Genomic DNA, 72,089 nt, shown 5'->3' with positions numbered 1-72,089 from the left:
AACTCTTTTATAAGTCTATAATGATTTCTGAATACAATATTTTAAATAAAAAACGAAAGATGGAAATCCACGTGGCTGTACGTAAGAGTCACGCTCTAGACCAAGGGCAGGGCCGGTGCAAACCCGTGGCTGGAAGTATCGGAGTCTTTGAGGAATAACAATGAGGCGGGTGGGGCTAGACAATGAGCAAGGAAGAGGGGGATGAAAAGAAAGAAGGTCAGGCAGTCAACTGGCAAGTATAAAAATAAGAACCACAGCCCAAAGGTGAGATGAAATATCTGAAACCAGGCAAAGAATCACTGGAAAGTAACTGAAAAAAAAAAAATTCTCAGAGCTCAAATGCAACCAGGAATATTTTATTTTCCCACCAGTCATCTGATAAAAACCCAACAACGAGCTTTGGTAAGAGTTTGTAATCGAGTATTGCCTCAATAGTGGGACAAAATCAGCCTGAAATTATAGGTTGCGATAGCCCTGCTTTTAAATACTTAAGAGCACGCCATGAAAGGATAAAACTCTCTCCATGTAACTTAGATGCCATGCATAACAATATTTGAGTAAATGCAAATATACTGAGCAGCCAAAAACATACCTTCACGGAGTCCATCATTTAATCGAAACCTATCAGTCAGACGAGGAAGCAGGGAAATTCGTCTCATTATGAAGATAATAACTGATAAACTTAACACAGGCCACAGATAAAACAGATGGGACTATCAGACAAGAATGTTAAAGCAGTTACTGCAACTTTATTCCATTTCCAAGAAGACAGAGGTAATCATGTGCATTTTAAGGAGGCTGATATGGAGGGACATGATGAATAATATTTAAAAACTTGTATCAAACTTCTAGAGATTAAAAAATGGTAAAATAAAAATACACTAAATTTTAAATCATTTTTACAGCATATTAAGCACAGGGAATAACATATTAATGAACTTTCTGCCATAGCAATAAAAGCCAAAGTAAAAGAGGAGGAAAAAAAAATACCCACATCTCTGGGAAACATCACAGTACCTAATGTCTGTGTCCAAATACAATGAATGATCTGGTACTTCGTAGAATGTTGTTCAAATAAGGCTTCTCTGTTGTTTTTCTTGTGGTTGCACTGGGTTTATGGGTTTTGGTTCTGGGGGAAGCCTGCAGAAGTGAAGTGCCATTCTCATCACGTCCTATCAATGGCACCTGCTATCAAAAACCACTTGTTACCGACCATGGAAGCTGGATCATGTGGCTGAGTTGGCTTGCTCAGGATTTTCCCCTTTGCTCAGTATTCTCCTTGAAAAGAAACTTCTGTGCCAGCCCATACTAAAGGAGTGCAGTCATTCCATCTCCTTGAGGGTGGGGTATCTATATGAAATATTTGGAATTCTTCTGCCCAGAGAGATTTGTTTATTTTCTCCCAGTTATTTATCCGATCATCAATTTTTATCAGTATGGACTCATGGATAGTTCTTTTACACTTAGCATTATACTCCAATCCTCCAATATTATTGTTTAAACAGTTCCAGCTTTGACCACTGAGAACTTTTTCATTTGGCTCTATTGTCCCTTTAATAGAACCCCATCATTTGTGTGTGTGTGTGTGTGTGTGTGTGTGTGTGTGTGTGTTGTGTGCTTTGAGCACTTCTTTTCTACAAGTTGCTCCAGGCTGGTCTTCTATATTCCCTGCCCAGGCCTGAGGCTCAGCCACTTTTCCAGGCTTCAGCCATTATCGTTTACACACAACATAATTCTTAGCCATGTGGATGTCGACACTAATCCTGAAATAGCCACGTTGCTTCCAAATTCCTTTTATTCAAACACCCTCTTTAAGGAACTCAAATCCTTTCTTTGGGTGCCCTCTCTAATTGCCGCTAATATCACATTTTCATGTTTTTGCTCCTTTACTTCCAGTGTGGTGAGAATTAGCGGCTCTGTACTATAACCAAAAGATCTATGTTCTTTCTACTTTATTCTGTATGGACCTGCAAGTGACGAATCATTTCTCTCCACCTGACTTGTCTCAGCACCTTTTAACGTGCCTGTCATAAAGTGGGCACTAAATACATGCTTGTTAAATCAAAGAATACATAGATAAGAATTTATCTTTTGGCTTTGAATCAATTTTCAAATTATTCTCTTATTCAAAAATAACCTACCACCGCATTTATGATTACCACTCTCCTAGATGTTTACCTAGTAAAGAAAAGGTAGCTCTAACCTTAGAATCTGACTTTCCATCGATTTGATTTTGTCTAAAATTTCATTTGTGTTTTGTATTAATCAGTGGCTTTATATTGTTTGGTTCATCTCCTTTTAGTATATTCTGTGCAATAGTCAAGTAAAAAAAAAAAAAAAAAACACAAGCATTCAGTTGTTTGTTTTGCCTAAGGTCATTTGATTATTTAAGATTGCCCACAATGTGAAGTCTGAGTTCCTCAGTATGTTGGTTGATGGAGTTACGTACCCCAGAAAAAAATACATTCTTATTCCTAAGTCTTGTTCCTGTCGGGGTGAACCATTGTATATAGGGCCTCTGGAAGATGTTATTTTTAGTGTAAGTGTGGCCTGGCTGATTCAGGGGTGGGTCTTACTCCGTAGTAATGGAGGGCTTATAAAAAGGACCTGGAAGTTACAGAACCGGGAAGGAGAGGACATTGGCACAGGGCAGGAGGCAGAAATAGAAGCCAAGGCACCCCAGTCATTTCCAGCAGGCAGCAGCAGAGGCTATGTAACCTGGGGAAAGCATAGTCTTACCAATACCTGATTTGAATTTAGGACCTCTGATACCATTAGTCCATAAATGCTTGTTGTTGAAGCCAAATCAGTTTGTATAATTTGAATAGCAGCTCTGGCAAGCTAAGGTTGCATAGTATTCAAAGACTTTTATGCTCAGACCTCAGATTGCCTCCCTCAATGTAGCTCCAAGTTATGTCCCACAGATGTTCAGCAGTAGAAACTTTTCAGTTCTTATCTGATGTGCTGTATCTTTCCATATAGGGATGTGTTTGCATGTACGTTTATCCTTCAATTTTTGGCTCATGAGTTAACTTCATTATGAAGTTTACTATCTACATTTATGATACCTACTTTACTTTCTCCCACTACTCCAACCTTTATTTTAGGGCTTACTTCTAAATAAAGTTATGGACCATTTTTGACAAATACATAGGGATTTTGAAAACCCTACACATTTTCTTTTTATGGCACATAAAAACTACTTAATAAGTACACACTGTCCAAAATTGTATTTAATTAGTTTTGTATTAATTAATTAAATGTAATTTGCTTTCTTTCTACTCAAAAATGCTCTGAACTATGTTAGTCCTTAATTTTTTTCTCCTACAATTTTTATATAGACCCTGTGTGCTCTTAGAAAAATCTTAAGGCATCAAAACCAACTTCTCTCTATTTTGAAAGCATGCCATGTTCATTCTTTTCTCTCTGCTTCCATTGACTCTTGTTGTCCTTTCGAATCCAAGATATTTGAAGATTTTCTTGTTGAGGCTGTCTTTGGAAGTTCATTTTTAAAAATTCAATTTCATTTAAAGTTTCTTACGTAGTTTGAGAAATTATTTTATTTCTCACAGTCTCAAATTTGGGCAGTATGCCTGCATTTCTGAAAAGAACTGTAACATAAATTCATTCATGCCCTGGAAATTTTTTGCTCATTCTTATACTTCCCAAACCATATGGCTATCCTTTATAGCACTCTTATTAAATCAAACAATTAATTCTAGCTGATCTTAATTGTGATCCTCATTAATATACAATCTTAAATTTTAGCAAGTACTAAACATATGGGAGTGTTGTGATGTTTTCAATTAATTTGATAGCTAAACTTTTCATATTTTCAAGTCAAATTTTTTATTTTCCTAAATATAAACTCAATTGATTGCTTATTGGGTTGTTAGATATAATTTTACTACTTTCAGATAACAAAAATGTGAATTTAGTTCTCACTGGTTGGCTAAAAGAACTATTATGTTCCTCTAATTGATGTTATTTTTGTAGCTTGATACCAGCTGTCCACTGACAAAATGATCAAGTAGAAAATCTAAGCAATTATTCAGATATTTTAGGAAAAATAAACGACTACCGTTATAATGCCAAACATTTAGTTTAAATTATCTTCTTTATTCATTTTAGCAGAGATAAGGATATTTACGTCCTGAGCACATTCTGAATCCCTTTGACAGCCATTAGCGGCAGTAAAGTGAAATCCTTTATTCTTTTTTTTCATTTTTTGATTGCCAACGAACATGTTTCTATTTGCTATAAGTCTCACTAGGCAAAAACATCAATGTTGGACTTTGTTTAGAAATCTATTCTCAAAAATTAAGAAATGAGTAATTAAAATATGATGTAAGCATCAAGTACCCAAAACATTTCTTCCAGAGTTTGCCACAATAGACAAAAACAATTGCTCTATTTCCTGCCTAAAGCCTAAGTTTTTAAAATTCCATTGTACCTTGGAAAGCAGTGTGTTTATTCCTAACATCTAAGTGGGGAATTAGGTTTCAGTAAGGATAGCATAATGAGAAAAAAATGTCTGTGAAAATATAACAGAGGAGGCTTGTGGTGGAAGGATAGCAAAATAACTTTAATCCAAACTTTTATTCCAGTTTAACACATTATATTAAATCTTAACTAAAAATAACTAAGAAGGATATAGTCTATGATAAAAGAAAACAAATATTATTTTGATGTGAAATGCAATGCTTTCTTATGATATATGTATACATTCATTTGTATAATGCCATAAAATAGTGCTAACATATTCTTGAAAAATTAATATGTGCTTGCTTTATTTAAAAACTTAAGCAGTGGGGTGCGTGCATGGGTCAGTGGTAGAACGCCCGCCTTCCATGCAAGAGACCCAGGTTCAATTCCCGGACCATGCACCAAAAAACAAAACAAAACCTCAAGCAGTGAAGTACAGAAGAAAACTAAAATCCACAAAGATCAACTATCCCCAAATAACCATCTTTTACATTTCATAAAATTATTTGTATATCTATCCATTAAAAAAAAAAAGAAGCAGATAATAGATGATAGATAGGTAAAATATTATTCTTAGAGAGTGCCTTACTTTTCATAATATCTAGCTTGACAGGAGAAAGAGAATATCATATCTGCTTGAAATTGCTTGAAATCAATATTATGCAGCTTTCTTTCTTTTTATTAACTATTAATATTTTAATTAATTAATCAATTTGATTGCCATCTATTAATTTTAAAATACAAACTGTTTTTCCATATTATAGGCAGCGCTGCTATGAATTTTTAATTAAACATAGGCATTCCTCTACTGTTTATATTTTAGAGTAGAATATTGGCTTACAGAGGCAACGTATCGTGTTTTACTAGTTAATATCAAAATTGGCTACAAAGTACTTTCATAAATTTAAATCATGGGAACTTTTCAATATATAAAAGTTCCCATGATTTCACAAATTCACTGATTGATATTGCAATGTGTCATAATGATTTCTAAACCCAAAGTTTCCAAATAAAATTTCAGTTTAGATATTTTCCTGAACAGGATGAGGTTAAACATTTTTTTCATGGGTTTATGGCTCCCTGTGAGTTTAACCTCAGAAAGCACATTTTATCGTTTCCTTATTGATGAGTTAATGGGTTACAAATATTTTCATGGAAATTTTGGCCACACTCAGTTAATTTATGAGGTGTTTTGATGAACAGGATTAAAATGTTAATGTGGTCACATCTCTCTTTTAGCTCTAGGCTTTTAATATTTTCAACAAATCCACTGTAACACAAAGTCATAAAAGTTATTCTCATAAAATATCTTATAACATTTTAAAATATTGTTTTAAAATTTAATCTTCATTTAAGTTAGAATTGAATCTGCAATTCCTGCTTTATTAGACATCAAATTGTCATATAGCTATGTATCTCTTTCTGAGGTCTGTATTCTCTTTTTATTTTAATCTGTCTATGTCAGTCTAAAATGCTACGATTTCAAAACAATTCTTTATTATCTCTCTGGAACTTTTCTTCCCCCTCTTAATTCTTTCTCAGAAATTCATTGGTTAATGTTATTCTGTGCTTCTTTGTATACATTTTATTTTTAGCTTGTCAAATTTAAGCGCAAAATATTTGCTTTTCTATTGAATCCATAGACCATTGAAGAATATTGATATTTGTATGTTATTGTGTCTTTTTGGTCATAAGGCTGGCATAGGCCTCAGTGATTGATAACTTTGCAATATTTTCAATGACATTTTGTACTTTTCCAAGTGGTAGCTTGTTAATTTTGTTAAATTTATTTGTATCCACTCATATGTATGTGTATAAATATTTATTAGTATTATAAAATGAAAATTTAAAGAATCTTTTTTCTACCTGTTTAAGATAGAGAAATGTAAAAAATATTCAAGAGTTTGGTAATTTTAAAAAATATCCTGGACATTTGCTGAACTGTCTTGGTCATTTTAATTGCTTATCTCTTAAATATATTGGGTCTTTTCATATGAATTCATGTGTATAAATAATAACGTTTTCAACTTTCCATTCACATAAAATTTAATTATTTTTTATAATAATGTTATAAAATAATAACACCCAGAAAATGTCCAAAATGTTAAAGGCTTGCATCTAAAATCTCACCCTCAAAAATGAGGTTTGCTATTATTTTTTTCGCTAAACTTTATTAGATTTAAACAATTTCTTTTCAATTTTAATTCTTAACAATACTTCAAATAAGAATTATCTCATTGAATGGTGCTTCTGTGTTTATGTTTATCATTACGGTGTCATCTCATTTATCCTTTTAAAATATCGACTTAAATGTTAACTTCTTTTCAATTATTAAACCAACATTGCACTGAGATATCACTAATGTGATCAGAATATATTCCGTGCAAATGTGCTGCCGCTTCAATGATGATTGTGTGTATGTCAGTGGCCAAGAATAGCCTGAGATTTTTCTTTCATTTACTTTTCTGCTTGCTATTTGCTTTCAAAGTATATTTCTTTCATAAATAGAATATTGATTTTCTTCTTTTTGAGAAGTATTTGATTGGAATTATTTTCACTAAAATATGTGGTATATGATGATTTTAAAGCCACCATTTTGGTGTTTCTTTTTTGTTAGTATGTTGTGTTTTGTTTCAAGGAAGTATTTAACAACTCATCCTGTTCCTTAATTGGGAAAAACATCAGTCAGTTGTTTTTTATTTTAATTATTCTTGGGAAGCAATGAAAGAAAAAAGCAATAGTTTCCAAAGCACTCTTCAACAAGTAGTTACAGGACAGTTCCCAGAATTTGTCATGGGCTACCATTTCATCCTCTCAGATTTTTCCTTCTAGCTGCTCCAGAACACTGTAATTTATAATCTATAATTATAATCTATAATTTTCTAATATATTGGTACAAATATTATAATACCTTTTCATTATATGAAATTATTTATAGCATCTGTCATGTCCCATTTTCATTCTTGCTCTGTTTATTTCTGCCTTCCTTTTAAAAATATATGTTAAGTCTCATGAGTCTTTGTGAAACAGATTTAGCATCCTTTATAGTCTAAGGATTTATGCTCCAGTATAGATTATGATCTCTCTATATATGAAAATATTTATATATATATGTATCATTTTGTCATATACAATTTTTCAATTTGTATTTCATTCCTAGTCTAATTATTTTGTTTGTTTATAACTGATATTTGAAATATATAGACTTGTTTTATGATTCATTATGTGGCAGTATATACACAGATTTAAGAAATATTCTCTGCATATCAATTATATTATATTTTTTATTTAATATTTCTGCATCTTTAGTGGCATTACTGTGTTTAGTAATTGTATTATCGCAAGTTCTGTTAAAATTTCTCAATCAATTGTTATTTGTCCTTTTCTTTTTATTCTATTAATACTTTATATATTGTGGAGCTCTGCTATTAGGAGGCATATAAGCTTAAAATTTCCACACTTATTATTAACTGAATTTTTATCATAAATAATCTGTGTTTAAATTCTATCTTACCTGATATTAATATAGCTACACTCTTCTTTATTTCTAATTGCTAAATATTTTCATGATACAGATTCCGTGTCCTTTAAGTAAGTGAGTATGTATATATAAACAAGTCCACGCATATATATTTTGCCAAAATCTTTTGTTTTGCTTTCTATCGTTCCAATTTTTGTTTCTGTTTTTATCCAATTATTTTGCTTTCTATCGTCCCAATTTTTTTTGCTGTCTTTATCCAAATACCTTATTTTAAAGATAATTGTTTCATTTTTCTCATTCAAAATACTTCCTCCCTATTGTTTGAATTTGCTTACTCTCTGATATTTTTATTAGCTGCCATGGCTGTATATTATGTTATCTTACAATGCACATTAACTTTCTCTGTACTTATATATAATATATCCATAATTTTAATTTTCTCTTTCTTACTTCTATCATACCATTGTCCAATGTTTTTATCTTTTCACAAAATTAAACATTATCTATGAATGGATCTTTCTATCTATCTCTATCTATCTATCTACCTATGCCTACAAACATATATCCATATGTATATATACAAACATACCAAACTGCATGCTTTATTCTTCATCTCCCAAGGTACTAACATCTTTGCTATCTCTCCTCATGCATCTCATATTATCCCTTTGGGATTATTTTAATTTTGTTACTTCAAATGAGATGGCCATCGAAGTTAGCTGTTCTAACTGATAGCCTGATTTGGAAGACTGCATTCCTGATTTCTCTCCCCACCACTGCCTCACTCCATTCTAAATCCTAAATCCTGCTTTACAACATCAGTCCTTCCTACAGTATATCTCACACGTGGTAAACATACAAATTAATGTTGTATTAGGAATTAATGAATAATAACTGTTGATGGAACAAAACAAAACTAACTTATTGAGATTTAATTTATAACTTCTCACAAACTATTAGAAAAAACAGTCATTGCATTATGGGATAGGACATTTTACACAGACCAGTGTCTCTAATATAATAGAATGTCTATGAATTCTCCCTCAAAGATAGTGCTAATCTCATCTATATGCTTTTGAGTTTTACTTTATAAAAATATTTATCCAACTTCTCTAAATCCTTTAATAGTTGTTATGTAATTAGTTATCAAATGAACATTATGGATTTTTAATTTTATATTAGAATTATTTTCCTAAAAATTGTTTTGCTTTTAGCATTATGTTTTCAATTTATTATTTATCTTCCTAGGTCCACAGTGATGATTTTTTCTGTTGCTTCCTTTACTTGTGAACATGATACACAAACTCCAAAGCCATTTGTAATCAAAATGTGTCATTTTTTCTTCCTAATTCTATTCCATTTCCCCTCACCGTTTCAGTAGAGACTGTCACATAGACCAAGATAAAGAATTCTCTGGCTGAAAGGAAATGAGAGTTCAAGGACTACAATTCACATCCTCCTGTCAGAAAACCAGTGAATATTAATTATTGTTATTTATTGTCTGTAAACATTCATTGACTGGAAGTTCACATTCGATTAGCTCTTTTTTCCCCTGAATTTTCTTTATAGTGTCTATTTATCACATAAATACAGCTATCTTCACTGAAAATAAATTTTCTTTGCCGAGGATTCTGTAAGAAATATACATTTTATAAAAAAGAGCTCTATTTATATTGGAAAATAAAATTGTACTTATTTGATAATAAATAAATAAATAAAAATAGTTTAAGAAAAGCATATTGAAAAAAAATTTAAATAACACCCTTGAACTTTTTGTGAGGGCAGCCCCACCTACTAACAATTCAATAAATATATTAATGTTTATTAAACTGGTCTGCTTGACTAAAAAAAAAAATCTGCATGTTGAAGAATGTTGCCATTTTTTTTCTTACTAATTCCAGTAGTAAAATGAGCATTATAGTTCTGTTCTCTGGCTGTAGCTCATGAACCTATGCTTAGATTTCTTTAGAAAGGAAAGTTGATGTGAAACCTCTTGTTTCAATTTGGCATATTTTCTGGCAGAAATCATTGATTTCTGATTCTTTATAATACATCTCATTCCTCTTGATGTCTCTTTAAGGTTGAGTCGGTCATGTCCATGCACACACCAGCTCACCGTAATTGTTGCCTCTGCTTTCCTGAGCAGGCGGGCACACCTCTACATTAGGTCTCTGCCGGGCGCCCCCTTTCTCTCATGCTCACACCCTCTCTCGCTGTGCCCCGTGGTGCACGTTTGGCGCCTACATTTATTTTCTATGTCCCGCTCCTTTTGTGCTTCACGTTTGGCTGAGAATTTTTTTTCCCTTTTAGGATCTCTGAGTCCATTTTTGCACCAAGACATTGTTTTAAGATTCCTGTTTTGGCACACCTATATCCACAGGAAACCCACCCAATGCCTAGTACTGACTCATCTTTTCCAACCTAAGTTAGATTTCTGATTAACTCCCAAAACATAGATAGATAGATATAGATTTGAGGTGGTGTTAAGAGTTGTCACGTTTAGAAATATTAGATATAACAATATTTAGGGAGGGCCTACTTCATATACTTAGATCAGTGTCCTAGGGGAAAAAAATAAGGAGAATCATTTATTCTTGAATTCAGAGACTGCAGGACAATTTGTGAAGTCTTATAGGAAAATACCAATTACTCAAACACCAGTTACCTTTTAATCCAGGATATTATTACAGAAGCAGGGGCCTACTGGCCATCTCCCAGTGCTGACCTACTGCCCTCCTTTTCTATTTCATGCAAATGTTTCAGTCTGTTTCCCTTTTGCAGTGCTGGGGAGATGTTAGGTCACATGAGAAGGTCCAGCTGCTGATCAGGAAGAGAACTCTCAGTGGCGGAGCCTCCCTGCTGCTGGGGCTAAATACCCTGCCCTTGGGCAGCACGGATTTGTCTCTCCTCTCCTACAGGAAGTGGTGCATTCGCAGCTGCCATCCACAGACCCTGACCCTAGCAGCCTGGCCTCCCCAGGGGACTGACTATGATAGGACATCTTCTCTGCTCTTGTGGACCCTTTGTGCTGTGTAAGTGATAATGTGGTCATAGGCTGAAAGTTCCCCTTATGCCTGAACTGATGTTCCCGCGATGTACCCTGCAGCAACTTGTTCCACAAATACCATAATTGTTTCAAGGAGAAAAAAAAAAGAGGATTGTAGAAAAATGAAAGTCTGATGATGTTATCAAATTTCATTAGAAGATATAATATGACAAATAATTAAAATGTTTAACTATATGCTCTGACCTTGGACAGATATATATCCCCACCATGCCAGCTTGCGTCAGGAAACAACTGCCAATTAAAATTACACGCATTCAAGTCATAATGTAGATTAAAAAGAAGGACTCTTTTTGTCCTCTCTCTCTCTCTCTCTCTCTCTCTCTCTCTCTCTTTGTCTCTCCCTCTCCCTCTCCCCTCTCTCTCTTTCTCTGTGTCTCTTTCATTGCTGCTCAATCCAGGCCATTTTATCTTTAATTTGACGTGAACAACAACAAAATTTATTTTTTTAAGATGCTGTAAAATGTGTTCACAAGTGAATAAATGCTCTCCATCATGCCTTTTTCCGATGGTAAATATTTTGTTATGTGAAAGTAGAAATGGTAGCTCACCTCAAATCACATTAAGATTTAATCAGAACATTTGGACCTAGCTGGGCAACAACTCAGCATGAGCATCTATCAGACCTCTATCCTCAGACTATGAAATAAAATAGATATGCGGGTAAATGTGGTCTCTGCACCTGCGTGTGAGAGAATGTGTCCATCACAATATGAGAAAGTAAGAAAATATGTTGTTAGTGAGGCAGACATTTTGACTTTTTATTCAGAATTTAACAAAGCAATGGATCAGAAGTTTGGACCAAATAACTACAATGCTACCCACCACACCTTAAAATATGTGGAAAACTTCAGAGGTCTCAGAAGTCAAGAAATTTGAGGATTGTCCAAGCCCAGAGTTTGTGCATAAGAAGAAGAAAGAGCTACTAAACACAAATCAATTTGATTAATTTTGGTGCTGACTTTGGAGCAGAGATGCCAGATTCACACCAGGGGTGAAAGTATGTCTATTTCTTCAACCACAGTGCCTCTTTCAAACCATACTCTTATTCCTTTATTGAATCTTGTGGTATGAGGGTTTCCTTCTGCCTCTCATTTTGCTGTCATGTGCTCAAATAATTTTGAAGAATTTAGCTCCTGATTATTTTCTAATACAACTGACTTAATTTTAAGTAATTTTACTATGTACACACATTTCAGCTAGTCATCGCTGTATAACTAGGCATATTTGGACTCAGTGGCTTTCAAGGATGTAATTTATTATTAAATCCTCATGATTCTACAGTTTGGCTTTGTGCTTCTTGCAATTTCATCTAGAGTCATTCTCTGACTGTGCTCAGCACTCAGGGGCCAGGCAGCTGTACTGTTGAGGCTGGAATCTCTTGCCTGGTTCAGAGGGTTCAGACTAGGTAGCAGTCAGCTTGTGTAGGATGGTGATAACATGGCTGTGTTCCATAGGTTTTCACTTTCTCCTAAGCAGTTTACCCACACAACTTCTTGAGCTGGTCCATGTTCTCATTTTCACAGTGGAGAAACAACAAATAAGCAGTCATAGTTGGAGAAATAAAAACATGAATGTGCTTTTCAATCCTGGAGTTTAAAAAATTTGCAATTATTGCATTGGTTAAAGAAGTTCAATGGTGATCTCAAAATCAGAGTGTAAGGGAACTCCAAAATTATGGTGGAAAGTTATGGACATAGGAAAGAATCAACAAGTTAGGACCATTAATCCAATCCATTGATCATGCTCTCAAATGATCTCCCCAGTACTCTGAGTATTCACTTTCTTGAATTGCCTTGTTTCAATGCAGTTATCTTCACTCTACCTCTGCTAATTACAGTTAAGATCATGTATGTCAAATAAAGACAACTTGTCCATAATTTCAATTTCATGTGTCCCAGTTCTCTCATCCCAGTACCCAAATTTTACCCCATTAAGACCTTCAACCTTACCAGCTTTTCACTGTTCCTTACTAAGGTGATGCTCTCACTTCAGTCCTTATCTTTCCTGAATCTCCCAGTCCTGCATTGTCATCTCTTCCTCATGTATGTGCTTCACTCTTTTTCACGCCTCTCTTTTTTCAGTTTTAGTATGTCAAAAATCCCTATCCTGTTTCATTCTAACTTTCTCTGTAACATACACCTATCCATGCCACTGAAAGAAAGTGGCTGGAAAATTATTCAGGCATACCAATTGGTTTCATTTTAAATATATGACCATAAACATCAAGAGGGCATTTATTGCATGTTTATGTAAAATATGATGCCAAGCAATTTTGTATATGTATATATTTTGGGTGTATATATATATATATATCTTTTGTGTATATATATATTATGTGTGTATATATATATATTATGTGTATATATATTTTTAGTTTGGTATATATATACGTATTTCCTCAGTCCAGTCATAATGTACTGTCCAGAAGTCTGGGATCTGATCACGCTCTGTGCTCGCTACCCCCCCCAGCCAATCCTCTCCCATTCTCCACCTTGGTTGGCAGTAACTACGTGCTCCCAGTTTTCACCTCACAGCCACCTTGTTAGGACATACCATTAGCTCTGACCCTGATTGGAGCTGCCATCACTCTCATCCACTTCCTTCTGTGTCTGCTACTGCACCTCTCTTTTTTCCTATAATCCATTCTTTCATACAAAGACCACCTATATTAAAGTGTTCCATAGGCAATTATCTGTTGCTGTTCTCTGTAAAAGGATTGTACTCTCTTCCATTTTCAAGATATTTGACCATGGAGCATGCTTGGTGCAATTGTATGTGAGAAGTAACCAATGCGCTGTCCAAAAATAGGCTTTATGAAGCACAACATATGCTATGCTTCTATTCATTCCACTAGAAGAATGGAAAATCTCAGATAAAGTTCACTTATTCAACCTGTGTTCTAGAATGAATAAAACATCAATAAGTGTAAAAGATGACCTGCAAAGGACATGTGACATAGTGAAAGAAAACTATTTGTTATTGCATGTCAATGAGATTTTAGGGTTGCAGCATAATCTATTAAAATGCGATTAATGCTAAAATCAGTACATTGAATGTGAAGTGCTAAGACAATAAGAACCTAAGTTGTGTGGCTTTAGATCTGGGGCTGGGAAATAGGCAAGCAAGAAAATGTTAATGAAATTGGAATGATGACAACACATCTAGAAAAACTGAGGTGGATGATAACCTGGAGGTCAGATCATGTTCCAAATGGGCCTATGGCTTTAGGTGATGGGCTTTGGACACAGAAGTTTTAGTATCCTTGTTATCTACCTCTCTATTGGAAGGGAAATGATATGATCTAAAAGGTGATTACCAGGTTTGTAAGCAGAGATATGAGATTCATTTGGTTCTCAAATAAATAGATAAAAGACCATTGAAAAATGTTTTAAGATACAATAATTGATTAACAATTTAGCTTTATGATAAGATCTTTGTTCAAACATCTAATTTATTAAGCTGACACTCATTGAATTATTTCAATGGCTTGAAGGCCTTTGAAGAGGAGGAAAATGGAGGAAGGGTTTGGAGTTTCCCAGGAAATCCTAATGAGCTGAAAGCAACTAAAATTAAATCTAGGGGACAAATGTTTTAGCAGGAATTGTAGGCTTAAAAATTGCCACATGGAGTAGACAGGAATCAAATAGAAAGAAATAAACAGAAGCCCTAAGATTAAAAAAAAATATGACTTCCTAAAGAAGAACACTCAGGAGAAAAATAACCTGAGCTCATTTGTGATGTAAGATGACCTTTGGTCTGCCAACTTTCTACAGGCAGGAAAAAAATGGCTGAAAATTTTTGCTCAGCATCTATACAAGGCATATTCTCCAAGACACTCCTCAGGTACGGCTGAGGAATATAAAGGAGAAGGATGGGCATAATGCTAAAGGATGGCTCTCTCACAATGTGGAGACTGGAGATGCAGACGAAAGCCACAGGAAACTGAGTACAGGAAAACACAACACAAACAGAACCTCATCAAGGAGTATTTCCACATTTCCTACCACCAAAGCAAGTGGATCTCACCACACTCTGCCCGGCAGGATTCCTGGTCATTGCTTCTGACTGCTGTTTACCTTTTGTTCTTCCTTTTCTGAATGGCAGCTTTGATTGCAATTCTGCCCCACATTGTGTGTGGCTTGTTTGAGAGACAGACACTTTCTCGTGTCTCAGATTTTGTTTGCTGATCATAAATGTTCGAACAATGAAGCATAATGTTTAGGGCTCTGATAGAGGGTGCACGAAGTCCTGGACTGTGATTCTGAGCAGGATGGGAGTTTAAGCAGATTCTCCTCCGTATCAAGGTTAATGTTTGTGCCTACAGATGAGAGGGTGAAAAATAAAAGACACCAAGAAGGCAGACTCTGGTGGATTATATCATCATTACTAATTTTTAACCACAGGTTTATTGCATTTCCATAAGAAAGAAATCAATTTTAAAACCTAAAAATAAGAATTTGGTCACTATTTCCTATAGTGTGTGTGTGTGTGTATGTGTGTGTGTGTATGTGTGTGTGTGTGTGTGTGTGTTAGCAGGGAATCAGTAGTTTAACTGAATAAGCTTTGTAAGCCTTGATTTGATAGATTATTGGGCAAGATGAGGCAATGACTACCTCTTCAATTAAATCAAGGAATTATCTTGGAAGTCAAAAAAAGCAAATAGTAAAGATTATGAGAAAAGATCAAAGACGTAAAATACATATTCAGTAATTCTACAAATCTATCAAAATGAAACATTCAGGAAAGGAGAAAAAAATAGAATGGTGAAATAAAACATCAAAGAACAATGAGAATACACTTCCTTTGAGCTAAAGGAGTTTAAATGGGAAGGTCCACAGAGCTCCAATACAATGAATGTGAAATGACTCCAAGTTAATACAGACACAAAAGCAAAAGATGCCAAAGTACCCGCAATTAGAAAGCAAAATTTAAAAGCTGACAGAATTTTTTTGATGATTTTTTTTCTTGAGGGAATCACAAAGCTGTTAGACTTACTATCAGCTTCGTGGCATTCCAGTAGACAGTAGGATAATATCCAATTTCAAAGGGAAAACATTTTTTTAACCAAAAATATTCCAACAATTCCAAGAATGGAGGGAAAAGTCCATTTTTATTTAAGCTAATATAAATATTGTCTATCTCTCAGTGCAGTTACATTATTCTTAACTGTAGAAAAATAGAATTTTTGGAATAGAATATCCGACTCATTACCTTTATAAAATGAAGATAAAAGATGCTTTCAGGAAATTTTCTACTAATTGGATTTAAAACTCTAGTGACTAAAGATAAATAAGAGATATATATCTATGTTAAATGAAACTTGTACTCTATTTTTGGCATTCTATTGGATGAGCCACAAGCCAGAAGATCTTAAGTTTGCTTCCACTTTAGGACACTTCAAAGCACCTCCCTAGCACAGTTCATTGATTCAGGCTGAACTTTCTGTAATCCTCTACCACTGCACTCCTTTTTGTGATAGTCACACTAGACACAGTTTGTATTTAATTTATTGATTGGCTTTTTACTTGCTTATTTTCATTCTCTTCCCCTAAACTATAAGCGATATGAATGTAGGACACTATAGGTATTATTCATTGCTAGAATCCCCAAGACTGAAACAGAGCCTGACACACAGTGAGAGACCCAGTCATAATTGTGACAGAATGCATAAATATATAAATGCTTATTTTTATCCACTTAAATTAAATTGCAACTCTCATAAGTTGCCACGCAACCAAGTGAGTAAGGCACTTTATTTGACCGGAATTTGTACTTTCAACTTTTCATGGCTTTTAAAGTATTTATCAGTTCTGACATCTAGCATAGATACCTAGATACAAAATTAAAACAAGGAAAAAGACTAAACATAAAGCAAATATGATCACATGAAAATAATAAAGGAAAATGACTGCTAAGGGATTAAGTAAATAGTGCTAAGGACCAATAGCGTCAGTAAGGAAACCAGAGCTGGAAGTCAATTTTGCAAAACAGTGCTGCATGTACAATTAATTTGTTTAATTTTTACATTGACTCCAAAAAGATTACGCAGGTGTTTGTATGTATAATAGTAAATAATTGATACGATTTTAAAATGATATCCATAACATAAAAGCAGCCTCACGAATTAAAATTTAGAAGTTGGATGTCCTTATCACCATTTAGTGTATGAATGTGTGTGTGTGTGTGTAATATTAGCGTGAGAAACGGTATTTTCTGATTAAATTATTCATCTCAGTTACAAGCCATGCTTATAATTTCAATTGATTTGGGCATAGAAAACTTATCTACAGAAACACTGAAAAAACAATACATTGAAATCCATAAAATTTAGGTTGTAGTTCCAAATTCACTACAAAGTAGTAGACTTTGCAACTACATGACAATTTTCCATTTCTTAATTAAGCTAATAAAATATTGACTCTATATCTGTGCTACTGTGACAAAAAAAAAAGAAGTAAGCAACAATTATTCAGTTATAGCATGTTCTAGTTAAGGTAACCTTTAGGAATTTAGGACAGAAATCAAACACTGGGAGTCTTCCAGGAGGCTAAGTTTCAACCTCAAATGTCAATGGCTGGTTAAAGTAACATTCTTATTTATTAATTGAGTTTTAATGTCTTTAAAAGGATATGATCTTTCCATTTTGCCACGATGGTCTCCTAATCATTTATATATATAATATATATAGATATATATATGTATATTATATATATAATGTATATAATATACATATATATATTCCACCACTTTGCAAACTTATATCTGACCAGACGCACAAGTTTTTTGATATTGTCATCCCTGATTTAAACTATCTAAATTACAATTATATGCTAGTATATAAAATAGAATTCATATATCAACTCTGGCTAGACAAATCTGTTAATATTTGATTTTCTTAATTAATTCAATTATATTTTTAATATAACTGAAACCACATCAGTATAGAGTTTAGAAAATAACATTTTGTTAAAAAACATTCATGACTCCCTAATAGCAATACCTAATAAATGGAAAGATAGGGTTCAAAATATTGGTAAAATAGCTTTTTACTTTGTGTGAGTACTAAACTATTCACATGTGAAAAGAGACACAAAATTTGGCCTTTAATTTTCTGCAATCAATAACAGACATGTAATTTGCTTATTTCTATACTGTATACTTTGAAGTTCTATACTGTATACTTTGATTTTTTTTTTCTATTTTTGGCATGTGCAGGCTCTGGGATTTGAACAGGGGTCTCAGGCATTTCAGGCGAGAATTCTACCACTGAGCAACCTTTGCATAGCCCTTATATACTTAGATTTTTATAAAGTTCATGAAAAATATTGATTGTCAAGCACATGAAAAGTGTATTTTCAGAAAGGAACTGTGTTTTATGCCTGTACAAAATGTATGCACTTTCTAACTTCACTGAGCAGTGGTTGTCTTAAAAAAAAAGGAAGCAGGACTGAACAGAGAACTGCCTAATATATATCTGATGTATATTAAATAATTATAATATTTGTATTTAATAGATATTCTAGAGTATGGATGACATCATTTTATGTAAATATTCACTTGTAAATTAGATTTTTCTTAAAGTAGCCAACAATATGTCATTCATCTTATGAAGTTAAAAATCTTAGGTCAACAGAAAGAATTTATTTGGTCTAAAGCCATGCATGCCTAGGAATTACGTTACTGAACAATTTTATGAAGTAATAAGAATGGTTTGCAACTGATATGAGCTTCTAAATTAGGTTAGTGGTATCTTAAAATATCGTACCTGAAGGGAAAAAAAAAGCCTTGATAAAATTTTAATGCCCTACTACCACCAGTATGAAATTCAAAAAGCATATATGCTTAGCAGGAAGATTATTAACAAAAGAACAAAGTGTGTTGCAGCTGCCAAGGAAACGAAATCAAATTTAGGGTGCATTTGCAGAAGAAAATTTCCAGAAAAAATAGTAATTTTTTACTGTTGTGTTTTGCACTTGTCATGTTATACCTGTTTCTCTATATTAAGTAGATCTTCAGTGTTTAACAGGGGAACACAGAAGACCATTTTCTCCAAAAGACAGCACCACCCAACAAGCACCAAGTTCTAACAAGGAACTTGCTAGACACCAAGGTCCTTTACTGACAATTCCACCCTGCACCTAAGCAATCCCCAACTATACTCTCATCTTATCACCTCTCCTACACATCATCTTCTTTCTTTGTCCACTTCAAACACCTCTGCGTAATCTTCCATCACATTTTGTCTACATTAAGCGAAATCCTCTTATTTGCTCTGTTCACATTCAATCATCCACTCCTCTTCCAATCTGTTCTCTGAGTGTAACCTGAATTCCCTTTAACATTTCAAATGCATGTATGCACTTCCCCTTCTTAAAACCTCCAGTACTTTCCATTGTTCTGATAAGAAAATTGCATCCCCATAACTGCACTTGGCCATACTCACCTACCTTTGTTTTAGATGCACCTCATTTCCTCCCATTTCTTACCCTGCTCTCTGCTTTCCACTCACAGGAGTCTCATTTAGGCAAGTGAGTGCATTTCACTTCTCTGCCCCATTCAGAGGAGTTTCCCTGCCTCTCTCTCCCCAGATAGCAGGTAATTGATACACATTTTCCAACTATAATATTTGAAATATTCAGCTGTCTATGAATGCTAACCTTAAAACAGACACTTAATTTTTGGTCTTTTAGTGGGAAGCCTCTTTTATACCAGGATGATGAGTTTGCTTTACCCTTTGAGCGAAGAATAACCCTATAACATCTAGGACTCGTCTCCACTGACAGTGATCCATGTCAGTCTCACCACAGCCCTACTCTAGCTTCCTTAGCTGACATGTGTCATGGCTAATCAGAAATTACAGTTACTTTCACCAAATTAACTCTGTTTTATCCACAATTTCATTCAAAGACACGTAAATGGGGGCATTTTCAGTTTGTAAGAACCATCACTTATAGTAAAACCAAACATCAAGCCTAAGATCTCAGCAGAGGCAGTTTGTTCTTTTAGGCAGCACACCTTAATTAAATACTATACTACAATGGTGTACTTTGCTAATAATCTATATTACCACTCATTTCCAGTATAGCATTACCAGTGGATAAGACTTTTTACCTTCATGGAGGATCACAGTTGTTTTGAGTAATTAAAAGTTAATTTTAGTTTTTGCATTACTTAGATAATTGAATCTAGAGAAATATCAATAATCACTGAAATAGAAGAGCTACTGAAATAGTCATGGGAAAGTTTGTATGATGCTGACCTTTGCATTGAAAAGGCAAAGTACATTATGTTAAATATATTAAGCATTATAAATGCATTTACATACTGTCAAATATCCATGTGCATTTGTGTGTGTGTCTGTGACATTTTCTGGGGTAAAATTTCATCTGTTTTAGCAAAATTAGCCTTGTTTTTAGAATTCAGGACAATAATCATGGAAAAACTTTTGCTAACATATGGAATCAGGAAAAAAGAATGCATGCTACCTTATATTTATGAAGCTTTTAATAAATTTTGAAATCAACTTTGAGCCTTTCCCTTTCAAGTAATTACAGTTGATTCTGGTTATTCGTGGCAGTTATATTTTATAAAGTTGCTGCAAACCCCTAATTAGCAAATAGAACACCATTTCTCCTTCAGCAAATAAAGGTTGAGGTTCCTGCCAGCCTCTAGTCACAACATTTTCATCAGCCGAGCAGCACACACCCTTGCCTGATGTGAGTTTCTGTTTAGAGATACCCTACATATTTTTCACAGTGAAGTCACGGCCAGCAGCTCTATAACTCACGCTCAACAAACCTTTTCTAACACATGTATTTTCTCCATAAGGCGCATCACAGCCCTCCTGCACTTAGGAACACTAGACAGCATTTCAGCACTGTGCTTTGAGGCCATTTTAAACAGCAATATCACCAAAAAAAAGCACAAAAATGTAATAAATATGACATTGAATATATCACAAAAAAAGGCACGTGCAGTCTGAGAGGTGCGCAAGAAGGAAGAGTGTCACCTTGTTTGATTGCATGTTTAGGCGATTCAAAGTTTTTGCTGCTCTGCAGATGTCTGCAAACTACAGCGAGAACCCCATGAGTACTGATTTTGTGGTTAAAAATGAATTTTAGCAAATAAACAAGCTTGCAAACATGTAAAGTGCAAATAATGAAGATCGGTTCTATATGATCTGCCACGTTGCACTTGTGTTCCTCTTACGATTTCCATGTGGCTAAATCATCCCTGTAGATGAGTATACGTACTTGTTCCTATCATAAATAATTTAAAAGGGCAGCTTGAAGTTGTTAAAATGCTTACTACTGATAGGCCTGTTGCTTGTAACCAGAGCAACTTATCACCTCATACCAATGAAAACACATTTGCTTTTGTGAAACAGGATGCCAGTGAATCGAATGCTGGGTTGGGTTTAGAAGTTTTGACCGTGTTCATTCATTTGAATATCACTAAGTTTTTCTGTTTGTGTCTCTAACTTCATGGAATTATCCTCTCAGTACTCTTCTTATTTAACTTCTAATATTTCTGCAATATATATATATATTTCCAATGCTTTGTCTTGTAGTTTTTGTTTGTTTTATATTTTAAGAATATCCATTGGTATTAGGCAGGTAATATTCAAAACTGTTTGTATTGTCATCTGAGTCGAGATGTTTGGGAATCTCTAATGATGAATCATCTATCAGAAACAGCTGCTAGAAAGCAGATGAAAGCAGTGGTATAAAACTGGGTTTTAGCAAGATTCACAGCATTGGAAAGCCAGGTATCTCACTTCTTGAGAATTCTCTGACCTTCTTGGCATAGGTGTTATTGAATGTCACCAAGCCATACATTTTGCTTCGTCCCTACATTGCTATAAACGGTGTTCTGATTGATCACATCTTCTGACTCTCCTATCAGACCAATAGTTTTATCATAGCCCATTAACACAAAAGACACTATATAGCTGCTGAAATTTATAGAATGATTGGATTATATCCTTAGATTTCAGTTAGACATTCAGAAGAGTGACAAACATTATCTCACCAGATAGGAATTAAATAAGTAAATTCCCAACTCAAGACCTGTGCTTGAGAATTACAATGCCATTTATTTCAAATATTAGATTTTCCATAACTGAAGAAGAAAGAAATGGTATCTGAGAGAGAAAAATTACATTGCATAGTCGTAGTCAGCCTGTCAGCAAATGAAATTAAAATAATTCTTATTGTATACATCTGTCCAGAAACAAAATATAAGGAAAAAAAAAAGCTTCAGTAAAATCTATAAAAACTTCTGCTAAACTGTAAATCTAATCAACATGGATTGAATGAAAATTTAGAATTCATATGTGTTCTAAAAAATCTCTCTTCTATTTTTAAATAGATATTATGACTTTAGGAGAGTAAAGATATAAAATCAGCATTGATTTCTTTCCTTGGTAAAACTCAGGCTATCAAAAATATTCATTAAGATATGGTTTTCTGCTTCTTCATCTCTAATTGCTTGTTCTGATAATTCTTATGAAATAAGTTGAATCATTTTTATCTCCATCTTAGGTTTTGGCTTGAATTCCCAGTCAGCATCCTAAGTATTTTAAAAGGGAAAGAAGACATTTGTTGGAACATGAGATATAATTCTAGTTTTTCTGCACAATATAGGTGATACCTTGGTTAGAAATCTTGAAATTGGATATTATGGAGTTTTATTATTTTAGCCTAGTTAAAATTATGTTTTATGCATCATATGATATTTTCTTACTCATAATAATATGGAATTCATCATATAGAGATTTATCTAAAACACATATTGATTCTTTATGTAACCTTTCAGTATACTTCATAAGGTGTCATGGATAATGACAGCTTAATTAGTAGAATAAGAGGAAATTATTAATATAGAGAGACTGTCTACATAACTTCAGAGACATGAGTGTTTTTATACAAGTGTTTTGATGTAATCTACCTAGCATAACAATGCTTCCAAACAAAAGAAAATATTTCTTGGGTTAATTTTTTTTTCTGAACTGATTCAGTTGGTGCTTGCTGGTAGAAGAATTGATGGCACCTGGGAGAGATTCTTCATACACTTAAATGTAAGTGCTTAGGCTAAAAATGATATGTGTTCTCACAGGATGAATTCTGGGTGGGTATTTTGTGAAAATCATTCATATTCGACTTTGATCAAAAGGAACAGGCTACATTAGGACACATACCATTTGAGACTTTTTGCCTTGTTTTTGTTTTCACAGTATTAAATCATTCACTTTTGATTTTGTTGATAGGAGCAAATTTACCATATTATTGCTAATCTCCTTTTTTTCCTCTTTGATTTTCTACAAAAATTAAATGTAAATTCAGAGGAAAATTTACCCCAATGCTAATGACATTTAAGCTTAATGAGTCTTACAGGGGCTTCATCCAAGCCCACGGGAAAAGCCCATATACTATCTTTACATAGTCAAAAAGCTTTGTAAAATTTGCAGAGACACCAGTTTTAACCCAGCCAAGATTGTTGTATTTTTTCTCTCCCACTGTTCCTCCTCTGACTTGGGTTTCAGCACTGTAGGTGTGTCAGGAAAAGTTGAATGGTAAAGGATGCATTTCGTTTAACTTAGGGCACTATATTTCTGCAGTTTTGTCCTACCCTGCTTAGTTTCATTACAGTTGGCAGTCCTGGTGTGACAGTGACTTCTGCATACCCGCCTGTGAGCACTCCTTGGAACTGTGCTGTGACGTCACTGTGTTTTTCAGCTCCATGCATTGGTAGCACTACCTTTGTAAAACAGAACAAACAAAATTTGAACTCTGTGTAGCCAGAAACTAATGTGGAAAATTCTCCTAAATTTTAAAGAACATTTAGGAGTGAGACTCGATGGAGAGATGTTGGTAAAAGTACAAAAATTTCAAATTACATTGCCAAAGATAATTGTGAAGCTGAAAACACCTTTTCTAAACCATGGGCCATAATGGTAACTGGAATAAAAAGAAACTATGCCACAAATAAGATTGAAATACATTTAAGTATTCCCTACAAATACCATATTATAAAAGTATTTTCCTATGCAAAGGAAATAGATAGTGAGTTGTATTATAGCAGTAGGTCAAAAAGTTAAGTAATATAAAATTATTATAGTGCTTTACCCCATTTTGAGAGACTGTTTAATTATTTTAAAACTGTAATTTTCATGATTTCCATCAAGTTACCTGATTAATCTGTATTTATTATGTTCAAACTTTATTTTCTTCTTGTCTCTAAAGAGTCTGAATTCATGTAAACCTGATACTGTTTTCACATACTTCATTTGCTGAGGGATTGACTATTTTCTCAATGGGAAAAATGATTTCTGGAGAAAAAGTTAAATTATTTTAAAATATAAAAACAATAAACAGATAAATTTAGTTCTGTTTTAACCCTAATGATCTGAATCCCTCAAAGTTATTTCTGCTATGCCAAGCACAGTTTTGAGAAAATACATAAATAAAATTCTGAGAATATATATGAACGCTATCACAATTATATATGTAAATAAAATGTGTTATTTATAGTACTAGAGCATTTCTAAAAATAAAACTGTTTTGTTTCTTTGAAAGGATGTGTGGTTATGATTATCCCCTTCTGTAATACTGTTGGATGTTTGTTAATTTTATATAGAAATTCAGGACGGGAAGAGTGCTCTGCCTTTTTGTCTGCTTGTTATGTCTTAACTAAATCATTTGTTTCAAGGTTATGTTTATGCTATGAAATGAATTTGAATGCTTTTACTCCTTGTTTGGGTTTTGGTACATTTTAATATCACTGGTATTATGTGCCTCTTAAAGATTTTATAAAATTCCTGCATGAAACATTCTTTTTTGTTGGTAACCCTTTTATTGGTCTATTTGAATTTTAACTTCTTCTGTGAGCTCATTTGTTAATTTTGTATTTTCCTGTAATATCTGTTTCACACATGCTTTACATTTATTTACATAGATTTAAATAATTTTTCCTTATGATTCTTTAAAATTTTCCCATAACTTTGATATTTGCTTATTTGTTCTTTTTCTTGCTCACATCCCACATTTTTTTTTTTCATTGTGTTAACTACTTTTATCATCAGCTCTCTATATTCCTGAAATTAAAGATTTGGGGTGCACTTATTTCTCCCAACATTTTTTTAAGCATGAAATAATACTACTACTTCTATATTTATCTGTTTATTCTTTGGTTCCTGGTTTTATTGTATTGAATGTTTCTACTTCTTTCACTGGAAGACTTAAGTTTCTTTCACCCTCTCTGTTTTATAAATGAAAGTTTTTGAAGAGTACAGATTTTCCTAAATTCCTGCTTTTGCTCCCGATCCTCAAAACTGGATTTACTGTTTTTACTAGTGTTAATTTCAATATAACATGCTTTATTTTCCTACTTAATTCGAGAACTTTTGAATTTCCATGAGTAGAGATATTCGTTTTATTTTATGTTTAAATTCTAGTTTTTACATTGTAATCAAGGAATATTATTTGGGTTTTCTAAATTGTTGCCTTAATTATTACTCATTATAGCCTCATTTATAATCAGTTTTCTACGAATCATCTATAAGGACTTTTAAATGATTTATTATCTCTTTTTAGAACGTGCAATTTTATATAAATCGATTAGATAGGCATTTATTCTTTTTAAGTTCTTCTCTGTCCCAAGTTTTGTCCTTAGGGTCTGAGAAAAATAAGGCTCTCACATTTTTTTTTTTTTTTTTTTTTGTTGGTACATGGTCCAGGAAAAGGCTCTTTTACTTTTAAAGCATTTGAATGTCTGCATGTGGTTTTGCTTTATAAATTTAGGAGATATGTTTGTTAGCGTGTGGAGGCTTTCCCAATTTGAAAGGATTTGAGCACCCTAGAAAAGACAGGTTTTAATCCCATCATGTCGAGGCAGCCATTTCTTTTAATCCCTACTCAGTACTTTAGGTTGGAGAGGCTATGGAGTTGTGACTCCACCCTTTCCAGTCTCGCTTAGTTAACTGGAGTCATTTAATAGAGGAAGCATTTTAGAGCTAGTCCCTTTTTAGAGCCATGGCAGAGCCACGAAAACCATGAGAGCCCATGCAGCTGGTGACCTTTGGAGATGAAGAAGGAAAACATCCCCAGGAAACTTCATGAAACAAAAAGCCTAGAGAGAAAGCTAGCAGACATCGCCATGTTTGCCATGTGCTTCTCCAGTTGAGGGAAACCCTGAAATTCATCAACCTTTCTTGATTGAAGGTAACCTCTTGTTGGTACCTTCATGTGAACATTTTTATTAACTTGCTTTAATTGGGATATTTTCTGAGCCCTAGAACAAGTTCTGGATCTTTTCTGTGGATTTTTTTTATCATGAACTCTAATCCCAGGTAATATTTAGTTATTTTGCCTACATTCCTATCACCTGTCACTCTATGGACATAGTGAGAAACAAGGTGACTGGTAGTTTCTCTGCAGCACAGAAAACCTACAAATTAAATGATAATGCATCACATTAAACCCAATTTTAAATATTTAAGTCAATAACATTTTGAATTATTTTAGAAAGTAAATTCTTATTTAGGCTATTCTAAATTTCATACAAATGATGAACAGACTTATGGATATGTCTGTTTATTAATGGTTATGACAAGCATGTTTTGAATGTAATTATGAAAATGATATTAATTCTTTTACATGATTGCTGATAACCAATTTTTATTTACGAAGTAATCATTTAAATTAATTAATCAAGTAGTATATTTGGAAACAATAGAATTATGCCTTTCAAATGTTGAAATTGAAGAAATAAATTAGAATTTTAGGGCATTATTTAAAATCATGGTACTGCTACTTCCTGATTTTCTTTAACTTTATGGATGATGTAGGTTTTCCTTTTAACTGCAGCACTTGAAAATACAGCATTCAGTGTTAATTTCAGTTAACGTAGGTGTTGCGTTTGAGAAATCATATCCATCTTTTCAGCATTATATTTAATTTGGAGATTTTCAGTCAAAACTTAACCCAGTCTTTTTCTTTCTCTAGTTCCCCAGTAAACCCAGTATGTAATAATTATTTCATAAATCATTTGCAGTTATGTCTTACAAGAAACAAAGTGCATTGCATCTGGTTATCTGTTAAAGATAATTTGAATGGCTTCATTATACTGTATATAAAACTTATCAAACCTGTCTTGTAAATCAGCATATACCTCATCAACACCAGCAAAGCTTGCATAAGCAAGAGCCTTATGAGTCGTAAATGATAATTACCAAAATTTAATGAATTGCATAAATCATTTATAATGAAAGGAATAAACAAGTACTCTGAGATGAGTACGTTAACAACTTAAGTTTTTCAAAGGTGATGAGTAATTTATTTGGTATGTCCACAGACAATAATAACTTGAATTTTAGTTGTGAAATCATTAGCAGTAATCTAAAGGGAATATAACTTATCTACTAGCAATATTTTGAACTGAAAAATGAAGATTAATTTTATCCTTGATGGCAATTATTCTAATAATAACCCATGAGTTGAAAGTCATTATAAAGAGGAAAAATGAAGAATAATTTATTTGTGACAAACCTAGGATATATTTCAAGATAAGAATTAACATTTTGAGGATTTCAAGTATGATTTGCAATATGGTATAATTTTCAATGATTAACTTATTTCAGTGCAAACTGGATTTATTTTTATGTATTTATGATAGGACAGAGGGAATTTATATCTTCTCTTCTACCTTTAACATCATAATGTGTGTTTGAAAAATAAAATATTCATCCTTGAAGTTGAGTGTGAAGACTCAGGGCCAGGCTCCTGTTCCATGTGGGGAGTAAGTGGCTGCATGTAGCCGCCTACCTGACCAGGACAGAACTTAAAGGCCAGCAGACCTCAGGGATTAAAAGAATGCACAGGTGGTATCGTCAACCATTTGCCTTGTAAAGCATTAAAACTCTTCTCCCCTGGTATGTTGCTTACAAAGCTCCAAAACCTTGTTTCCTGAGACCCTGCTGAGTGAGACTCTGTTCTCATATCCTATGGAATGTCCTGGTCCTAAACCCTTATAAGTTGCCCCTTGCACCCCACTTTCAACAGGGCACTGACTTCCATTTTCCAGATGACCATCACAAGGAAAGAGCTTCTCCTTTTCGAAAGTCCTTATAAAACTCATTTCTAACTCTGTGCCAGGTTGTTCTTTGGTCTGAGGACTGCACTGACCCAAGCCCTTCAAGAGCTGTGTTGGAACACTGAGCTTCCACAGCTTACAGTGAATGCAACCATTGAAAGAATAAGGACTGTCTCACATCTGAAATCCATACATTCATTTATCTATTATTTTTCAGCAACTGTGTGCCATGTTCTATGCTAGGCTTGGGGTATTAAAATGATCAAGATATAACCTCTAGCTTGAAGGAGATCATCATTGATATTGATTAAGGATTGGGTATTAATAAGTAATCACAATTTAATGTAATGCCACTGTTCTGTGATCTCTGTCTGTGGTGTAGAATTGAAGGAGGGGATATACCCAGGAATATTACTTACTGGGAAGGTTCCTAAATGAATAAATTGGAAAAGATAAAAAATGGAGTTACTAAATGAATCTGGAACCATTTTTAAATTAGAAACATTGATTTTATGTAAGTTGATCAGGATTCTCACTGAGCCCTATTTGGAAGGCTATGTGAGAAAACAAATGAAAGCGAAGATGACAGCTCTATCCCTACATGTGGCAGAGATAAAAAGGAAAGCATTTAGTAAGTAGTTCAAGGTTTTCAAAATTCAGCAGTGCCTATATTAAAGCAGAGTGAATTGGAAATGGAACATCAAAGGAAGCAGTGCAGGGACTCATTGCTGCTAGAATACAGATGGGAGACAGGGATTTCTCTTACAATTGAAGTCCTCAAAAATTCAAAAGTAGAGAACAGCAAAGTTTTAGGGCAAAAGGATCTTAAATATAACTACAGGCATGGAGGCTTCTGAGGATATGAATTTTGGAGGCTCAGCCACAACTGTCAATCAGAAATATCTGAATGTGACTCTCCAACTGAGACAAATGTGAAGACAAGGGACACTTCTCCATTGAAGAAAGAACTCACAAGCTCACAGACCTATAGAATTCCTGGATATTCAAGTCATTATGATGAAATGTGGAGTAAGTCTTGGGTTCCTTGTGAGGTTGAGGAGATGAAGAGCTCTTCTAAAACACAGGATCGTGGTGATTCACTGATAAAATTTTAAAGCCTTGAGGATATGATAGGGTAGGCTCTGCATTCCAACAATAAGACTTCATTCAACTTAGCATCATAAGGCAAGAAACAAAAGGAAAATGGTGGTAAGCATAAAGACATGAGATTTAAAATTGTAGATTAGTCATGAAGAAGAAATCATGAACGAGAAGTCATCCTGAAAATGTTCAAGTTTTCAAGAAAATTGAGCTGTATAAGATGCTATTCTCTCAGAGTGGAAACAGTTTTTATTGTTAGACATTTGTCTAAGATTAGGTAGCCCATTTTATAGAAATGTCTTAATTGGATATTTTTCCCAATTGAATTTTGTGACTAGATAAGAACTGAATATTAATGGAATGCCATCTTGGCAAACCTGAAAGCAACAACTTCAAATTTTATCTTTTATTTTCTCTATTTCTATACATCTCAAAAGAAAACTATAAAAGAAAAGAACATGGGCAAAACAACACACGCATAATTAAATTTCTGATAGAATCTGAATGAAATCAGATTTTTTAATTGTTGGGTTCAATTAATAAACTGATTTACACACATTATAAATAGTATGACACAATTAATGAAGAAAAATGAAAATGGTGACACCAGGCTTGACACAAAGCAAACAACACCAAACAAGATATAAATTACAAATTTTTATTATGTCAAAGATCTGAACAATTGGGTGAAAACAGTTTTTATGATGCATCAATACTTTTTGAAGTATGAAAGTTCATGTTTATATTCATTTTTAATTTATTATCCCATTATAACTATTTACCTCTATGGAAATGTTTTTTCTTAAGCGTTAAGAGAGTTCATCTTCAGTAATGAAGATGACAGTGAGAAAATTGACAATCTTTCAATATTTTAAAACTAAAACCTAAAACATTTTGAATTTTCCTGTGGAAATATTTAGTACCTCAGAAACTATTGTAATAAATGAAATTTTCTAATTCTTTTTACAATATTTCATCCTGCCTTTAAATTTGTGTTCAGTAATTGTAATTTGTTCGTGATACACACACACATATATGTTAAAGTGAGGCTAATTTTGGTAAAGATTTTTTACATTGCCAAATTATTAGCCTAATGCATTAAAGCTAGATTGCCCAAATGCTGGAGAAGTATATTGCTTAACTTTGTCCTGAATTCTTTAATGGCAGCAGCTACAATAAAAAACAAATGGAAATCTATAGTTTATTGAGAAATAGTGACAAAAAACTTCAGCATGACACTGAACCAAGTAGGCATTCCATTGCAGCATTTCTCCTCCCAGTTCCTTAAAGCATTGATTCTACTGCATTAAAGCTGTGTAGGCCAGCAAGGCTATCTGTGAAGGTGGGAGGCGAGGCTGACTGCACCAGCACTGACCAGGGCTGCTGAGATCCACTTCCAAGTCGTTCCAATTACAAGCGTTAATAATGGACAAGTTAATTTATTTGTCATTTAATTTCCTCATCTGTAAAAATGGGAATTTTTAAAAATATGGGGTATCTGTATAATCGGGGAGTACAGTGTCTAGGAAAGACTGCTTGGATTTGAATTTCTGCTTTAACTTCTTGTGATCTTTGGAAAGGGAATTAAACCCTATTCATGCCATTTCCTCAACTGAAAATGAATAATCCCTTTCTCCTAGGGTTGTTATTCTTATTCAGCATTAAGATTAATTCCAGACAGAGAGCATGTCCTAAAGATTATTTATGGTTGTTAATCATAGGAATGTTGTCAATATTAAATGAGATATTCTACTAGGAACAGAAAGCAGCTACTTGATAAATATGGGCTGCTTGTAAGCCAGTACCATGCCTTAGCCACTAGGTTGATGTTGTTTGATATTCAAGAGTTGGTAATACGAGGCAGAAGCAGGACATATCAGCTTGTAAATCGAGTATGTTAGCCAATTTTTAATTTGATTTCATTTTTTAATTAATAATAGGTAACATTTAATGAGTGATCATTAAGTTTAAGCCCTGTTGTTGCCTCTCACACAAGATAACTTTTTTAATTAATATTTTTATGAGAAACGTTGTAAGTTTACAAAAATGCCACATATAAAGTACAAAATTCTCATATAGCACCTATTACTATCACATTACATTAGTGTGCGTATTTGTTATAATTCATGAAAGAACATTTTTATAATTGTATAATTTAGTGTAATCCATCATTTACAATAGGGTTTGCAGTGTTGTGCAGTCCTATTTTTTTTCATTTTTGTCCTAGTAACCTGAAATTTTCTGCTTTAACCACATTTACCTATATAATTCAGTGCCAAAAATTATACGTGCGATGCTGAGCTACCATCAACACCATCCATTACCAAAATTTTATGAAAAGCCCACGTAAAAAATCTGTATCATTTAAACAGTAACTCCTCATTTCCTATCCCTTCCCCATCCCCTGCTAACCTGTATTCTAGATTCTCACAATGTGAGTTTGGCTATCCTAGTTGTTTCATATCAGTGAGATCATACAATATTTGTTATTTTCTGTCTGACTTATTTCACTCCACATAATATATTCAAATTTCATCCATGTTGTCACATAAATCAGAACTCCTTTATTTTTCAATGCTGAATAATATTCCATTTTGTGTATATGCTGCATTTTGTTTATCCATTCATCACGTGATGGACATGTGAGTTGCCTCCGTCTTTGGGCATTTGTGAATAATGGCACTATGGACATCAGTGTGCCAATATTTCTTTGAGTTCCTGCTTTCAGTTTTTTGGGCGTATTCACCTAGTAATGGAAATTCAAGATTATGTGGTAAAACTATACTTAGCTGTCTGAGGAACTACTAAACTGCCTTCCACAGTGGCTGCTCCACTTTGCACTGTACATTTTGAGGAGATCCCATGGATCTATTTTTTTTCTTTTGTTGTTTATGCTTTGGGTGTAAAGTCTATGAAATCATTGCCTACCACAAGATCCTAAAGATGCTTCTCTATGTTCTCTTTTAAAACTTTTATAGTTCTGGTAGTATATTTAGGTTTTCGATCCATTTTGAGTTACCTTTTGTATATGGTATTAGATAGAAGTCCTCTTTCATTCTTTTGCACATGAATTTCCAGTTCTCCCAGAACCACTTGTTGAAGAGACTATACTTTCCCAATTGAGTAGACTTGTTGGCTTTGTCAAAAATCAATTGGCCATAGATGTAAGAGATCCATTTCTGAATTCTCAATTCAATTCCATTGGTTAATTTATCTATATAGTATATCTATATTATATATGTATATACACCATATACATATATGGTAAACTTTAAAACTAACCTGCAGAAGGTAGAATGCTAGTACATACAGTACAAAAAGAAAATTTTTAAATTTATCTGGGATGTTACATGAAGCTGAATTTGAAATAAATAAAATTAAAGAGAAATCTTATTTTATATTTTTCAAAACAACAAAGTATCCCAGTGCTGAGTGATTTCCATTCATATGTCATTCTGTGCCTTTAAGACACCATGAATTAGTTCTTTTTCATCTTAGCCTTTCTTTCACTTTTACTTTAAATGAACAGAACAAAGAGTACTATTAGTCAACAACTTTCTCTGTGAATATGAAATGTTTTGGTGTTTTTTTCACCCAAATATTACCATTTAATTATTGTTAGAAGGAATTTATGAATTTTTAAATTTCACTGTTCAAGTTGACCCCTAATAAGGACTCAATAACTATTTTTGAATAAAGTAAACATGATTATTCAGCAACTCATAAATAATTTAGGGAAAGTATATATACAGAGGTACATGCAGAAATAGGAAATCCAAGGAAAAATTCAGCGAAAATTTTCTCATTACAATATTGCTTTTCTCACATTATAGGAGCATAAATCTCTTTCTATTATATTGTAGTATTAATAAAGACAACACAGACTAGGAACAGCGTGTTTGGATAGCATGTCAGGACAAAATGCCTTGGATATCACTATTGTTGCTACATGAATACAAACGTAAAAATACAAAATTTTGTGTTTACATATAAGATTTAAATACAAATTTAAAACTATTTTTCTCCTTAGTGAGTTAAATGAAGAGTTTTACATTTTTACTGTGACATTTCTAGATGCCGTTAAGTCTCTTAACAACTTTGACTATTGTATGAAATCTGGCATCCATTTCTTAAACTTGTTTCAATGATGTAAACTAATTCTTGGTTAAAAATTATAAACATATTTACTTAGTTATCAAAACAGATTCATAGAGTTCAGAAGATTTATCTTACTTTTATTTTTTTGTTTTTTCACTGTTCAATTAATTATTCCATGCCTCACTTGCATTCTTACATTCATTATTAAGAGCTATTTGAATGCTTAAATATTCCTTTAATATATGTATTTCACTAATTTTCACAACCTCTGTAGTCACCAGCTTGCCGATAAAAGTAAAACATAATGTTAGTCCAGTAAAATTCATGGTATATTTCTTAAATTATTACTGCACACATTTTGTTATATGGTCACCCAAACCATGTTGGAACACCTCCAAGTATAAACAAACATTTCCAACACTGGCTGAGAAACTGTAACATACGACATTTTACAAACGACTCTGTCTCCACGCTTTCATCAAAAAAGTAAGCCGCAGTACACATCCATCCTGAAAATGGCTTCATGATGCACTAGCTACTACGTTTTGATTTCTTATGTACACAATAGGAAGGTTGAATAATTGTGCCATAACTGGAAAGTTTTATGTCTTGAGAAGGACATAACAAAAGGAAAAGGAGAAGAGCTCTTCCTAGAAGGGAAGGAGATGATGTTGTTGAAAATACTATGTGGCCAATCTCCTGGACCCCTGCTCTAAAATATCTCTGATTGTCCCTGAGTCCTTTTTGATTTTGTGATTCTCTGTGTGATTCAGCAAAAGCAGAAATATATTTCCCAAGTGCCCACACTGAATTGTATTGAGATGTGAGATGCAGAGAAGGGCATTGGGAGTTTTAGTGCGTCTTCAGTTATATCAATTATGTCTTTATTATGTGTGTGCCCTAATAGAGAGAGTACAGGCTGTACTAAAATACTGATAAACCCTTTCTAAAACTGTTCTATAAGATTACCCCAATTCTAGTATGCAATATTAATATTTTGATTGTATAGGCAAGGCTTTCCTCAGAACTGCAAGTTGCATCAGTGATAATTATACTGAAGTATATGCACATATTTAATATTTATAAAAATGCAGGTTTGCATGAAAAAATATGCTTCTTGCAAAACTCATTGACTATACAATTTTCTATTGACCAAAATATGTGTAAGAACTGTCACTTATCAGATGAGAAGTTGAGATCTAGCATGGTGTTTTAGAAAATTAATACGAATTCATTGGCCTGATTACAGCATCTGTCTCTTCCACTGCAAATAATCATTTGACCTTACATAGGTTGAGTGTATACCGTCAATCTTTACATAGATATGACACTGTATACAAGATGCATCATTCACTTCCTTCTTTAATTTCATTGCTCAAGATGAAGGATCCTATCTGTCATTTGCTTATGTATTTGAATAACTAGCAGCTGCCACCTCTCAGCAATAAGCAATCAGTGTGGGGAAAACCACCTATGAAGTCAAATCATAAATAAAAATGATCGGTTGCCTTTTGCCTTATCCACACTTCCAATCTGAAGTCCTCTGCGTTTGCCCAGCAATATTATGAAACTTACTTGATATTGTTTGACATTTAAAAAGTGAGATTATATTTTAAAATAACACCTTTCTTCCCTTTGTATCATATTCTTGTTCTAGTTTTAGGGATATAATAAATGACATAGGATTGAAATGAAGAAGGGAATTGCAGAAGAAAGGAAACCTTTCAGAGAGAAGGGGGAGGGATGGAAGAAGAGGAAGTGAAAGGGAGAAAGGAAAGAAGAGGAAGAGGTAGAAGTAGAGGAGGAAAAGAGAAGGAAGAGGAAAAGAGCAGGGGAGAGAGAGGGAAAGAATTGAAATTCAATGAACCTTCTAAATACATTTTGCAGTAGTTTTATACAGGAGATTTCCAGGAATTTGATTTGTATAAGTTTCAGTAGTTTGGAAATTTGTATTCAAACAGTTTTCACAATAAAATAACTTGTAATCCCAGATTACCCGTGATAAAATTTACCATATGGAATACTTAGATAGGATCGCTTAAATAACAATTTCAAGCTAGCCACATAGGCTGCAATGCATGAAAATGCAATTTTTATAAGATGTCTGAGAGAAACATAGAATTATGTCATTGTATAATCAGCTTTTCACTGTAATAAATTATTCTACTCTTAATCTTATCCAGGGCAACTTTTTGAAAACCTGTTAGAAATTTTTGGTCTCTCTTCTCATGCTTGATTAGCAAAAGATAAAATTGTGTCTACATTAAGCAAAGATGAGTATACGACTTCCAGCTGTCAACCCTATTCTTTGAATTGCCCCCAAATCAAACACAATTAATAAAAGACATTAACCCTATTCAAGAGGGTTTTTTCCCCTTAACTCTCTTTTCAATGCATAAGTCATATGCTTAAGGGAACAGCCAAATTTTACACGTTTCATTTACATATTCAAAATTAAAAATAATTTACCAGCAAAATATAAATCAGAAACATAAAACAGCATATTTATTAACCATGAAAAATAAAGTGCCATACTTACCAAGGGAGCAAGCACTTTCTACAAGTGAATGAATTCATTTGGTTATTTAAATATTTATTGACAGCTTCTAAGTGCCAGAAAATAACATGAGTGATACATTTCTTGCGTTTTTAGAGTTTATAAACTAGGCACATGAAATTCACTGGATTTCTAAAAGTGTCCTAAAACTCCAAGAATGGAATTTCTCATGGGTTCTGCCTCTAAAATCTTAAGAAGGAAATATTGCTGAATTCAAAGTTCTATTTGTTAGTGTTATATGTTAAAAATGAAACTCTATTGACAGTAAATCTTGAAAATGCAAGATAACACATGCATTTCATAATTTAATTCAAATTCAATTCTGCATTTTAAAAATATTTCATTTTCAGGTTGTCAGGTTATCCCATGATTTCATGTTTATTTTTTAATTGGAAATCTTAATGAGTTTTAATAAAAATAATATCGTTTTGTAATCACCACTGTAATCAAGATATAGAACAGTTACATTATCCAAAAAGTTCCTCCATGCCCCCTTTCTTGGGGTGCGGGTTACAATGATGCAATTTTAGGTTTTGATTTCTAGTTGTTCTAAGATACTGGAGGCTAAAAGAAATATCAGTATAATGATTCAGCACTCGCTCATTTGTGAAACCCGACCTTCTCTGTATAACTCCACCATAACCTTTGATCTTTCTCCTACTGCTTAGGGTTATGTGTGCTATGCCCATTCTAACTTTTTCATCTTGGAAGGGGCTGTCAACAGTTTGGGATGGGGGATGGAACCAGTTGATGTTCTGGAAGGACAGGCGCTTCTGCATTTCAGGACTTGTCTGGTCCAAGAACCCATCAGGAGATTGTAGGTTTTGGAAAGTTACCCTACTGCGTGGAAACTTTGAAGAATCTTGTATAATGCCTTAGGTATTCTTTAGGATTGGCAGAATGGTTTTGGCTGGGATTTGGCAAGTTATGATAGGTAGCAATGTCTAACTGAAGCTTGCCTAAGAGTGTCCTCCAGTGTAGCCTCTCAACTATTTGAACTCTCTCAGACACTGATATCTTATTTGCTTCACTTTTTTCCCCCTTTTGGTCAGGATGGCATTGTTGATTTCAAAGGGACATGGCCAAACTCATCCCTTGGAGTCTTCTCCCACACTGCCAGGGAGACTTTCATTCTTGGATCTCATGTCCCACATAGTGGGGGAGGGCAGTGATTTCACTTGCGGAGTTGGGCTTGGAGAGAGTGAGGCCACATCTCAGCAACAAAGAAGGTCCTCTCAAGGTGACTCTTAGGCATATCTATAGTAGACTGTGCTTCTCCACTACATACATAAGCTTCACATGAGCATGCCTCAAGATCAAGGGCTTAGCTTATTGATTTGAGTATCCCTAATGTTTGGCACAGTTTCTGGGGTTTCCCAGTTGGTAAAGTTTAATAGTCCCATAATTTTTCTCCCAACTTCAAAGTAAAGTACTTAGTCAATCCTTTTTTTTTGGCATGGGAAGGCACTGGGAATCAAAAATGGGTCTTTGGCATAGCAGGCAAGAATTCTGCCACTGAGCCACATCGCATCACCCAATATTTTTTGATTATCTGCTTAATATACTTTGGGATATATCCAGGCATTATATGAGCCTACATAGCATTAAAGGCTCTCATTCTTATTCTGGGCTCCCTGTGTTTGGATTGTTTAAATGATCTATCAGACAGGTTAAGTTAGATTATGTGCCACAGAAAATTTAGGTTCTGGATATAATAAAACTCTTCCTTTGGTTTCAAAGAGTAGGTGACGTTCTAAAATACAGACGGTGTCTTCCTTATCCCTGTATTCTGAATTACCTTAATCCCGACCTGGTTCGCCTCATTCTTACCTCTGAATACCAGGCTATGCGTATATAAAACAGCCTCTCAAAATCCAGAAATAATAATTACCACTCTGGACTAAATGTGACTGCTGTAAGAGCTGATAATCTGGTCCCTAGTTTTCTTATAAATATTTTCTAAACAAGATAATACAATATTTGCTCTTTTGTTTCTGGCTTATTTTACCTCACCAAATGTCTTGCAGGTTCATTCACACCATGGTGTGCCACATAATGTCATTCCTTTTTGTAGCAGCAGTGTATTCAATCATGTTTACACCATCATGCACCAACTGCTCAGTCAGTGCATCTTTCAGCCACCTCCAACTACTGGGCCTCAGGTATAATGTGCCAAGTCAACAGTCCATCAACACTCTCAAGTTTAGATAATTTCATTGTCCACAAGGAAAAGATAATGGATAAACGCACCCTCACCAAATAGAAAATCCAAACCTCCTCCTAACTCATGTCCCCATCATGTACCCCTGGTATTGCTGTGGTACTGTTGATGTTTTCCTGTTAAACATAGCCCAAAACGTGCAATAGCAGATTTCTCCCTATACCCCGAAATCATATACTCTTTGTACAAGATTCATACCATTGCAGTATTTCAAGCAAGAACTTATTTATGTTTGTACTGTTAATTGGTGGGCACATGAGTCTATACAACCCCTTTCAATCATGTTTACCTTCAATGTGGTAATATCACTTAGAGACCTACCTTCACTTCTATCTATTCCCTCACAATTAAACTTCTTGGCTACTGTTCACCCATTTCAAGCTTCCGTGAATCTCTAGGTCCCCTATATTCTGTATTATGAGACTTTGATTTTACCTTTATCATGGCTATAAAAGTGAAATAATATAGTACCAATCCTTTTGGGTCTAGCTTATTTCACTAAGCTTTATGTCCTCAAGGTTCACCCATCTTGTCATGTGGTTCAGTATGTCATTTCATCTTATTGCTGCATAACATTCCATCAAATGTGTATACAAGATTTTGTTAATCCACTCGTCTGTTGATGGGCACTTGGAGTGTTTCCATTTTTGGCGATTGTGAATAATACTGCTGTGAACATAGGTGTGTAAATCTCTGTTTGTGTCTTCGCTTTCAGCTCTTCTGGATGTATACTGAGTAGTGGTTTTGCTGGGTCATAGGAAAGCTTATTAGTTTTCTGAGGAACCGTGAGACTGTCATCCATAGTGGCTGTATCGTTATACATTCCCACCAGCAGTGCATAAGTGTCCCAGTTTCTCCACATACTCTCCAACATTTGTAGTTTCCTGTTTAACAGCAGCCATTCTTATAGGTGTGAGGTGGTATCTCATTGTAGTCTTGGTCTGCATTTCCCTTATAGCAAATGAGAATGAGCAACTCTTCATGTGCTTTTTAGCCATCTGTATTTGCTCTTCAGAAATATTTCTATTAATATTTTAGCCCACTTCATAATTGATTTGCTTGTTCTTTGGCTATTGAGTTGTATGAATTCTTTCTGTATGTTGATATCAAGCTTTTATCTGATGTGTGATATCCAAATATTTTCTACTATTGAGTTGGCTGCCTCTTCGCTTTTTTGACAAAGTCTTTTGAGGTGCAAAAGCATTCGATTTTGAGGAGCTCCCATTCATTTATTTTTCCTTTTCTTGCTTGTGCTTTGGGTGTAAAGTTTAGGAAGCTACCTCTTATTATTAGGTCTTGAAGATGTTTCCTTACATTTTCTTCCAGGAGCTTTATGGTGCTGGTTCTTATATTTACATGTTTGATCCAATTTGAGTTAATTTTTGGTATTAGATATAAGGTGAGGGTCCTATTTCATTCTCTTGGCTATTGATATCCGGTCTCCCATGCCCATTTGTTGAACAGACTATTTTGTCCCAGTTCAGCAGGTTTGGAGACCTTGTCAAAGATCAGTTTACCAAAGATTTGGTGGTCCATTTCTGCACTCTTGATTCAATTCCATTGGTCAACACTTCTATTTTTGGCCAGTACCATCCTGTTTTGATCACTGTGTCTTTATAATAAGTTTTAAAATCAGGGAGTGTTAATCTCCCCACTTCATTCTTCTTCTTTAGGATGCTTCTAGCTATATGGGGTCTCTTTCTCTTATGGATGAATTTGGTAACTAGCTTTTTCAAGTTTTCAAAGAGGTTGTTGGAATTTTGATTGGTACTACATTGAGTCTGTAGATCAATTTGGGTAGAGTCTACATCTTCACTGTTTAATTTTCCTGTCCATGAGTATGGAATATCTTTCCAACTATTTAGATCTTCTTTGATTTCTTTTAATAATGTTATATAGTTCTTTATGTACAAGTCCTTTACATCCCAAGTTAAGTTCATTCCTAGATACTTGTGGTAGTTAGGTTCAGGTATCAACTTGGCTAGGTGAAGGTGATTAGTTCTATTGCTGTGAACATGAGCCAATGGTATGTGAACCTTATCCGTTGCTGATTACATCTGCAGATGCTGATTACATCTGCAGATGCTGATTACATCTGCAGGAGGCGTACTGCTGCAATGAATGATGTTTAATTTAATTGGGTGATGCTTAAATGAGAGAGCTCAATGTAGCACAGCCCAAGCAGCTCAGCATACCTCATCTCAGCACTCACAGCTCAGCCCAGGCCTTTGGAGATGCAGAAAGGAATAACTCCACGGAAAGTTGTTGGAACCCAGAGGCCTGGAGAAAAGGCCAACAGAGATCACCCTGTGCCTTCCCACATAAGAAAGAACCTCAGTTGAAAGTAAGCTGCCTTCCCTTTTGTTGGGAATTTTTGCATCCATGTTCATAAAGGAGATTAGCCTGTAGTTTTCCTTTCTTATAGCATCTTTACCTGGTTTTGATATTAAAGTGATGTTAGATTCATAAAATAAGTTAAGTAATGTTGCATTTTCCTGAATTTTTTTGAAAAGTTTGAGCAAGATTGGTATTAATTCTTTTGGAATATTTAATAAAACCTCCCCTGTGAAGCCATGTGGTCCTGTGGTTTTCTTTGTAGGAAGACTTTTGATGACTGATTGAATCTCTTGTGATCAGTTTGTTAAGACCTTCTATTATTCTTGAGTCAGTGTAAATGTTTGTGTGTTTCTAGGAATTTGTCCATTTTATTGAAGTTGTCTAGTTCGTTGCATATAGTTGTTCATAGTATCCTCTTATGACTTTTTTTATTTCTTCAGCATCTATGATAATGACCTCCATCTCATTTCTGATTTTGTTTATTTGCATCCTCTCTTTTTCCCTGCCAGCCTTGCTAGTGATCCATTGATTTTATTGATTTTCTGAAAGAAGCAACTTTCGGTTTCATTGATTCTTTCTATTGTTCTTTTGTTCTCCCATTCATTTAACTCTCCTATTATCTTTGTTATTTCTCTTCTTCTGTTTGCTTTAGGGTTAGTTTGTTGATCTTTCTCAAGTTCTTCCAGGTGAGCAGTTAAGTCCTCAGTTTTTGCTCTTTCTTGTTTTTTAATACAGGCATTTAGGGCAGTAAATTTCCCTTTCAGCACAGCCTTTACCACATCCCATATGTTGTATTCTCATTTTCATTCATCTCCAAATAGCTACTGATTTCTCTAAACAATTTCTTCTTTGACCCACTGGTTGTTTAAGAGTGTGTTTTTTAATCTCCATATATTTGTGACAATTCTCATTCTTTGGTGGTTATTGATTTGCAGCTTCACTTCATTGTGATCAGAGAAAGTACTTTGAATAATTTCAAGGTTTTTAAATTTATAAAGACCTGCTTTGTGTCCCAGCATATGATCTATCCTGGCAAATTTTCCATAAGCCCTAGAGAATAAAGTATAACCTGGTATTTTGGGTATAACACCTATATATGCCTGTTAGGTCTAATTCATTCATCAAATTAAGTTTTCCATTTCCTTGTTGATTCTCTGTCTGGTTGTTCTCTCTGCAGAAGAGAGTGGTGTATTGAAGTCTCCTACTATTGTTGTTGAAACATCTATCATTCCCTTCAGTTTTGCAAATATCTGTGTCATGTACTTTGGAGCTCCTTGATCAGGAGCATAGATACTTATGATTGTATTTCCTCTTGGTTCATTGTCCCTTTTACTAATGTATAGTGTCATTCTTTGTCTCTTGTGATGTCTTTACATTTGCAGTCTATTTTGTCTGATATTAGTATAGCTACTCCTGCTTTCTTTTGTTTATAGCTTGAGTGGAACATCTTTTCCATCCTTTCACTTTCAATCTATTTGTATACTTGTGTCTAAGATGAGTCTCTTGTAAGCAACATATACATGGGTTATATTTCTTAATTCATTCTGCCAATGTGTATTTTTTAATTGGCAGGTTTACTCCATTAACATTCAAATGTATTACTGTAAAGGCATTTCTTGAACCCACCAGCTTAGCCTTTGGATTTTGTCAGATCTATATGTACTTTTCCCTCTTTCTCTTTTTATCCTTTAGGTTACCAGTGCTGGTTTGAATACCTTGTGGACACCAGAAAAGCCATGTCCTTTATTCCTCATTCAATATTGCTGGATGGGAGCTTTTTGATTGTTTCCATGGAGATGTGACCCACCCAATTGTGGGTGGTAACTTTTGATTAGATGATTTCCATGGAGACATGTCTCTACCCATTCAAGGTGGGATTGCTTACTGGAGCCCTTTAAGAAGACCCATTTTGGAAAAGCTTCAGGGCCCATACAGTTAGTGACCTTTGGAGATGAAGAAGGAAAACACCCCGAGGGGATTTTCATGTAACAAGAAGCCAGGAGAGAAAGCTAGCAGACTTTTCCATGTGCCCTTCCAGCTGAGAGAGAAACCTGAATTCACCAACCTTTCTTGAGTGAAGTAACCTCTTTTTGGTGCCTTAATTTGGACATTTTCAAAGCCTTGCCTTAGTTTGGACATTTTTATGTCCTTAGAACTGAAAACTTGCAACTTAATAAATTCTCCTTTTTAAAAGCTCTTCTGTTCTATCACATTCTGGAAGCTAGCAATCTAGAACATTACCCTTTCTGGGACTCTTCAATTCTGTGCCCTCCTCCAAACCTCCCTCTCCTGTCTATTTTTTTTTGGCAACAGAACTCCCTTTAGTAATTCTTGTAGAGCTGGTCTCTTGTTGACATATTCGCTCAGCCTTTATTTCTCTGTGAAAATTTAATCTCTCCCTTAGTTTTGAAGGACAGTTTGGCTGCATACAGAATTTTTGGGTGGGCATCTTTCTCTTTCAGAATCTTAAATACATCATACAACTAACTTCTCACCTCTATAATGCCAGTTGAGTAGTACAAACTCAGTCTTATGTGGTTCCTCTTGTATGTAGTAGATTGGTTTTCTCTTTTTCTGTTTCTCTTCAACATTTAACAGATTTATTAGTATGTGTCTAGGGGGTAGACCTATTTTGACTTATTCCATTTTGAGTTTGTTAGGCTTCTTTGATTTCCATATTTATGTCTTTTATTAAGGTTGGGAAATTTTCCCCTATTATATTCCCCACTAATCTTTCTAGCCCTCTACTCTCCTCTTCTTCTGGGACACTGTGCTTTGTTTTGTCCATCATTTCCCTGAGGTTCAATTCACATTTTTCCATCATTTTTTTGCCATTTGCTGTTTTGAGCCTTTGAAGTCAGTTATCCTGTCCTCTATATCACTTATTCTTCTGTCTCTTCAAATCTGATGTTGTGTGCCTCTAGTATGTTTTTTATTTGATTAACAGAGTCTATAATCTCTGTGATGTCCACTATTTTTTAGTTTAGTCTTTCAAATTCCTTTTTATGCTTTTCTACTCTCTTCTTGTTCCCCTTATGTCATTGCATTACACTAATTTTATTTATTAAAGTTATATGAACATCTTTGATTAGTTGTTCCAAAGTCTGTGTCTCCTCCAGGGATTTAATTTGGCCATTAGACAGGGCTGTGTCTGTCTGCATCTTCATATGTTTAATCATCTTGTGTTGTCTTTGTGGTAAATATCTTGACAGGGTTACTTTGGATGTTGATTTTCTTTAGTAATCTAAAGCTTTGTATTTGTAGGTTGGTTTTGGAGTAGTATATGGGGCACGGGGATGGGTACAACACTGTAGTGATGGGTTGTGGGTGCAGGTGTATGCATGGGTTGGGGACTCTACACTTGTGCCTGTGAGCACGGGGTGTGGGGCATGGGGTTGTGGACATGCGGTACGGGGACTGTGGGAGTGAGTGCAACTCAGGCAGGTCTTGGAGCACAAGAATAGGGTGCAGCAGAGGAGAGACAAGTTAGGGCACAGGAGGAGGTGGATGCGGGTCTGATCAGATGTGGTGGGGCCGGTATGTGAGCAGGATGCAGGGGGTACATCGGGCATGTGGGTCATGGGTGTCAGGATGTGGGGTACTGGGTACAGAATTTGGGACACAGGGAGGTTGGGGCATGGGTGTGTCCTTGGGCAGAGGGAGGGGTCCAGGAGGCCAGGATGCAGATGCATGTGTGTAGGGGTAGGGCAAATGTCATGGAGGTTGTGGGATGTGTGTCAGGGATTGGCAAAATGGCACCAGTCTGCAGGTGAAAGAGTGGGATGGAACTTGCGCAGAGTAGAGGCTACATGGCACAGATCTGCCCAAGAACACCTGTCGGGTGCGGGAGAAGGGCCCTTGTGCTGTGGAGTGGGGCAAGGGCATTCACATATGTGAGGCGGGGGTGGGGTATGGGGTACAGGGGTCAAGAGGTCCATGCACTGACACCTGACTGCATGGCAGGAGGATATGGCTGTGCCAGGGGAACAGGGCCCTGATATGCATGAGTCTGGGGGGTAAGGCCCTAGCTCTGCATGTGTACAGAGCTCATTGTGCCTGCATGGATTAGAAACAGACATGGCCTGGGTGCACAGGTCAGCGCCCATCCAAAGCTGATGGAGTGTGTGAGAGTGGACACATGCATTTGCATGCATCTGGAGGCTCAGATGATGATGTGCTGATGTGCAGGTGGGTAGGGTCCGGGGCCCAGTTGGGGGCAGAGGCCCGGGCAGAATTGAGCAACTGTATTGGCTGGGTGAGGATGTGGCCAGTGAATGAAGGTGAGCGCCTGCAGCCTGGATGCACAAGTGGCTGCCTGTAGGGGGCTGTGAGGGGGAGGTGAGGATTGAGGGGCTGGCTGTGGGTTTGCAAGTCTCTGGAGGGGCACAGTGAGATTGTGCTTGCAAGAGAATGCAGCTTAGGCTGGGACAGGCTTGCACGCATGTGCAGGGCAAAGGTGTGGGAGGATGGTGCACGGAGATGGGGGTTCGGGCAGGAGCACTTGCAGCATGGTCGGGGAGCAGATGACCAGGTTCAGTTCTGCCGGTGTGGGGGGGATCACAGGTTGCGGGGTGGGCAGTGTGTGAGGGTAGCATGGTCAGAGAACGAGGCTTGGGTTATTTCTTGCCTGTCTCCCTGTCCGTGAGCTCTTGAGGGCTCTGGACCTCTGACTGGAAATGGACGTGCTTGGCTATTTGCACCAGCTGGCCAGTCTCCAGGTCTCTGTGTCTCGATTCTTCTGCTTTTTCAACCAGGCCCTCCCTTTGTGGTGTAGAGACCCTCCCGGGTCACTAACACCCTGGAATCGCTCTCCTCGTCTTTCTCTGTCCCTTCTCTAGTCTTTTTCTGTACCTTCTCTTTGGAGCAGGGGTGAACGTGACCTATCCTATTCCACCCTCAGACAGATTTTGATTTTACCAATTGGCCTAGAAAGATTGTTCTTACTAAAACAGATTCAACAAATATTTTGTATTTTCTTCTAATATTTTTACCATTTTGTTTTTTGGAATATTTTAAAAATATCAAATGGCATACAGTTTATTCTAAATACATATGGCAATATTATATTTAAGTAATTATCTTTTCTCTAAATTACTATTTTTTTGTTACATTTAAAGTTTCCAAACATACTTGGACCCGCCTTTGGATTGTTTAATTCTTCTTTTCTTATGTTTTCTACTATACCTGAACTCATATTATGATTTTTTTTGGGGGGGGTGGTGGTGGTGCATGGTCCGGAAACCAAATGTGGGTCTCCCACATGAAAGGCGAGCATTCTAACCACTGAAGTACTCATGCCCTCTACATACTATACTTCTTTATGGAATATTTTATTGTACATTTTAAATCTTATAAAATAATCTCCCAACTTCTGTTTCAATATATTGACAAGTATTGATCAAATGTTGACAAAATCAACAAATCTTGTGTATTTATTCTCCAATATAGATTTTGAAATTAGTCTAATTTATTAAAAATCATGTCTTTCTGTTTTTATTTTATTTCAAAATAATGACATTATATACCTCTCATTCATGAATTTAGTAGATATAATTTAATATTTCAATATTTAAAACATTATCAGGACACAAGTGCTATAGTGGATGTGTTCACATTGGTCAAAGCCAGAAAATATGAGGAACAAAATAATGAAGAGATTGCATCCTAACCAAAAGAATTAAATAAATATTCATAATTCAACAAAATTAAAGTAAAAATGAGAAGGGCCAAATGTTCATTACAGAAGAATTCCAAATAGTAAATATAGAAGTGATAAGTGAAATATAAAATCACCATTAAAACTCCTAAGTAATAATTGTTACAGGCAGAAATCTAATCATGAATGTTAAAATTAATGGGCAAAACTTTAAAAGGAAGCACGATATTTGTGTAGCCTGCAAGTATGTAGTCAAATATTTATTAATTATTGTGATGGCTTCAACATGTGTTCACAGATTATTTGCTCCTCTTGGACCAGACTTACTAAGTGAAACAGGAAATGAGGGCGAGACAAAAAATAGTAAATTTTAATGGAGAATTCATGCAGACATGACCTTGGGCAAATGATCAAAGTTAACATCACTAACGCTAAGGCTTTAATATCCTGGACACCCTAACAGGAATGAGTCAGAGGGTGCTTCATCTCTGTGCTGCATTTCCCCCAAATTCCAATCTATGCATAAAAAAAAAAAAAAAACTCAAATTGGGGATATTTTACAAAGTTACTCATTTGTGGTCTTCAAAAATGTCATCGAACAATACCAACAACGTGCAAATGACTGAAGAACTGTCACAGATTGGAGAACCCAATGAAGACAAAATGTCCAAATGCCCCATGATATCCTCAGGGGGATCCTGAAATAGAAAAAGCATCAGTGAAAAAGAGACAAAAAACAAAAAAAAACAGTAAAACCTGAAGAATCTGTAGTTTAGTTAGTAGTAGAAAGTCAATCTTCATTTTTTATTTCGGTAAAATGTACCATGGTTGTATATTAATACTAGAGGAAGGTGGATGAAGGTTATTTACGGTCTATCTATAATATATTTGCAATTTTACTGTAAATCTAAAATTATTTAAAATTAAAAATTTCTGTTGGTTGCCAGATTTGGTGAATAATTTTAGCTGGTTTTTATATATTATAATTTGTTGGAATTTTTATGAAGATTTAGTGTTGATTATTTTCCAATGGATGAAATCCACCTGTCAATAGAAGTGTATGTTTAAGTTTTCTCTTTTAATTTAATAGAATTATGTAGTGTTAAATAAAAGAATTGATAAAATTTATCAACAAAAAACTTATAAATTGCTCTGAAGAGACAAATAATTGATTAGAAAATTCAATATAGAAATCACTAGGCATTTCACAAAAGATAAATGAATATATAGAATACTATTTGACAAATTCTTATAATTATAAAAAGTCAGATTAATGAAAGATTTAGCATAAACGAAGAGAATGAAGAAATTCAGAGTAGCAACAGTTATGGGATAGCAAAGATAAATCATAAATGTGATATGTTGTAACATTTTTGGCAGAGGTATTTGCATAAAAATCTTTTTAAAAGTTATTGTTAAATATGTAAGCTAAATTGATTTGTAAAAATGTGTATGTATACAAACATAAACTTAATAACTTGATACATTTAATGTTATATAGCAAATGTGTGAACATAGAAAAATTTTCTTAAAATGTTAACACTGGAGTAAAACTAAATGATTTTTAAAATTAAGTATATTGAATTAACTTATTAAATTAATTAATAAAAAATGATATTATTGACAAGTCTGAGTTCACTCCAAAATTAATTTCCCCAGGTATTTAAAATGTATTCATGTGGATGATAATTAGAATTTAAACTTTGTAATATATAAAGATGAGAATATATATATATATATGATTTATTTTTGAATTCTAAATAATTACAGGCAGTTTATAAAAAAAGTATTATGTAATAATGACACATTCACCTATCTTTTCATAGTTTAAGATGCACTTTATTGTATTAATTTAATTTTCTGAAATCTTTTTCCGATTTTTACTGAATTTATTGATATTTGAAAATCCTATTCTGTTAATCTAGAAGGGCAATTTTAAGTATAATAAAGAACATTTTCAAAACAGAGTAATCAATAGTCAGAATTAAACTTATCAGATATCAAAATATATAAATTTACAAAAATATCAAAATTCAGCGACACTAGAATTTACAGAAATAAAATTGAAAATTAGAAGCAATATTATAACAGATTTTTATATTATATTTATTACACTCAAATGAGTAATCAAATAATGAAAAATTTTAAAATAATGTTGCCTAAAAATTTGAATATTTAAGATTATTTTCCTATCTTTTAAATCCACATGCAGTAATAAAAGATAAATATGTAATTATTTAACCCTGATGCAAGGTAAATTTTCATCTGTTTTTAAACATGATACAAAAAAATAAAATATTAAGATAAAAGGAAAAAATCAAGCAGCTAATTTTTAAAAGTGCTTTTGGTTGAAATATTAGTAATACTGCAAAATGTTAAACTTTGAAATAACATTTTAATATGAGAAATAATCTGTAAAGTGAATATATAGATATGCTATGACCCAGAAATACATCTCCTTGGTAGCAATTCACTTATGTTCACCTAAAGATGAAAGCTAGAATGTTCTTAGCGTTATTTTAATATGGTAAATCTGGAAAAGAAATAAATATCCATAAAAATGGAATGACATATTGTGGTTTATTAAAACAATTCAATTCTATACAGCAATAGGAATACATGATTTACATATTTGAATGACTCTTTCAAATATAATGCTGATAGAAAGAAGGTATATATAAGAATTCATACAGTATGAATCTATTTATATGAAGTATAGAAACAGGCTAGATTAATTCGTGCCTTTAGAAATTAGAATAGTGGTTACCCTGTTGGGATGGGCCCATGAGAAGGCCTTCTGGTATAATGATGATTTACTGTTTATTGATTTGGGTACTGAATTCTCAGAAGTATTCACTTTGTGAAAATTCATCATGCCATTCACTTATGATTCATATGTGCATTTTATTATTTATTATAATAATATTGATAAAAGAGAAGAGTGCCCTAGTATATTTAAAAAGCTCAATTGTGTCCTATTATAAAAGATGTTAAAAATATGTGGATATAAAAAGATTAAAAGTAAAATCTTTTATCTATAAGTAACAACTTATCAAACATATTTATCCCAAGAAATTTGGTTTATCTCTATGCATAGGAGCCAAAGTGGTCTCCAAAGAACATGTTTAACTACAGAGAAAGTGAATCAGTAAACCATAACTAGTAGGTCACAACAACTTCCAGCGTGCAGTTCCTACAAACAAGGACATTCTCCAACATAATCACTGTATGACCCTCAAAATCAGGAATTATCATTGATACATTAGCCCATCCAATCTCCAGACCCTCTTGCACTTTGACTAGTGAAGCCAATAATGTCTACTGGAGAAAATGATCAACTTCAGAATCTAGGTTTGCACTCAGTTTTATCAAATTTCCTTAGTCTCTTTCAATTGGACACAAATATGTAGTCATTACTTGAGTTTCTTGATTAATATTTAGTATTATAAGCCATTTATTTTTAGAATGCCCCTGTGTTTGAGTTTGTCTGTTGTCCCCTGATGAGTACATTCAGTTTATCCATCTTTGGCATGAGCATCACCCTTCTGAGCAATACATAATGTTCCTTTTGGATATGTCATTAACAAGGTGTCTCCAAGTTTCTCCATGATAAAGTTACACTTTTTCTCATTTGTTATTTGATGGGAAGTACTGAAAAGTATGTATCTTGTTACCCATCAAAGTTTCCATTTACTTATTTAACTATTTACATTTACAAGTATTCCTAGTGCTCAGTTTTATTCAATAGGTTATACTCTACAAGTACAGTGATTTTCGACCTAAATATCTGATTCGGCTGTTGGGGACCCATTCAAGCTATCTTCTGTGACTTTTCAACACATTCTCATTATTCTCTGAGCACTTGCTTGACTTCTGGTCCAATAACATGTTTCAAGCTCAACTTGCATTTTCTTTGCCTCATTCCTGGAATTATGCACATTTATATATATAAATGTGCCATTTTTATTTCTCCATTTGTTTCTATTTATATCTATCTACCTATCTATGGAACTATCTATCTAAAGCTGAAGATTCACACAAATGCCTCCAATTCCTTTCTAGCATTATGCAGTTATTTTGTTCTTCCCAAATTTAAAACTCTCTTTTCCAGAATTATCTTTAATGTCTTTATGTATTGGATCAAACCTCCTGTATATAACCTATAACCAATCCCCTACTTGGCTGCCATCTTCCCCTTATGGAGAAAACCTCCTTACCTTGCTAAGATTCTGACTCCCATGTTGGGGTACCCCAACCACTCCAGGAGGCCCTAATGAGCCTGCTCCAGCGCATGGGCTCTAAGATGGACACTGCCTTTCTGTGGAGCCCCTCTCCCATCTATGGCCCATACATGATGTATCAGATGGCCCTCACTCATTGAAATATGCAGACTACTTGCTTGAGCTTTGATTCCAGGTGGCAGACCACCTCTCCTGGGTGGATGCCCATCTCAACCCATGTAGGGTATAAAAGTCATCACAAATGACCCCAAGCACGGAACCCATTCTGATCATACATCCTCTGGACTGACCCACATTGTGCCAGCACCATTTATATCTGGTTGATGGGTTTCCAAGCAACTTCATTCATATTTTGTTTATCAACAGACTATAATTTTCTGAAGAAACATAAATCAATTTGGGATATGATAAAGTTATTACTAGTTGCATGAAAAGTAAGCCAAATGAAGTTAAAATCTAAGATTGGCACAAGAAACAAAATTTCAGTGAGAAGAATGGTGGGGTGTTGTAAGGGGCTGTGCAAATATTCTTCTGTCCTTGATAGTGGGCCCCTTCCTGATAAATCATTCCCCCATTAGCCTGATATCATTAGGAGTCTGCTATTGTATGAAAATTTGTGACTTTTTTTCTGCACCTGCTGAATCAAGACAAGGGCATTCAAAAAATGGCATATTAAACAATTTTCCAACAATGAAAATTTAAGGTAAAACGTATCCCACATGTAAAGTTTTTCAGATTATTTAGTTTTATGATGGCCCTCACTTGTACCTACCCTATACTCCCCTGCCCAATCTCCTTTGTGTATTATAGATCTTTTGCAGGGTATAAAAACCTCCACAATTTCCACAACAGATTCTGAGATGAACTGCAAATATTACAGGAACTCAACCAATTCAGTTCTGCCTGTAACTCCTGGAGTCCGCCAGACCACACAGGTTCCGGACTATTCGATACCAGATGGTCCTTCAGGCACCAGTCACAAGTTTCGGGGGCCCAGACAGCTCACATTCTGACCAACCACATGCTCGGTTTCAAAAAATCACAACAGCAACTCTCAGATCTCACTGAAAGCGCTATACTCACAATTACAATTTTAGCAAAATAATACCAATAAGACAAAGGGCAAGATCTGGGAGCATCTCAAAGCCAACTTCTATGTGTTAACCAGGAGGACATAGAAAGCTTCACCCTCCCTGCCCAGCAGTAATATATCATTTCCATCATGGAAGTCCATCTTGGCTCCAAATGTCCCGAATTTATGTGGGGGTCTCACTGTGTAGCCCGACTATGATGGGTCAGTGTCCAAGTGGTTGAACTCAGTCTGCAGCCCCTCCCTTCCCAGAGGCAGGAGAGGTTGGGCTGATAAATGAGCTGGCTCAAAGCTCCAAACCCCTAATCAGCTGCTCTCCAAGCCCTTAACCAGGTCCTTCTGGTGAGCTCCCACTCTAAAGCTGCAGGTGCGGCTGTCCCATCCCAAATTTGCTTCAGCATATGAACCCCGTCCAACTAGAAGAACCAAAGATGATCCTAGCACAGGAAATTCCAGAGACTTACAAGTTGTTTTCCCAGGAACTGAGGTCAAAGTCCAGCCAAGTATTTTTCTTTATTCAGGATATTTGGTAATGGGTGGTGGTGATGACAGCACAGCATAACAAATATAAGTAAAGCACTGAACTATGCATTTGAATGTGGTTAAAAGGAGAAATTTTAGGTTGTAAATGTGTTGCTAGAATAAAAATTAAAAAGAAACAAAATAGTACTGTGCAGCACATACAGGGAACTCTACTATAAACCACGGACTATAGTTGATAGTACAATTAGAACAATATTCTTTCTTCATTTGTAACAAATGTACCACACTAATGCAATGTATTATTATGGCAGGGGGTGAGGAGGAGGATATGGATATTCTATGTTTTCTGCATGATTTTTCTGTAAACTTACGACTTTTCTAATTTAAAAAAAAGGAAAGAAGCAAAGGCACAGGTTTCCTTTATACACAACCTACCTACCTAGAGAATGTATGTACTCAAATATTTATCAAATCAAATGTTCTCTCGTCATAGAATGTCTGACGGCAGGCAGAAAGTAGGTACATTCGCAAAACTAAAAAAAAAACTTTATTCCAAGTTTTTTAGTTTTATCTGATATCACCATTCAGAATAAAATTATATTTAAGTTTAAATAAATAAATGGTCACTGAGAACTTATGAATTAGAACTACTTTTGTCTTTTAGAAGGTAAAAATATAAATAAGATACTTCCTTGCTATCAAAATCTTATGATGTAATTAAAATGTAACGTGTATTACATGTAATGAGTGCTAAAAGAAATATTTGTATGAATTCATATGAGGGCAATTTGCTTACATTCGATCTTGTTAAGGGTTATTAAATACACTAATTAATTTATTAGTTATAAAAGATAGAAAGCCCACAAAATTCATAGATTAAACCATAGGTTAATATAAAGAAAATATTGGCTATATTTGTCGGATGAGTAATCTGACATTTTTGAAAATAATAAAGCAAGATGAGTAAAAATATTGTTAAAAATGTTAAAACCAACAATGACCTTGAAAGATAGCTCCATGAATTACGAATTTTCTATTATTTTTAGATAGTACTGCAGGTTTGGTGGTGGCAAGATGCATATCTAGGACTGTACTCTCTGAATTAGTAAATTTAATTTGGTAGAGTGGGTTGGAAAGTGGTGTCATTTTACATTCAGTTGTTATAATAAAAGATCATGGGGTGGAAATCTGGAATTTGGGATAAAAACTATTACAAACAAGCCAGAATAGAAGTGCAGACCAGGGCTAAACCAGAGAAGATAATTGCTGCCAAAATTGTAAACAAGGAGATTGTGGTAAAATGGGAGAGGCATGTCATAGGAGATGCTAGATGTTAGAGCTAATTTTAAAGTGGAGGCTGCTGCTGTGTCTTTCCCAGAACCCTGTACCCTTTCACGCCATCCCCTCTCTGCTGGTATTATTGCTGACCAATAAATAAGAAGCCACAGCCCTTCTCATCTCCAAAGCAAGGGCGTTGGTGAAAGGTAAACCTCCTCCCCCTCGAGGCTACCACCCCACCAGGGGTAGATTGACCTGTGATTGACTGAGCCCCACCCCACCCCTCGGAACAACTCTGAGGTATCATTTATGGCGCTCAGCTTGTGGTGGGGCAGAGGTTGGCTTTTTTTCCACATAAGACCACATTCTTAGCTTTGTTTCCTTTATTGCTAATCTGTTCCTGTCATTCCACTTCTTCCGGGGAAAAACAAGAGCAAAAACTAACATCACCTATAGAAAAATCTGTCTCAGAATCTGCTTTCAGGGAACCCAACCAAGACTTCACTGAATTCTGCACTTCTCAGACATGCCTAAAGCCATTTGAGCAACATGCTAACCATGATCACCTTTTATTCATATTTCTTTCCTCTGAGGAGTAATTGGACAAACATGGCAGCGTGTGAGAACTGCATCTAGGTTATATGTGAGATTCCCACAAAGCAAGAGTGAGAGTGGTGGAGACAGGATAGATGTATGTCCATTCACATATGCCCAAGCCATATGTGAAAACAGAACGCAGACCTACAACTGTGGCAGCCATCAGCCTGGAGAGCCAAAACACAACCTAGGCAGTAGGTTGGCCACAGTCAGGACTTGGTCAATCACTAACAGCTTCCAACATAGGCCCAATCAGATGAAATCAAATATGCTCTCCATATCAATCTCAAAGGACACCTCACTTTCAGTTACCATCTTCCAGCTTTCCCAAGCCTTCCTTTTTGTTCCTACAAAGCTTTCCCATTCTCTTGCCTGCCTTTAAATTTCTGGCAAACCCAAGCATATTAGTCAGGGTTCTTTAGAGAATCAGAACCTCTCTGTAAATATGAGATTTATAAAGGTGTCATGCAAACGTGGGACAGTAGGAGTCCAAAATCTGCAGGACAGTCCATGAGCTTGTATCCCCAATGAAGAGCCTCAAGGGACTCCTCAGCAGAGGCTGGTTGGCTAAAGCAGAAAGAGATTCTCTCTTCTGAATTCTCCTTAAAAACCTTGATTTGATTAGATTAAGTATAACTCATTGCAGAAGACATTCCCCTTAGCCAACTGCAGATGTAATCATCTGTGGATACAACCAACATGCACATGATTTAAGTTGATGAAATATCCTCACAACAACAGATAGGCTGGTGCTTGCTTGACCAGACAACTGGGCACCATTGCTTGGCCAAGTTGACACATGAACTAACCACAGAAGCAAGTGACTAAGGCTGCCTTCTACCTAAGGACAGCTCTGAAGACAATCCCTGTTTGTTCTCATTTGGATGGTCTTTAGTCAACCTAAATAAAAGCAAAAGAATACATTTAAGGGACAATGCTAAAGTTAATGAAGATAATTTGGTGATTATTTTGACGACAGTTTTGAGAGAAAGGTTAAAAACTGCAAAATCATGAAAAATTGCAAGAGTATGCCATTCTTTTGGGTGTGGAGTCGGCCAGCTTCATGTTTAAGGTCAAATATTTTATATGCTAATCTTGGTTAAGCTAAATTTTTTACTCCTAAATATAACTATTGGAACATGTAGTTGATGTTTCCCCTACTTCAAAGTGTCCATGTTTAGTTTAAAATGAATTTTAAGAAGATATTATGGATTTGATCTTGCTCCTGCTGAATTTTCATTCCCTTGGTATGAATGATTTTATCTCCCCAGCTCTGATTATGTTATACAGTCCTTACTATGGATGCTGAGATGTAAAAGGCATATTGGGTACAGACTCAAAATAATTTTATCTAAAGATGGGAAAGCATCATTTCTACACCAACTCTTTGAAGTGGACACAAATGCAAGTAGCAGCATTTCTGTTTTACCTATTTGTGAAGGAAAAAAAAAGTATTTTTTTTTTAAATAATGCTTAATTCCCAAAAAGAAAAAATGTTTTTCAGAAGGAATTAATGATGATGATAATCCAAGGCAGTTGGTGTTACATGTAGAGGTGGTCTTGTTTGAACCCATTTTTGTTCCCAGAGCCCTGTTGAGCAGCACGAGACTGGCCAATCAAGCAAACAGATGCTCTAGATGTGTGGCTGTGCAGTGGCTGAGCTGGCTGTGGGCTCCCGGGTTTGCAGCCCCCACGCTGAGAGTGGCAGCGTGTGCTTTCTTGAGCCTCTCTGTGGACATAATTACTCCTTGTGATTTTTTGGTCGTAAATCAGGTGCATGACTTACACCCTGACAAGCACATCAAATCTCTGTGGTTGAACTCTACGGCCATCTGAGTCCTTTTATGATAATCTGGCGTGAATCCGAAAGCACTAGAAAACTTTTTTGAGGCATTTCTTTATAATTGAGTATCCTTTTATACTGATGGAGATTGTGAAGCACTAAATATAGTGATTAAATATTATGAGTTTAAAGGACATTTATGATTTTTAAAATTGCCTGTTCTTGCTGAGTATTTACACCCAAAGATTATCATACTTTGCAAACTCACCCTTCAATGGAAAAATGTCAATATGTTTTTTCTATGTTTACATAAATGAACTTACTTTATTTTAAAGGAAATTCTATTTTAAAATCTTTTTGATATTTTGATGGACTTTTAGAAGGCAGTTCCATTAGGGTAGACCATTATGATGGATGTTCTATTGAGGAATTTGTACCTACTGCTTTTAAAATGAATGTAATACTTTGAGTTTAATATATGTGTCAACCAAGGAAAATGTGTTTTGCATTCACTGTTCTCAAATCCCTTGTATTACTTGGTGAGTTTTACCAACGGTTATGTGAAGCATAAGTCCCTAGATGATTTTGCTGTCATTTAAAAACTATTAAAATTACAGTTACTCAAATGCCATTTTAAAACTGATTCATTTAAATAGTTCTTTGTAGCACACATAAATTGTTCTGTGCAATGAAGCAACACCTTCAGATGTAATTCATCTTTACTCTATTGACTCAGAATCAAGTAGATACACGATATTTTCCCAGCAAACTGTTGACTTCAAATACTCCAATAAATATGTTCCATTTTCATTTTCAAAAAGCTTCAGAAATATATTCACTGAATAATAAACATTATGCATTTACTGTGAAATTCAGATCTCAGTAAAATTTATCTGAAATAAATGTATAATCAGTTTAGATAAAGCCCCCTTTTTAAGTGAAGATCCTTCCTTGGCTCTGTTCACCCCAAACTAAATTACTTTGTAATAAAGCTTGTGGTTTTAATTGTTATATAGATATAGTCCAAGGATTTATGTTATTCTAACTGGTAATTCCAACAAACTTAAATCAAAGGTTGGAATATTGTATAATTTATCCCTATATATTTTTTTTATTTTCAGTGGAAAATGTTGCAGAACTTAAACTTTAATATTTACTTTTGCATTGTTTTGTTATTTAACCCAACCTGGATTCCAGGAAACATTTTTATGGAAACATCTGGCTTTGGCAGTTTGTCAACTCACATTTCTACCCTCCATTGTCCCTTTAATGGCTTAGGATTCTTTCTCTTTTACAGGATAATAGGTGACCCCCAACTCACAATCCTAGGACACTATGCCCAAAGAAACTTCCTTCCGATTTTAATGGCAAGAATTTTTATTGCAAGAACAGCAACAACACAGCATGTATACTGTTGAAAGATACTGAAAAACACACAGGCTGAACAGCACAGCAAAGTTATCTCCCCCTTATCCTTCTGATCGTGTTCCTTATACCCACATACAAGGCTACTTTTTTTTGCGTTTCCTTCTCTCTTATTTTAGAAAATCAGAATATGCTCCACATGATATTAAGGATATTGCTTTATAATTAATAACATATTGACATCTTTCTTGGGCAATTCACATAAGTATATGATAGCTGTGTAATATTTCACAGCATGGCTATAATTTGTTCAACTTTTGCCCTTTGAATGAAAATTTATATTTTTTCTAGAGGTTGATTATTATAATTAACACTGTAGGAAATTTTCTTAAAATACATATGACATATTTTATGTAGTATATATATTTATATATATAAATTATATATTTTTAATAGATATATATATTCTAAATATATATTTACATAAATTATATGTATTTTCTAAATATAAATTATATATATATTTTTTATATATATATTTTTGTTTTGTTTTGTTTTTTTCACATGGGCAGGCACCAGGAATTAAACCCAGGCCTCTGGCATGGCAGGCGAGAATTCTGCCTGCTGAGCCACCGTGGCCCGCCCGTGTTTTGTTTTATAGTCTCATTCAAAATGGATGTATATGTTACATTGAACAGCCAAACTCATAAGGTCTCTTTAGCTCATTCCAGGAGAAAGTTGTTTATCTACTGCTGGATGAAAATTCTAGGAGGTGAAATGATTTTCTGGTCACTTTTAAGTAATAGAAACAACAAAAGTTGGTTTTGAAATTATACATCACATCATTTCAGTAATTAAAATTGTTTCACATATTAATTAACTCTAACCTTGATTATTTTCAAAGTAAATTATCTTTCATTTCTGTCCTTCCTTGCCTGGATGAAAATTGCAGCTGCTGAGTCCTCTGTTGTGGCGCTGCCGGTTTAATGACAGTGTCCAGTTCCATGGCCGCTGTGCTCTCGCCAGCCCCCTGCAATAGCCTTCAGCTCTTCCTTGACCTTCCAGCACTTGGCCTTTCCAGGCTCAGGCTTGGCATGTGCTTCTCCCTGTTTTATCCAGGTCTCTGCTCAGTATCACCACCTTGGAGAGACTTCCGCTATCCCTGCAGGGGTCGGGGCCTCTTTGTTTCCATTTTCTATCCATCCTGCACATAAAATTTGGCCCATAAAAGGGGCTCAATGTGTATTGGTTGAAAGAACTAAATAAATAAAGCATTAATTTGCAACATAATTTTCATTCAATATTGGATGCTTTTGAGATTTATCTGCCTTGATATGTATAGTTTTTTATTATTTCCTACTCTTTAGCATATTATTACATACTATGCCATAGCATAATAGATTGCTTTTTGATTTATTAACAGATTAACACACTATATTGGCTTCTGCATATTTGTGGGTATATTTGTGGGTATATGTGTGCGTGTGTACATATTTATATATGTACACATGTAAATATTTTGCTTTAAAATATGGAAAGTACTATTATTTTAAGAATACATACAGCTGTAGTTACAGTATAAATACATGCATGAGAGTACTAGGCACCCTATGTGTTTACCTGTGAGGGTAGACGAGTGAGGGATCAGGACCAGAGAAGTAATACAAAGGCTTCAAATAGTGCCGAACAATATACATTTCCCTAAACTGTGTGGTAGACATTATCAAAATGCTTTTATTTCTGAATTATTTCCTCAAGAAAGTATACAGCAACAACTTGCTAGAGGACCTCATGTTAAACATATGTGATCACAGAAATTCATCTCAGTTTTTTCCAAAATAACTTTGCAATGACAATGAATGAGGATAAAAATAGTACACACTCAAAGATTTAAAAATGGGAAAAGAGATGACTCCAAAAAAGAGATGACTCCAGTCATCTTGGATTAAGGACACCCCAGATTCAGTTTGGCCTCATCTTAAGTAATAGAACCTTTGAAGAAATGCTTTCAAATCTGCAGGCCTGGGGCTAAGACTTGAACATATACTTGTGTGGGACACATTTCAATCCATAACAGGTGGGAAACAGTTGATGGAATCAAAGGTAAGGAAAGAGCAAAGAGACATAATCCAGCTAACTGCTAAGGGAGATGGGAATAAAAGACAAGGTAATTTGAGATTTCAGAAAGACCAAGAAATTGGAGAGATCTATTCAACAGGGTTTTAAGGTGTGCTGAAAGCAGGAGCATATGCTGAGAGGTCATATAAGGAGACATTAGAGACCAAATCCCCTCCCAACATTGCATATCTAATGCATGCTCCTTCCCTACAATGTCACAAGAGCAGAGGTAGTTAGTTCTCTCTGGAAAAGTTGCCATCAGGAAGCTTATTCCTGAGTGATGCTGGTCAAAGCTGAAAGCAAAAGTGAGGCCGAGGCTCATAAGCAGAGTAAATTAGTAAAATTCTGCAATTTGGAGAGTAAGCGCTCTCTCCCCAAAGCTTTGTTTTAGCTTTTTTTGCAAGATTTATATATATATATATATATATTGCTCTGATTAAAAGTGCCATATCAAATTTAACAATATAAGTTGAACCATACGAGTTTGATATTTTCTGACCTACAGAAACACCAATTAAAGTTGTTTAACAAATAGCCACTCAAATAGTGTAGCTATAAAACTATATTAAAAGATAAAAATAGTTTAATATAATGGTAAGGGAGAAAATATATTAGCTGTATTCAAGTTTTTATTATAATGATATAAAGATTAAATATGCATGCAGCCAGCAATTAATTGGGTTACATTCTGAGGTATGAGAATTAGTACTTCCATCTTTTTGGGTGGTGCAATTTCACCAGTAAAAATCTATATCTATAGTAAGCTAAACATTAGTTCATACTGCTGCTTCAATTCTAGTCTCTCAGCACACAGATCACTCCAGCCTCTTCACCCTGCTTATCTGTACTCAGCCAATCCAACAAAGAGAAACTCAGCCCCTACCATCCTTCATATATTAATTGTTCAGTCGCAAAATGCGTGTATAGTAATATCAGAATGGTTAGCCCACACTTACTTGGGAAAAAAATTTGTCGTCAAGAGAACAGCGCTTATGTACAGCTTTTTTTACCTTTGGTTTTACCAACTCCACTGATTTCCAAAGTTGCATAGGTCCCTCTGCATCTTTTCATTCTTCTTTGACATCTGTATCTCTTTGATGCAGTACCTATTCAGATATTTGCCCTGCACCCTTTGGTGAAGATGTTTCATACATTTGTAATATTTTGAGATTGATTTGCTGAGTTTGCATTCCATTCTGGGATTCCTTTGACCTCCTAAAGAATTTTGTTAAATGTGCTTCCATTCAGATTCACTATTTCTGTTGTAAATTGCAACAGTTCATGACAATTTTAGAAGAAAGTCATATTTCCACTATTGCATTACATAGAAAAGACAAATACTCTGTACTTTAACTATTCAATCCTCTCCCCACACCTGAGCCTTTGACAATCATTGATCATTTTATTGTCACCATAGTTTTTGCTTTTCCAGGATATCATATAATTGGAATAATACAGCAGATAGCCTTTTCACACTGGCTTCTTTCACTTAGCAAAAGGTATTTAAGATTCCTCCATGTCTTTCTGAGGTAGTCCATTTCTTTATTTGGCTGAATAATGTTCCCTTGACTACATGTACCGAAACTCATCCGGTCACCTGTAAAGGGCATTTTTGGTGCTTTCCAAAAACATTCATGTGCAGGTTTAGCATGCACAGAAGTTTTCAAATCAGTTAGATAAATATTTAGGAACACAAGTACTTGATTAACTTTATAAGGCCATGTCTACCTTTGTAAGAAACTGTCAAGCTGTCTTTTAAAGATGTACCATTTCGCATTCCCATCAGCGATGATGAGATGATGAGACTTCTTGTAGCTCTGAGAGCTTGCTGGAAACTGGTATTGTCATTTTAAAATTTTAACCATTTGAATAGATGTAAAATAGTATCTCATTGCTTTAATTTGCAATTCCCTCATGAAATATAATGTTGAATATCTTTTCATTCTTAACTGACATTTGTATCTCTTGATGTCTGTTCAGATATTTGCCCATTGTTTAATTGTGTCACTTGCTTTCTTATTGCATGTTAAGTGTTTTATATAACCTGGATTCAAGTTCTTCATCTAATATTTTTTTCCCAGTCGGCGGCTTCTATTTTGACTCTCTTAACAGTGTCTTTCACAGAATTAAAGTTTTTGATTTTAATAAAGTCCATCATCATTGTTTTCCTTCATGGATTGTAATTTTGTTGTTTTTTCTAAAACTTCCTTGTCAAACTCTAGGTCACCCAGATTTTTCTCCCCTGAATTTTTTCAAGAAAACTTACAGTTTTGTGTTTTATATTTAGTTCTGTTGCAAAAGGTGTAAGGACTGGATCCACATTCATTTGTGTGCATATGGATGTCCAATTGTTCCTGTGCCATTTGTTTAAAAAGTTATCATTTATTTATTGGATTTCCTTTGTTCTTTTGTCAAAATCAATTGTTCATGTTTGTGAAGGCTCATTTCTGGGATCTTTATTCTTTTCTAATGATCTGTATCTTTATTCTTTCGCCAGTGCTATGCTGTGCTGTTTTAATTGCTATAGCTTTACAGTAAGTCTTAAAATTGGGTACTGGGGTCCATTCAACTTGTTCTTCAGAATTGTCTCAACTATTCTAGGTCCTTTTACCTTTGTCATTTGTCAATAAGCACAAAATAACTGCTGAGATTTTGACTGAAATTGCTTTCAGTCTATAAATCAAGTTGAAAAGAATTGGCATCTTGTAAATGTTGTCTTCCAATGCATGTAAATATATCTTAGGCTTTTCTTGGATTTCTTTCATCAGGATTTCATAGTATTCCACATATAGCACTTTTATATTCTCTGTTCAATTTTGCCTAAATATTTTTAACACCTAATTATTTGGTGTTATTGTAAATGGTACTTTTAAATTTCCAAGTACAAGTGTTCCTTCTTAGTAGATAGAAAAGGAGATGATTTTTGTATATTAAAATTGTACCTTGTAACCTTGCTTAACTTGGTTATAAGTTCCAGGAATTTTTGTCAGGTATTTTTTGGATTTTCTACATTGAAAGTCATATCATCTGCAAAAAAGGTTTCTTCATTTCAAATCCGTATCCTTCAATTTCCTCACCTCGTCTTACTGCACACTCTAGAAATTCCAATATGATGATGATTAAGAGTGGTAAGGTGGGACATCATTGGCCAATGTTATATTTTTTGTAGCTTTTCATCAAATTGAGAATGCCACTTCCTGATTGCTGAGTGTTAATGCTAATGATGAATGGTTGTTTTATTTTTCAAATGATTTTTTTCTGCATCAATTGATAATGATTGTGGGAAACCACTATCATTTCTTCCTTAAATGTTTGGTGGAATTCAACAGTGCACTCACGTGGACGTGGTGCTTTCTCTTCTGGGAGTTTATTAAACGCTGATTACACATAAATAATAGGTAGGTTCCTAGTCAGATTATCTATCTCCCCTGTGTGAGTTTTGGCAGTGTGTGTCTTTCAATAACTTGTCCATTCCACATAAGTTATCAAATGGGTAATCATGGAGTTGTTCGTAGAATTTTTTAAAAGCTATTATACATTAAAAGCCCATGGGCTTAGCAGTGAGGACTTTTCTTTCATTTCTGACGTTAGAAATTTTTGCCATCTCTTCTTTTTTCTTTGTGAGCCTGGCTATAAGTTTATCAACTTCATTGATCTTTTCTGGAGCCAGCCTTTTGTGCCTTTGATTTTCTCTGACACTCCTTCTTTGTTTATGTTGATGTGAATGTCTTCTTCCCAATTATCTTCTTTTAAGCCTCCTTGCAGAGACAGCTTACTGACAATGAATTCTCTCACTTTTGCCCATTTGAGAAAGTTTTTTATCTCAACTTCATTTTTGGTGGTTAATTATAATGAATATAGAGTTTTAGGTTTGTTGTGGATGATATCCTTGTAATATATTCCTGAAATTCCCTAATTGAAGCTGCTCACATACTTTGACATTCGTCGAAGACCTGATCATATGTTCCACTGAGATTTTCCCAGAATGTCTCCCTTGACTTCCTCAATTATCTGTGTTGTCCTTCTCACTATCATTTGAGCCAAAATATTTATGCTTTGCATCTTTTGTAAACAGGAAAATCATTCATCAGGAGAGAAATTCCACACCTTGGGTAGTTCCATCTGATGGTTGACAAACAGGCTTTCTGTTTTGCTGTCTCCCTTCTTCCTTTTCTTTGAATTCACATCTATCTCAACTCTTTTCTAAGTTAGAATGAGCAATAATGATTGTATTTTGTGCCTGTATGTGTTCCTGCAGAATACATGAAACGCCTACTTCTCCTCTCAAGGGTTTTACATTTATCTCAATGAATAAACCATTGTCAGCAACATAGCAACGTTTCCTTCTGTGTTTTTCCTTGCATTTTTTCTGTCTAACGTATATGAAGCTCAGTCATGTGCTGTTTATTATTCTGCCTAATGCAATATCAACAATGATATGGATAGCAGGCTCAAGAGTATCTGTTCATTTTATGCTTCATTTAGTAGGTAATAGACGTGTTGGTACATTTGTGCTGTTTGAAAATCCTTTCATGATTTCTAAGCTTCTACTGTATAGCAGTGTATCATGAGAAATGCCTTGTTGAAAGAATCGTAATTGAATTTTCATTTACTCTCTTTCATTGGGAAATGGATAAAATAAAAAAGTAAACACACTTATTTTGAATGTTGAAAACACAATTTTAAAGTATTTTTGGAGGCGGAAAAAGCAATTAAAGGTGATATCAGAATTGTGAATTATATATAATGGATAACTCTGTCATATATGTGATTCAATTAAATCTCAGTGGCCTTTTACCATGAAAAAATATTTCAGAGAGTATTCCTTTATTCCAGAGACTTATTGAACACAATGCAGTCTTAAATGTCTAGAAATCAGAACACAAATGTATTGCAAAGGAACATCAAGTGCATAGGGCATAATATATGAAATCAAAACTCCAAATTCATTTACTTTTGCCTTTCATTTTGAGGAGGCACTCAGATGTTAATAATGACACATATTGCCAGATGAAAAATATGCCTTTAACTTATCTTATATCCCTAGAGAGAACTTGATATTGTTTCCAGTTAACTAGTTGTATGCACTTTTAATATGTAAGCCCTGAAAACATGATAAATATATCATTTTTATACAAAATTTAATATAAATTTAAATATAAAAGAAACTTATAGAAATTTTTAAAAGATAGCTTACTCTTCTAAAATTTTTTTTTCCTTTTCTAACAATCCAAGAAAAAGTGTGAAGTAAGAAGCTAACATTTGTTCACCATTACTGTGATATCATTATTTATTGATTGTATTACTGTATTAATGAAGATATGCTGGTTTATGCTGCCAAAAAAAGGGCTAAATTCTCAGTAGCTTAACACAAAGATATGCATTTTTTAATTGGCAAAATTTATACAAATCACAGAGATTGCAACAATTCTTTTTTTTTTTTTAGACTCTAAGAAAACTAGAGTTTTCCTATTTGCCATGTACTTTCATATTTATGAGTTGAGGGGAGAGTACATGATAAGTCAGTGAAGGCTTGTAATGCCCTCCATATAAATTTAACACCTTCCACCTCGGCTTTTATGTCATTGTAAATAAGCTGTGCCCTTACCTAACTTTGAGGGTGCAAGGCAATGCAACCCTCACCATGTATCTGAAAGGAGGACAGACAGACTATTGACAGCAGTTCAATGACTGCTTTATTTGGTTTTGTTGAAAACAAATACATGAGCACGCACTGGTTATTTTCTTATTTATTATTAACCCCTATGTAGAAGAAAGAATACAGTGCTGATGTTGGCAAAGAACCTACTGCCATCTCCATGTGTGAGTGACACCAAGGGGTTTCGGAGATTCAGTTTAGAAGAGACCTTTTTGCACTGAATTTGTCATTTGTCTTCTCCTGGCAAAGCTGACCCTCAGCTCAGAATTCCACCACAAGTTCATTTTTTTTGAAATCCAAAAGAAAGGATGGCAGGCAATAGCTGAATTTAAATACACAGTGCGGTGACTTCCTCCCACAACCTCTTATTGTAAGGGGATTTAGAAACCTACTAGATTACCTGTGCCCTCTAAATATAGGGTAGTTATTTTGTGTCTGTATTGTTAATAATTATATAGTCTTTAGTTTATCAGTATCCAAAAACTAAAATAAGCTTAAATTCATTTCACTGATTTAGCCCCTCCATGACTTGGCTGGATTCTAAAGGTGAGAAACACCAGCTGCAGTATTCATTAATGCTTTAGGCAGAGTTGGAATTATGCAAAGTCCGAACAGCAGTGAGTGGAAATAAATCCACTTGTCCTAGTGGGTCTTATGGTAAATCAAACAAATGGAAATAAGCCCTATTCCAGGTGGACCATCCAGTGAACCCAATTTCTAAAGCTCATGCTGATAATGAATCACTGTTCCATGGAGATAATTATTGTTTACTTATAGTGCTCATCTTAGCACCTGTATCTAGGCAAAACACTCAAGTTCTAAAGAAACAACAATCTTGACAACCACCCAGTTGATTTAGGCTAGTGTCCCAATTTTGGAATTAGATAGATAAATAGTTACATTTTTTATGATGCTTTTGTCCAATACCTGCTCTTGTTGAGTTCACGTATTAGCAGCTCTCAAGGTGCTTCACATATTTTCATATTATTTTATAGCATTTCATTCAGTAAATTTCTTTAAAACAATCTCCAAAATGGTGGCACAAGTGTTAGTATTATGTGCCCATTTCATATAGGCAAAATTGGATTTCACTATATTTTAATCATCTTATCCAAGGACTCACATCTATACACTTCTTGAACTAGATTATAAGGCCATATTCTTAGTCTAAAATTATATACAAAGAAATAAACCACTTTGCTATTACAAGTTGTACATTTTATTTGTAGGTATAGAAATAAAAATGGAAATGATACTTTTCAATATTTATGTACTGCAATAATTCTCCCTATTACATGCTAATTTAATTTCAGTGGTTATTAACCTTTCGATTGCATTTTTCAAGAAAGTAGTGTCAGAGAAAATGAAAACTGGTATTTAAATAAGTTGGTATTTTTGTTCCTGTTTTTCCATTTTTTATTCTCATAAAATTATATAGAATACACTGAAAAAGAGGAAACTGGTAACTATTGAAATTTGAGGGAAAAGTATGTAACATATTTACTGAGTGCCTACTATGCATGCTAATTGCTGATAAGACAAATGAAAGCAAAACAACCACAGCCCACAGTCTATGAACATCTATTTTAGAATAAAATACAGACTATGATTATCTGCTGGATTAAGACCAAGTGGGGAGAAGGGCTCCCTATATGTTTCAGGACTCAGCTTGCCTGGGGGCTCAGGGCCAGAATTTTGCAATGTATGTCCTTTAGCGATAAAGAGTTATTGTTTGGACAACACTGGTTTAACAAACATAGGGTTGTCTTTACTGCAGAATGTCTGACAATTTATTCTTCTAAAGTTAATTATGAACTTGTGAATTCCCCAAAAATGTGCATATGGTTTTATAAGTTCAGTTTTCTACATAATTCTTTCACAAAAAAATAATGTTTTAAGGAAAGTTTTCTCTATAACATTTGTTTCTTCAAAAATTTTTTATTTGCTGTTATTCAGTTTTGGGTCCTCTCTTCCCATGCTAAGTCTACTGCATATTTACAATCAGCTATTACGCATCCAAAGTTTGTGTTTCCTTATGTTCACACAGCTCTTTACATACGTGGTTAGAAAGCACACTTTCAGACTCCAGACAATGCCGGTTTCCCTTGCCCCTTCTTTTTTATAAGCATATCTGTTACATAATGTGAATTATGTACCATCAAGCAGTCACCACTGAAAGTCTACAGAGCTTCCTCTAACATGTTCAACTGCATTTTCTTACTTTCTATTGTCAAAAATACTAAATGCAAAATAAATGCAGAGTATGAGGTGATGGCAAAGAGCTAAGAGTAAAATTCACATTTCTACAAACATATGAAACATGGTAGGGGATATAAGCATAAGTCTAATACTTACCAACAAGGGGATACAATTGTCAATTTAATGTTGCTAGTAATATAGTACCATTTTGACTTGCATTCAACAAATAAAATCCGGCATTTTATCAAAGTTTGAATTAAACTTTTTGAGAACATTATAAATTTAATTTATATCGATTAGGAATCCCGTTGCACAGTATAAATTACGTAACTTTTAGCAAACACCTGTGGCATAAATATGTTTTAATATAAAGACAATCAGAGCAGCTTTACTGATCACAGATAATAACATTGAAGTTCATTGATGTGAAGAACTTTTTGGGTAACATACAGATTAGACATTGCTCGGTTGTCAATCCGTCCTGTAAGAAGAAAATTTATAAACCTAATTATTGAAGGCATTATAATTAAATATCATCTTAGGTACCAATAAAAACATACTCATTTATAAATCAAGATATGTCACCACCAGGAAACAGGGTCCTAACTAGGCAGGCCTGCCTGATCCGCATCGACCACAGAAATGAGTCCCTCTGATTCTGTCTTGGTGAAAAGGTGAGTCTGTTACAGGTGCCCCTGTAAGGAACTGGAGGAAAAACTTTCCAAGACCAGTTTGGCATGAGAAGAGTGGCTTGGGATTTTACAAGCCCAAACAGACAAAGGAATGGCCAGAATCCAGAAGAAAGCTGGAGAGAAAGAAAAAAATAAATAGAAGAGGAAAAACAGTTTGGTGAGCATGTTCTGTCATCTCATAGGCCCTTTTTGTTGATTGTTTGGGCTTCAGATCTTGTTCTTCGAAAAAGAGGAAGGTGCAGATGTTAGCTCATATGATGTTTCATTCTTGCAAGCAGAGCGAGGGATGGTTTTCTGAGAAGAGAGTAAGTTTTCATTCTTTTGAGATTAGACAAAAAGGGAACTATTTCAACAAGGGCTTTTAGGCTTTAAATAACTGAAGGCAGCTTAAGTGAAGTGATTAGACTAAACAGTTTTTTTTCAGTTTCTGAAGACTATATTAAGTATTTTCCAGCTAAAGGATTATATTGAATATTTTTTTAAATTTATCCAACTATCATATATTCTTACAAAATTAAATTGAAAGAAACATTCAAAATGTTTTATATGTCAACCTAAAATCTCCAAGGAACAATTGAAAGTGAAAAAAAAAATAAAGAAAATCAGAATGAACTGAGTTTAAATTGCAGCTTCAACAATGTTGACTGATTATGGGTCGTTTATTTTTTAAAGCCCCAGTGTCCTCACTGATAACATAAATGTACTAATACTGACCAGGGACAATTGTTATTATGGGCCACACCATTTGACCGGATTGGCAAAACTCTACGTATAGGGCCTTATAGTTTTGCTTTTATACATGGTTATTATTATTCGTGCTAATATTAGCATTTATAACATTGTGGAAAACTAATTACCTTTATAGCTATAATCTAAAAACAATTATTCAATTCATTCATTCTGACAATTTTCTAATGAAGACTTACCTGATATAATTCTATTCCATTATAGACTCCTGTGTTACTATTTTTTTTAATAAACGCATTGCAGTGCTTTTTACAAGCTATATTATTTTGGACTTTTAAGTTATTAAGGATATGTTATAATAAGGAACCATGAAAAATTTTATTCAGAATAAATGCAGATTATGACTGGGAGTTCTTTTTGTAAAATAAAATTGTTATACCTGTGCTCTGCCATATTATAATTTCAAGAAATCAATTGGACTGCTTTACCTCTCTGAGCTTCAATTCTCCTATATAAAACCAGCTTGGATTAAATAAGATAATTTTAGCTAAAGGAATTATATCAGTGCCAGGCACATAGGAAATACAGAATAATGCTATTATCCATAATATTTTTAGAGTTTGATGAAATATCAAATGGATAATACCAATGCTTAAAGGAGAAATTTTATAATGTAAATTAAGAATGGCTAAAAGACAGTGTGTTATGTGCAACCAAGGAAGATGCCAAAAACACGGCCTTAGTCTTCAAGAAACTTTCTTTCATGTGTCAAAAAAAGTTAAGTAAACTCAAGTATATTATTTATATCAGAATGAGATAATGCTATTATAAAAGATGATAAATGATGTTTTATTCAGTAATAATAACTAACGTACTATTTTAATGAATAAAATAATCAATTGAACCAATGATAAGTTGGTAGTGTTGTGATTATCATATTTAATTTTTCTGAGATTTTTTAATAAGAAAAGGATTTAGAATATTAACGTTAATTGATTTGTTTAATTCACCTGGTCCATGAGTTCTCTCTATTATTAGAAAACTGCTAGATCAATATAAAAACAAGGTAATATAAATTCAAAGCTTGCACTTTATTAAGCTTCCATATGCAGAAGTATTTCATATTTCAATAGTATCATCCTAGTACCACCTTTATTTAAGGGGCAATGCATCTGTGAATGCCATTTCTAAAAGTACAAACTGGTAAAACAGAATACAAAGCATTTTCACAACAGATAGCAATTTTTAAAATTATTTCATATATTTTATCTTTTAGTGATAAGGAGGATTTCCAGTCCATGGTGATCAATTTTTTTTTATTCAGGTTATACCTTTGTGCAGTAAATGAACCATGTACTCGAACACTGTCTACTTCAATAGGTAATGCAACTATATAAATTGAAAAAGAAAAGAATAATGATGGGAATTTGGTTTTTATATAGCTTAGTATTGATTCAAACTCAATTCAGTATTTACATAGGAGAATTCTATAGTCTCAGAGAAAATTTTTAGATACGGATTTTTTTCTCAATTTTTATTTGTATTAACTCCTAGCTAATCTTCAGACAAATGACAAAGGCATGGTTGCTTCTCTTTTCTATATCCCTTCTTAGCCCAGCACATAAAGAAATAATCCTTTCCATAACTAAACTGTGTCACTCATTACAGCTGGATAGTCAATATTCTTGTGTGCCCACTCTGAATTTTAGCAGCTGACTGAAGGCTTGGGAAGTAGAATGACAGAAAGAATAATTTTCTGAGTTGCCAATGAGGCTACCGTGAAAAAATTAGAAGGAAAAAAGAAAGCACAAAAAGTATCACTAAATATCCTGGGTACCCAGAAATAGGACCTGGGAGAACATATCACGCATGACTATCTTAATAAAGAGTTCAATTTCAAGTAAACCCAGAGTGAATGAATAGAGTAATGAAATAAAGAAGATGGGCGAGCCAATAACACACTTTAAATTGTTCACCCTTCCCACTGGACTTGCAGAATCACTCCACCGTGCATAATCTGTTCTCCATGCACATTACCCTCTTACAGAGCCTATTTGCTTTTCTGTCAAAAGTTTCCGACCCCATCAATCTAAATTATGTAATATTGCCTCAAAACATCTTTTAAAAAAAAGGAATAGAACTTTTGCTTCTTGACTGGATGGAGTAACACAGAATATATTTACCCTTCTACTAAAACTCTAAACAAAAAGGAAAAGAAAAAGGCAAAATATAAGAAAAAAATGGTCCAGTCTTTGGACATCAAGCCATGTATGGGCACAATCTTGAGAAATAAAAAAAAAAAAAGAAAAAGAGCCCTGCAATTGCCCAAAATTACTGTTCTGAGCATGTTTCCAGTACAGTGGGCAGGAATGAGGAACTCAGGGGGACACTGCAGTCTTCCTTAGTTGAAGATAGAGTTGAAGAGAGGAAGCTGATGTGTAGGGAAGGCAAGAAAGCAGGGCTCTGCAGGAAACATTACCAGAGGAGAAAGAAAGGCAGACAGAATTCTGGAGTTATTCAGAGAGTCTTCAGCAGAGAAAGTTAAGAAGGCTCCCACACACCGATTCAGCCTGCTCAGTTAAGTCGGATTAACTTTCCAACAACAGATCTGTTTCCACTGCGCGCAAAGTCGGTGTCACACAGACGCCAGAGAAAGGACATAGTCATATGAGAAGTGCCAGGTGCAGTTCGATCTCACTGTAATCTCCGTTCTTCACCTTACTTTCCAAAAGGCCCCTCTACGCATCCCTTGTTGTGCGGTCAGATGTCACTATGTACTGTTTCCAAAATGTATCTGGCACTTTTCCTGCACTTACGCTTCGCTCTGCGTGAAAACTCATCTGAGTTGCGAGAGAAGAGCTAAGTGGTGGTTTGCGGATGGGGAAGGTCCCAGAGGGACAAGAGGGAGGGAATACAATGGTCATGTGGAAATTTGGGGGGTCAGCATTTCTGTTTATTTTCTTGATTGTAGTATGGTTTTGTGACTGTATGTATATATGAAAATTTATTGAACTGTATGATTTAAATGTGTGCCATCTATTGTATGCTGACTTTAATAAAGCTACAAAAATACTAAAGTATTTTTAAAATATCCAAAGAAAACCTAAAAAGATCTAAGCATATGGTATCCCTTTTGTAAAACCGTGGGTATGTCTTCATTTCCTACAAAGCAAAGCCAATAGCACGTAGAATCTCTTATGATTTTCCCTCATCTGCTCTTTCTTAAACTATTTCCTTATTTACCTTTGGGAGACTGAATTACGTATCATATCCTTAATCTTAATCCACATCTCTGTAGGTTTAAACCCATTTTAAATAGCACCTCTCAAAGGGGTTACTTTCAGTTAAGGTGAGGTCCAACTGAGTAAGTGTGGGCGTTAATCTGGATTCCTGGAGACTTTTATAAGCAGAAGATGTTCATTCAGCCACGTGAGCAAAAGCCACGGCAGGAGCCTGAAGGAAGAAATGGAAGTCGGCGGTCAGCAGACCCAGAAAAGAGGGGAGACGCCCAGGGCGCAAGCCAAGGAACCTTGAGGATTGCCAGCAGCCAGCACCAAAATGTTAGACTTTGGGAGGAGGCATCGACTTGCTGACCTTCCAGCCTCAAAAAACTGTGAATCAATAAATTCCCACTGTTTATTGCCATAACGGCCTGGAAAATACGAGAATAGCCTACATTATATTTCTCCTCCCTCACGAAAAAATGTCATCGATCTTTATGCTTTTACAACTCCTTATAAGGTTGCCTTTTCCTAGAAGGTCCTGATTCTGTTGTGTTCCCACTCTTTCTCTCCCCTCCCCTC

The 72,089-nt window shown here is 34.7% G+C and overlaps 1 long non-coding RNA gene across 1 annotated transcript; it reads left to right on the top strand.

Moving 5' to 3' along the window:
- The first annotated feature begins 29,157 nt into the window (after positions 1 to 29,157).
- On the top strand, positions 29,158 to 58,173 carry LOC143662516 (uncharacterized). Its single transcript, XR_013165375.1, has 3 exons — positions 29,158 to 29,333; positions 55,055 to 55,187; positions 57,884 to 58,173. It is a non-coding gene; the product is annotated as an uncharacterized LOC143662516 (long non-coding RNA).
- Positions 58,174 to 72,089: the final 13,916 nt, after the last annotated feature.

Source organism: Tamandua tetradactyla, chromosome 18, assembly GCF_023851605.1.
Source record: "Tamandua tetradactyla isolate mTamTet1 chromosome 18, mTamTet1.pri, whole genome shotgun sequence".
NCBI lineage: Eukaryota > Metazoa > Chordata > Mammalia > Pilosa > Myrmecophagidae > Tamandua > Tamandua tetradactyla.
This window is presented reverse-complemented; position numbering and strand designations above follow the sequence as displayed.